The sequence below is a fragment of the Haemaphysalis longicornis genome, unplaced genomic scaffold, assembly GCF_048455015.1.
Source record: "Haemaphysalis longicornis isolate Haplotype H1 unplaced genomic scaffold, Haemaphysalis longicornis Haplotype H1 scaffold_1, whole genome shotgun sequence".
Taxonomy (NCBI): Eukaryota; Metazoa; Arthropoda; class Arachnida; order Ixodida; family Ixodidae; genus Haemaphysalis; species Haemaphysalis longicornis.
This window is the reverse complement of record NW_027526203.1, coordinates 6,213,719-6,285,548: the sequence shown is the minus strand read 5'-3', so window position 1 is coordinate 6,285,548 and position 71,830 is coordinate 6,213,719. Positions and strand designations below refer to the sequence as shown.

The following is a 71,830-nucleotide window of genomic DNA, read 5'->3' as shown; positions in this document are numbered from 1 at the left end:
GCGGCCCTCGTTGGCCAGGTGGTCAAAGTTCTTCTTGCGGAAGAATAATAATTGATCTAAGTCTGAAAGCATATGAAGTCTTTCTCTGTTGGCGAAGTATTTCGCGCCTAATTATGCGCCCACACCCGGTGGCAAGTTTAGGCGTGCACCGGTTGGGGGTAAAGGAAGGGGGAATGCACACACAGAGGGTCCTTTTGCTGATACCGATGACATAACTGTTGTGGTGGTGGCGCATTTAAACATTGCAGTCTCATGGCTCAATGCGCCCTGTCAGCTGTCCAGCGCAATCGAGCGGTTTGGGTCTCGGTTAGTGAGTTGCACAGACAATAAGATGCCTACGACTTTAGAGTGAAAGGACACCCACGTGTGTGTCCTTTCAATAAAGGTCGAGGAGTTCGATGTGTTCACTCGCTATGGAACGGACGCATGTCGTTCTCTTGGAGGAAGATGATCGGACACTGAAGATGCGCCAGCCCGAAAAGAAGCGTAAATGGGCGCGAAAACAACGGAAAGCTGTTGTGACCGCCGTTGCCGCCTCAAGTTCAGCTTTCCTAGTAGCAGCGAATCCCTCCCGGATGAACAGCAACTGGCCCCTTGAAACGACGACGTGAGCCACTGTCACTTGTTCAGCTTAAAGGGCTTTCAAAGCGACACGTTCGACAGTGCCTTTCACTTCTAAGCACCCGGTGATAACCGGTTGCCGGCTTATGCGTTTGCCGGTTTAGGGAGAAAGGGGGTAGGGGGGGGGGTGGCATGCGAAGCTAAAGGTTTAATGCTGTTACCGATTACATGCCCATTGTTTTGGCGTGAGGTTATATCCTGGCCGTCAAACAGCCCAATGGACCCGTCCCGTGTCCTCAGGGGAGGAGCGGATTGCGTTGGCGTGTTCGCTAAGATAAAGCTCGTGTCTTTCCAAATTTAATTCAGGGAATTGGCTAGGAAGCATGATCAGCCGTAAGTTACAAACAAACGAGCTGTGTTTCGTGCACTCCATGAAGGACGTGCCGCTTTCCAGGTCATCTTTCTTCACAGAGTGGAAGAGCACTGTTTTTTTTTTCGTTTCCAAAGCCGTGTTTTGCGGCGCATGCACTTGGATAGAAGCGGAGAACAAATTACACCATCTTCCCGTGGGGAATCCCGAAGGACGATGCGAAGCATCATGGGGTTCCGTGTGGTTCCATTGTGTTGCCGTTATTTTGAGTGACCTGGTGTTCAGTAGCGCCAGAGGGAATTCCGCGTCCGGGTCCACAACGGTGGCAAAGGCACGCAAGTACTGTTGTGTGACGGTGAGTAGGCGGTGGCTCTCGCGGCGCCAAACCTCGTCCATCATGTTCCTGTCGATGTTGTCGTCTCTGTGGTAGAATCGGTAGTCTCCGTCAGCGCTGGTGAGGTTAAGGTTGTTGACGTTGGTGCACGGGCTGAGAGCAACGTACACGCTCTGCTCTTCGCAGCTTTGTTGTTGTTGTTGTTGTTGTTGTTCCTTTGAATATTGGCGCATACCCAATCAGGGGATCGGCCAAACATCAGTCGGTAATTCGAATGAGATTCAAAGAAAATTAGAAAATTAGAATGATTCAAAGAAAATTATAAAAATTTGGAAGCTTTTCTTTTTCTTGTGTTGGAGGAATTGAGTTTGGAATTTGGTTAATATTGAAACAAAAAAAGGAAATAAGTAAATAAATAATTAAATAAAGAAAAATAAGAAGAGGAAGAAGAAGAAGGAGGGAGAGGAGGAGAATAAAAAAAAATCAGAAATGGATGCTTTTGGAGGGCTCAGGTGAGGATCCAGAACAAGATACGAATTAGGTTGTAAATCTTTTGGAATTTTCAATGAAGCGCAGAAGAGCAGAACAAACATCCCGGCGGCAATATCCCGTTTCTGAAGCCCCAAATGATAAAAGAGCCGGCACTGATAATACCAACCCCAGGCGATGAAGCGGCACTTCAAGGAGCTGACGTCTGAGGCTTGAAAATCGCCGACATGACAAAAGGAAATGGTCGACAGACTCTTCTTCATTACAGTAACTGCACATGGCAGTCTGCGCCAGACGAGACCTGTGGAGGTATCTGTTCAACTGGGGCACACGACATCGAAGGCTCGTTACAATCGCCTCCAGGTCGCGTGAGGGGCACCAATTCGGATTCCAGGAGAATTTTAGATGAGAAAAATCTCGCATTGACAATAAGACTGATTCGTGCTGCCCTTGCAGCTTCAACAATCTACGGAATCTTACAGCGGCTAATAAAGGCGTTGTCTCAATGACATCGACAACAGGCCCGGAGAGTGCTACCCTTGCCAGTGAATCTGCGGTTTCATTAAAGGTGATTCCCGCGTGCCCAGGGACCCAAAGAAGGTCAATTTCAGTAATATGAGGTGGTAGAAGGGATCGAAACGTCCGTAGAAGAGGTGAGTCTTTCGGAGAAGAAAGGGCTAAACCTACGGATAGGGAATCTGTAATTATAAGTGGAGACGACACCGATATGTCAAGCTTTCGTATTGCCAAGACAATTGCCAAGAATTCCGCATAGAATATAGGGATAAAATCCACCAGACGAACCGAAAAGTACCAATTTAAGGAAGGGGAAACTATACCTATTCCGGATTTTTCATCTCGTTGAGAAGCATCTGTATATATGATAGTACCTTGCTGAATTGAGGCCAAATGATCTTGTAGGATACTATTGAGCAGTCTGGCAGGTAGCATTTTAGCATTTTGGGGAAAGATGTTCCGGAAGTTGACCGTTATCGTATGACCCCTATCAAGAGATGGAAGTACGTTATTGAGCGCAACCCCTAATGGAGACACCAAGCTTTGTGCTACAGTAACTTGCGGTCGATAGGACCTGGGCCACTGGGCCGCCAAAAACACAGCTGGTTCATCTACAAAGATAAATTGTGCCCTGTTAACCCCCGCGCCATAGGCTCTCAGGAAAGTATCCACAGTGAGTATTCTAAATCGGTGTATCAGAGGAGGAACTCGGGCTTCCAAATAAAGTAACGCATTAGATGCATTTTTAGGTAGCCCTAAACAGCAGCGAAGAGCCTGGCGTTCCAGGAGAACTAGGCGATGGAGCTTATACGTAGCAGCACCCGAGAATAGAACACACCCGAACTCTAAAATAGGCCGCACGTACATACGGTATATCATCAGAAGAGATTCACGGCGCATTCCCCTTTTTCTATGGCTGAGGCGCCTCAACATGCCAACAGCACGTGCTCCTTTAGTAGCTATACGCTCTATATGTGGACTCCAGTCAAGTTGGCTGGTGTATACTACCCCAAGGTATTTTAAAGAATCAACCTGGGGTATGATGTGCTGACGGTAACAGAGAGTGATATTAAAGGAAAAAGGGGACTGAAAAGCTAGCACAGAGCATTTGCTGGCATTTATTGTGAGAGAGATGCTATCTAACCAGGAATCTAAAGAATTCAGATATGACTGCATTAATACATACAGTTCGTGTATGTCAGAAGCTGACGCGAAAAACGCGATATCGTCGGCATAAACATAAGTCTGGACACCCGAAACCACAGGGACCGAGCTTAACAGGATATTAAAAAGAACCGGCGAAAGGACAGCTCCCTGTGGTACACCTCTTTTCTGTGAGTGCCGAGAGGAACAAATGTTACCCCTCACACACCAGAACTGCCTGTCCTTTAGGAATTCACGCAGCCATGCTATAATGTATCTAGGGAAATTTGTCTTCTTCTCCTTCTTCTTCTTCAGCGGTTCCCCTACGGGAAGATGACGACGGTGGTTGAACGCGAAGCTATCGCGTGATGAATTCTTTGGTTGGCAAATCCCTAGGGGCATTCTGCCACAATCATCATCAGAGGCGCTGCGGACGGGGCTCGGACGCGGGACATTCTCCTGAAAAAGAGATGCTTCGCATCTAATATGCCATGCCGCTGGTGATGGACACCTGGCTATAGACATAAGCAGAAAGAAAGTATTCCCTATAATAAATTCTCTGCAGCTGTGGCTTACAGTAAACAAGACACATTTGATCACGGTAGGCTCGTGATATAAAAGAAAATGATGAAGATTGTGCCACAACCATCTGCGTGCTGGAAGCAAGGGTATAATTTGCTGCAATAAGTGTTTCTAGTCTTATATGTCCCTATCGAAATGTAATCCTCAGCATACAAGTCCCATTTGTTGCCGCTTTTATTTTATAATCCGTAATGACCCTCATATGGGCGCATGTGGACGCCTAACATGAGGAACGTGTTAGGCATATAGCAAGTCAACTGCACAAGGAAGAAAACCATTTTTATGAGTGTAACAAGAAAAAAAGGAAAATTGATTAATACGGTGCATTTAACTTGCGGCTGTGTTGAATGGTTGTAGTACTTGCGTTCTTCGGAAATTGTGAATACATATACGTATCTAACAAATACCGTAGCAACCTCTCCGCCAAGTTAACGCGACAAAAACGTGTTGAGATTTTCTCGCGTCTCGTAGACTGTTTTCCCCTTGCCACTACCGCTGTAATATTTCGGGTTCATTCTCACAACGCTTTTGAACTGTCGAAGCATTGCACTACGATAGCTTATCTAACGGGCCAACAATTACAACTAACGTAATTTAGTACCCGATAAAATGATCGGGTTTTACGCGTCGAAGGTACACGGGGGTTATGAGGCACCGCAGGGGAGAGTTCCGGATTAATGTCCTACCGCGGTCCTTTAACACGCACAGATATCTCGAAACACGGGTATTTTTATTCTTCTGCTCCATCTGAAAAACTGCCGCAGCATAATTCAGTACCAGAGCCAATCCTTTAGTCTTTCGAACTCACATCAAGTGTTGGCTTATCAATTCCACCCACGTGGGAAACTTTTTGATTGTATTTGGTCACCGCAAAGCTCGTAATGTCCAGCGGATGTCGTCAGAACAGCCAATGCAAGAAAGGCGACGAGGACCTTCATTTTTTTTTTTTTTTTGCAGAATTGCCGCCACCAAGATACGCCTGGAGGACTAATGTGCTGTGGGCTGAGTATTCTCAGCCCTTATACAAACGCTCACATACATGGTTTCCTGGAACTGCTGAGTAAGGGCTCTGAGCAGCTCTTTGCTGCCATTTTCCTTCCGCTCCTAAGCTCTCTGACAGGGCAATATGATAACGAAACGCTGACTTCCTTTGTCAGGAAAACGTACGTCGCAGCGCTCGCCGGGAAGCAATGCTGGCACGAAACATCTCGCGTTGGCGAAGGTGAGAAAACCTTATGGAAGCAGCCTTCGCTTGTGGTGTCAAGCTAGTTTAGACGTGACACGCACCACCCCTAGAAAAAAAATTAAGTATTACAGATCCATCACCCTACATCGCAACGATAACACAGAACACAAAAAAATCCGTCTCCTAAAAAAAGGAAACGGGACGGGGGAGAGGGTGGTACCCTACATGACCCTGGCGTACCGAAGCTACACCAAGCCCACGTAGGGTAGGGCTACGAATTAATTTAGTGTACCGGTGAATCCATATTGTACGCTTAAATATCGTCCACACTGGACCTTTCTTCTGCGGCTTTGGAAGGAAAACAAACATACAAGCCTTCAATTGGACGCTCGACCAGGTGTTCTTACGCAGAGCACTTGTGCTTACCCGCAGATCCACCGCGGCTGCTGTCTTTCTGAAATCATCCTGACACCTGTCATCGATTTCGTTTTTCGTATCTCCTCGCCGAATTTCCGCTCACATTTGTTTTGTACAAATTGTCGCGCCACTCATTGTTGAAATATTGGTGACAGTGCTCGTGAACTTAATGGTCTTTAAATTTAACCACTTTGAATTCACGCCCAAAAACAAAAAAAAAAGTGATCAAGCCGAAATTTCTGCGCAGGCATCAACCATATCTCTGCTCAATGATCAGTTCATTTATCTTAAAGATGTGCTGCAAAAGATTTAGAAAATATTCTGTCCACAGAGAATTCGTTCGCTCATTTCTTCGTCCGTCCCTCTTAATACTAAATTCTTCTGTCGTTAGAGAAATACCAATGCATCGAACAATGATGATTTTGATAGCGCTATTTCTGAGATTCTCCCGCGGTCCCGCTTTTCCATAACAAACTCATTCTTCAACCGCATCTCTTGACACGCGTTCTCTTAAAATCAATACACTCACGCATGTAGCTCATCTTTCTGTTAAATTGCGTCTGGAACGAGCAGTTCGGCGTACGTCTGCCACTGTCCCATACCTGAACGTAAACCTCACCCTCGGTGATTGCACTGAACACTTCCTGGACGTTTATCAGCAACCTCCTGCATGCCACACTCCACGAAGTCTACCACCATGGCTGCATCATCCTCTCCCTTGCACCCCCTCCCCCTTGGCTAAGGGCCATCCAAGGCAATAAAAGTATTTAGCAACCACATCCAATAGCTACTGTATATCTGGAGTGTCAGCTGCCCGAGCCTAGCATCTACATATGCACATATCCACCATTCTCACGCTGGTGACTTTTTTAGTGCGAGGGCACTATTTATCCTGCTCCTGGAAAAGCCGGGATTCCGAAGCGCTGGAAGCCCGCTGAGTGAAAAAATGTGAAGCCACTGTTACGGAATTATGGAAGAAGAGGAAGACGACCGCCTACCATCATCGGGATCAGGGGCTAGACGATAAAGAAGCGAATAAAACCTCGGTCCGGGTCAGCCATGGCCTCGCGTCTGCGTCCCGTTCCATAACATTTCTGGTGCCATGAAACCCGGGAACGACGGACCAGCGGACTTCACGGCGCAGCGCCTTCAAGGTAGTGCGTGGCCTCAGGTTCGTCGGATTTCTCATTTCGGAGGCCTCACCCTTGAACGTTGCTTGCCATGGCTGCGTGCTGGACATTGACCTCCCACCTAGAACCCGGAGATGATCCCCACCCATCGGACAGTCCCGACCCTTGCTTCGCTACGCTCTCTGGTTTGGATGACAGGCAGGTCGTGGACCAACTTATCAGTTCGCGGGTCATCCTCCGGGCGGACATAACGAAACTAGCCAACACCACTATTCGGGTCTTGGAATCGTCACCATCGAATATAAGTATGCTCATCGATTTGCACCGTATGGCAGAACAAAAACAACACGAACTTCGAAAGCTGGACGGTCATATCCAGAGCCTTCTCGACTTCCACAGTTTTGTGGCAGACTTACAAGAAGGCGAAAAGTTTTCATACGCGATAAGTCGCACGAAGGTTTCATTAAAGGAACAAATCTCTCAGGCCACGTTGAGGACGTCGTTCACCGCGACGAAGACTTTGTCGCCACCTCAACCGACGCAAGATCCTCTAAGAGGAGGCACCTCCCAGAAAAAGACGCGGCCAGCGCAGTCCTCCCCTTCGCAACAAGGGCTGCCTTCGAAACCGTGGCTTCGTCGTCGTCTGTGGAAGAGAGGATGGACCAGCACAGCGACCCTACATTTCCAACATCGTCGGTAAACCAGGCCGCGGGATGTACCAGCAAGACCAAGTTCGACCGAGCAGCCGGGGCCGTGACATTCCGCCGAAGCGATGAAAATACCATCTCGGACTCGGATGCGCCCGTGGCCAAGCACAGGAAGCCATCGCACATAGACAACAGGAAGATTAAGTCAACGGATGGAAGTGGTTCTTCGTGTCACGACAGGAAGAGATTCACTCGTGCACTGCCGTCACGGAACGAGTGGCTTACTAGCAGACCCCGGAACAAGCGAATTCAAGCACGTGAAATTGAAGCCTCCGTTCTACCACTAGAAGAAAGGAAAACCAGGTTAATGGCAATGACGCAGACGAAAGTGGGAAATACTAAGACAGTGCGCAAAAGGAACATCGAAAGCGAACAGAAAAGGGAAAAGGGACCGCTGGCCAGAAGATTGAGGCTGCATCCAGAATACGATTTATCCATGTTCGTTAGGCACTCCGGTTCGAGCAAAACAGCGTGCCCCGTCTTAGCCAAGAAAGTGTCAAGAAGAAGGAATCGTGACTCAAAGCATCGATGGACGATAAAGCAGAAAGGCATCTACCACCTCTAGACTCCGCAAGATTGACATTGGACTAATCTACGGCAAGCCTAGACTAATCTGTTCCGGACTTCCTCATCACTAGCGCCACCGTCGGCGGTGGGAGTATGTTACGGAATTATGGAAGAAGAGGAAGACGACCGCCTACCATCATCGGGATCAGGGGCTAGACGAGAAAGAAGCGAATAAAACCTCGGTCCGGCTCAGCCATGGCCTCGCGTCTGCGTCCCGTTCCATAACAGCCACCAAAGGAGAGGAGAGCTTCAGTTCGATTCCGGTTCCGGTTCGACACCCTGGCTGAGCCGCCGAAAATTGATTGATCGTGGGGTTTCACGCGCCGACGCAACGCAGGCGATGAGACGCGCCGTAGTGGAGGGCTCCGGATTAATTTTGACCACCTGGGGAACTTCAACGTGCGCTGAAATGTCGTAAACACGGGCGTTTTTGCCTTTCGCCTCCATCAGAAAAGTAAAGCGCCGAAAGTGTCAAATTGCAAAATTATTACTAATGTTTGTTAATACGGGGGTGCTAACACACCCCCGTATGAGCAAATACTTAGCACAACTTTACTTGCTACTTGATTTTACCTTGATGTCATGTACCGAGTGCATCTTCATGAATTCAAAGTGTGAGCAAAGCAAATTTCGGGGCTGCCTTGATACTGAGGTTACCGTCGAACGTCACTTGTAGGTTAAACGGCAAAGTATTCTGGTCCCCTTTGTTAGCCTTGAAAAAGAAAAGAAGCTGAAGAAACCCTCATTGCAAAAAAGTGATGTTTCGCCAAGATTCGGACCATGGACTTTCAAAACAAAACGCTAGCACCCAAGCGCCCAACCGCTCGACCACACCAGAAGACGAGGCGGGGCGCAACAATTTGGTACCCTAACAAAGGCTGCCAACGAATATTTTCGAGTGATTTGCTTTGGTGGTATTTGAGAGATTTGAGCAGTGGTAACGCTTGTTTCTTGCGCACAAATCTTAAATCCGAGAAGAGTTATGCTATTACTACAAGCGATTTAACCACAGCCCCCTTATTTGAGTCAAGAAAAGCTATCGCAAAACCTCCGTCTTGGATCCGAGGAGAGTTCTGCTATTACTACAAGCGATGTAACCACAGCCCCCTTATTTGAGTCAAGAAAAGCTATCGCAAAACCTCGGTCTCCCCCCTACGCAAGCCACGGCAGCAACGAATGGAATGGCATGCGCCGCTCGCATTCTGGCGTTAATAAGGCTTTGTAGTCACGCACCAATCTTGCAGCCACGCTCATCATGCTAATACTACAAGCGACGTAGCCAGAGATCCTTTATTTAATAAAAAAAGCTATCGTAAGTACCCCATCTTCCCGATGAAAGCCAAACAAGCCCCAAAGGAATGAGCGCTTTCGAAAAGAAATAGCTTGCAATTTGTCTCAAGGCAGCCGATAACCGCAAGGGAAAAATAAATTGATTCTCTTCTGCTGAAAGGAATGACCCCAAAGCACGAAAAGGGCGTGAAACCCGACCGCTGCTGCCCGCTTTCCACTGCTTTCTCGCGCGGCGTCGACGCCGATACCTGGCGAGCGTAGACATCGGCGTTGCTCGCGCGTCAGCTCGCGTCACCACGCGAGAAACCACCGAAAGTACGCTGCATGTGGTTGGGCCTACCACTTAACATCTACCATGTCCGTCTACAATTCAAGATGTGGTTGGGCCTAACATCTACCACTTGTGCGTCAGATCCCCAGCGCCGCAGTCGCAGCATCGCAAATGGAGCGAAACCATCAGCCGACGCCCAAAACGAAAGGGGAAAAAAGCCTTGTCGCATGGAGTCGCCCACGAAGCGAAAGTGACGTCACGTTGTGACGTCGATCTTTGGGGGTGGGGGCGGGGTCGGCGTGGCATTTTACGGGATATGCTTTGGGAGTACGCGGCCCCGCCAGTGAAGTAGGCTGGGCCGTTTGAAGACAGGGCCCGGGCAGCAGGCTGCACCCAGGAGGTCACTTCCCGCTGCGCTTCGCCCCGCACCGGCGGTGCTTTTGCTTGCCGCACCGCTGGCGGCTTCCGCTGCTTACGGATCCTGCTTACGGGTCATCAGTGACGACCCCTGACGACTGGGCCCAGGCTGGAGGCCACGTTCCTGGTGCTGTCTCCCCAGGTGGCTAGTTAGCCAAGCGACGACGATGGCTTCCGGTCGGCGCACGTACGGCGGGCATCCCCCGCCAACATGGGGGTGGGGCACGAACAGCTAACCGCGGGAGCCGCTCCGCCCCGCCGCGCGACTCGCTCGCTGACGGGTGGCAGGGTGCGGTTTCGGCGTAGACAGCTGCTGGGCTCTCGCTCCAGCGGCTGGCCCTGCTGGCTCTCGTCCTTTGTCTCGTCGTTTGCACTGTGGTTCAACATGCATCACCAACTCGCCCAAGTTTTCACGTTGCTGGCTCGCAGCAGGCCTGGCATGTTGGCGTTATGGTTGGAGGATCATTAGGACACTCGGCGTGTGGGCCTGTACCCTCAGGAGATGTTGGCCCACCCGGTCAGAAGACTGGTCGATTTCGAGTGTAGTAGTGGTGCGTCGGGAGACTTCCCTCCGCACCTTCCTCGAGCTCGCGGTCTCACACGCCAGAGGTTGGAGCGTCGGCAGTATCTTCCCTCTGAAGGTAGTGCTTCAGCTTGCTCACGTGAATGGGGCCGCTGATCCGACCAGACCTCGGGTCTTTCAGCTTGTAGTCCAGCCCCGAGTTTCTCTCGGCGACTAAGATTGGTCGGACCCTCTTGGGTGCGAGACCGCCCGCTAACCCCACGCTAGCATCGCTCATCGCGTGGTTACGTTTAAAAACAGTGTCATCCACTTGGTACGCCACGTCTCGATGAGCTCCCTCATAGGCCGCCTTTTGGTCGATCCTGGCATTACCGCGGCTGCGGATCGCCTCCTTGATGTCTTCCGCCAAACGCTCGCGCAAGCGGCGTGCGTAAGCTGCATCTGCCGCTTTCGCGGGGACTGCGTTCCACCTCCTGGCCAGTACCGTGTCCGTCGGCGTGTTCAGCTCCCTGCCGAACAACAGGAACGCAGGCGTGACGCCCGTGCACTGATTCACGCTTGTGCGCAGAGCGAAGAAGATCGAGCTCAAGTGGTCGTCCCAGTCTTGTTGCCACCGGGCATACGCCCTAATCAGTGGCTTTACGTCTCGATTACGGCGCTCCATCACGTTAGACTGGGGGTGATAGCACGATGTGGTTTGTTGCCTGACATGGCCGCACAAACTTCACAAAACCATTTTAATGTGAAATACGTGTCGTTGTCGGTAATCAGCCGCTCCGGAAACCCGTAGCGACAGAACACCTCGGACAGCTTTTGCAGGACTTCCTCTGCAGTCGCTTTGCGCAGCGGATAGAGTTCAGCGATCCCACTGAAGTGGCATGTCACCACAAGTCCAAACGTGTACCCTTTTTTGCAGCGCGGCAGCGGGCCCATCAGATCGCACGCCAGGACCTCCCATGGCTTTGTGCTCACGATAGGCTGTGCTCACGATAGGCTCACGATAGGCCTGGTGCCTTACCGCCTCGCGGATTGCGCTCTTGGCAGATATGGCATGTGCGTACGTACTTACATGCTTGTGCCTTCATGCTGGGCCAGGTAGCATACCGACAAAGCTTCCGCCATGTCTTTGGCGCGCTACTGTGGCGGTCTGCGTCGTGGTAGTGCTGCAACGCAGCGCACCTGAGCTTGCGGGGGATAACGGATTTAAAACACTCAATTGAGTCATTTTTGCCGGGCACGTATTTAAGCAGAGCTCCGTCGGCGTCAAGCAGGTAACTCTCCAGCTCACTCGCAGCCATACCAGCTCCATTAGAGCCCGCGCCAGCCGCAATACCAGCAGCTTCCCGGCGCCCGTCATTCTCCAGTGTTCGATTTGCCTGAGGGTCCGTCTCTTCGCTAAGACTGGCGATCACCTCCCGACAAAACAAGTCCTCCTGCTGAGCCTCGAATAGCTCTTCCCAACTGAACGCAACCTCGAGCGGAAGTCCTCCCCGACGAGATGCACGTGCAGTGAGCTTTGGAAACTTGGGTTTTCCCGCGTTCCGCGCTCTCCCAAGGCAGAGAAGGGTCGCTTACCTTCAGTGTCCTCGTCGGCCTCTCCTAGCAGTTGGGTGTCGCCCACCGGCGCCCGTGACAGCGCGTCGGCAACCTTTGCGGTAGCGAACTTCGAATTCGAAGCGTTGCAATGTCAGGGCGCATCGCGCAATCCTCCCGCTGGGCTCATGGAGGTGGAAAAGCCATTTGAGGGCTACGTGATCGGTCTCTATTGTGAATTTGACCCCCTCTACGTACATCTCAAACTTTCGAAGTGCGCAGATTATGGCCAGACACTCCTTCTCGGTGACCGAGTAGTTTTGCTCTGCCGTTGTCACTGGACGGCTCGCAAAAGCCACGGGTCGCAGTTCTTCTCCATCCACCGGGAGGAGCACTGCCCCTACGCCGAGGTCACTCGCCTGAGTTTGGATCACGAACGGCCTGTTCAGATCCGGCAGTTTCAGCGATGCAGTGTCTGCAACAGCTTTCGCCAGTTGGCCTTGACTGCTTTGCTGCTTTTCTCCCCACTCCTAGGGGGCAGATCTCCTCAAGAACTTTGTCAAGGGTGCTTGCAGGCGCACGCAAGTGGGGATAAACGGGCGGTAGTAGCCGATCATCCATAGGAAGCGCCGAACTCCGGCGGACATCCTTCGGCGTGGAAACTCCAAGATCGCCCGAAGTTTCTGGAATCGGGGGACACCTTTCCGCGTTCGATCCGATAGCCGAGCAGGCTCACTAGAGCACTGCAAATTTGCGTGTTGGCAGGATCGATGGTGATGCCCGCCGCCCTGAGTATTCCCAGGACGTCTCTCAGGTGGCAGAGATGCACCTAGAAGGTGCGGGAGTAGACGACGATGTCGTCGAAATAGGCGAGGGCATGCTGCCACTTTGCCTCACCGAGCAGCCGGTCGATCAGGCATTGGAATGTGCTGGGACTTCCCTGGGACTTCCACACAAATCGAAGGGCATACGTATGAACTCGTACAGCCCCCCATGGCAAGTGAATGCTGTTTTGGATTCATCGCCGGGACGCAACGGAACTATACGCCATTGGTAAAGCTGTTATCCACCTCTCCCAACCAGCCCGTCCCCTAAATATCTATACCGACAACAAGAGGGCATGTCGACTCTTAGACTCCGGTCATATATCCCGCTCGGCGGCACACCTGTTCAAGCATATTCAAGGAACTGTGAAGCTGTACTGGATTCCTGGCCACGCCGGGGTACTGGGAAACGAAAAGGCTAATCAGCTTGCCCGAGACGCATACATCCGGGCTCCCAGCAACGGCTGCCAAAGTCTGACCTCTCAGGAGCCAACTCACCCGCAACTTCACCTTAAAGAATACAAAACAGCGAAACGACTACTCCCAGCTCCCCACCCTAACCTAACAAGACAGCAGCAAACCCTATTCCGACAAGCACAAGCCGGAACACTCGAAACACCTGCGAGGCTACATCTCATCAGATATGGCAAAACAACACCCTTACCATCATGTTCACAGTGCAAAATTACAAATACCCAAGACCACATTCTTTGGCAGTGCCCCCAATACATCCAATTTAGAAAACAATACACTAGAGAGTGGCTGACCTCACCTAGACGAGAAGAGGAGCAACGCGGCCTGATTGACTTCATTCAAGAAGCCGTCAGCAGAAGCCTGGACCGAGGCCTCTGAATCTCGCAGCGCTCCCTACAACTCCTCCTCACTTTCTACCTGCGAATAAAATATTATCTCTCTCTCTCTCGACCTGAAGGTACCCCTTGCTGGCGTCCAAAATGGAGAAGTACTTTGCGCCACTGAGATTCGCGATGATTTTGTCAACGTTCGGGAAGGGGTACGCATCTTTTTTTGTAACCGCAGTCAGCCTCCGATATTCAACGCATAAACGCTAGCTACCACCTTTCTTTCGAACGAGCGCACTTGGAATCCCCAAGGGCTCGTGGAGCGGCGGATAATGCCTGCTTCAAGCAGTTCCTCCAGCGCCTCATCAGTGCCTTGCCTCTTGGCGGGGCTGACGGGCCGGGGATTGCATTTCCATGGTTAAGCATCGCCGGTGTCTATGCAATGCTGCACCCACCTGGTGCAACCTGACTGCTCAGTGAATATCTCGCCGAAGTCACCTAACAACGACAAGACGCGGTCACGTTGCGCTGCTGTCAGATCGCTAGCACAAGCTGGGAGCGCGCGTAATCCCTCGCCCTGACCTCGGGGTGGAAAGTGCGCAGCGGAGGAGAAATCAGCTGCTGCAGCAACAACCAATCTCGGAGGTTGCTGCGCCTGAAGCTGCTGCTTCCCTCGGCGAGCGGGACGTTTCGGCAGCGTGCCCACGCAGCGACCTCGCGGCGTTCGGCGGCTGGGCGAACGGCTTTAGCGGCGTGAACGGGCCCTCCCCGCAGCATCCGTTGCCTATGTTCACGACCAGTCCAAACTTGGACATAAAGTCTCTTCCCAAAATGATTGGGACTGTCAGTAGGGGCAAGTGGGCGAAACGCATTCGCCGTACCCGCTGATTCCAAGACACGACGAGGCGTAGGTCACCGCCTGACGTAATAACCCCACACCAAGCTGGAGCGGCAACTTCCGCGCGCGCAGCAGAACAGCTTTGCGCTCGAGATGGGAAATGGCCTCGTCCCCTATCAGTGAAGTACTTGCCCCCGTGTCCATCAGTGCCTAAAACTCCGCCCCGCAATGGTGAGGTCGAGAAACGGCGCAGGCGCGCTCGTCGGAACTCCGACTCTGAATGCGGCGGGAGCGGTAATGTGTGCCTCTCGGGCGCGTTGATTAGCCGCCGGCGAATTCAGCGGCAGCCCGCGGCGTTTCCCAGCACACCTGGGCAGATTCGCATCATGTGACCAACTTGACTGCGTTTCCCAGCCCACCTGGGCAGATTCGCATCATGTGACCAACTTTACCACACTTGAAACAGCGAACAGAACTCAGTGCTGCTTAGTGCGCTGTTCCAGGCCGTTCGTGCGCTCCACGGCCAGCTGGCCGCATCCGGTTCTCCGGGGGCGAGATGTGAGCGGGTGCAGGCAACTGCGGCAGCGCCGATCCCCCGTTCGCCGACCAATCATCTGACCGGTTCGTTGTGTGCTCTGGGCGCGGGGCTGGCAGAACCTCCGGCCGTATCGCTTCCGCGAAGGGCAACCCATATGAGCAGGGGTCCAGTGGTCGGTCACCGAGATCAAACGTTTCTCACGGGCTGTGTATCAACGTAGAGCCGTCCTGGACTCGTCCGCTGCCCGTAACGCCGCGCCAAGCACAGCTTGGTTCTAGTGTTCCCACCGGAGGCGGTGGTGGCCGATACGCGCGTGCAGCCGCCATTGCTGCTTGCAAACGGCGAACTTCGGCCGCCAGCTCGTTGAGATCCCGGCACCTGCAGTTCGTCAAGTACACGGCAAAGGTGGGGTGGCATTGCCTGATGACTCGATCGACCCGCTCCGAATTCGGGGCATGTGGGTAGGCGTACTCGTAAAGGTCCTACATCGCATAGACATACTCGACCAGCGATTCGTCCCGGGCTTGGGTGCGCATTTCCAACTCTCTACGCATCCGCGGTAGATAGTTGACGAGCATGAATTCTTCCCTGAACATTGTTCAGAAGTCGTCCATCGAGCGCGCCCTATGGCCTATTATTCAATACCACCGGGCAGCACGGTCGAATAGGGCTGGGGGCAGAACTCTGAGCAGCCCCTCGCTCTCGCTGATGCCGGTCGCCTGCTCGTAATGGCTCAGAACCAGCAGGAAAGCGTTGGCGCTCATTTGATCGCTGCAACCGCTATACGTCGGCTTCGGTAGCTGCACCCTGGGAGCGGGTAAGCGTGCCGCCTGCAACACTTGCTCCCTGGCACTTGCGAGAGCGTTCGAAATTGAAGCTGCATCCACAGACATTCCTTCGCTTACGGGCGCCTGGGTGCTGACTTGCACGAGAGGCGCGCCGTATGGTGCTTCAGCATCCGCGTAGACCTGGCGCCTGGGGTTTCAACGCGCGGCGTCAGATGAAGTAGAGCGCTCGCGGAATTCGGAACTTTCCGAAATTCTCGTTGACGCGCAAGCCGCACTCGCGGTTGCGTAGGGGCCCTGTAGAAGGGAGACCAGAGCCGCTCCTGCGGCTTCGGAGTACGCTGTTGATGCAGAGAATCGCGGAATTTCCCGGGCATTATCACAAAGGTGGGCGAACAGCATCAAATCCGCCAACTCGTAATGCTGTGCCATGTTCCTTCTCGGAGCTAGCGAACCTCGAATTCAGTTGAAGACAAGCCCCACGTTGGGCGCAAAAATGTCGGGACCAGGGTTTTCACGGTGACCAAACTCGACCCTCGAGACTAGGTCGCAAGGCTAGCTCCACTGAACGCTGCCACGGACCGCCAACTTGGCGTAGCGGCAGCGAACAGCAAAGAACACACAAGACACAGAAATAACCAACGCAGACGTTTATTGCACTGCAATAAGGAACGTCAGGGGCGTCGCTGTACCACCGCCAAGATCACCTTGGTCAGGACGGGAGAAACAGGCGCGAGGGCGGGGAAACTCACGGTCGCAGGGAGTGAGAGACCTTCCACTCTTGCCTCCGCGGCGAGCCGAGAGAGATAGGGAATATGGCGGAACTCCGTAATTCCCACAGCGCGCACACCTTGGTTCGTCCTGTGCAAGGGTGCATACCCCACGAGCGACAAGAGGTGCCCTGAGAGACTGGTTCGAAACTCACCACCGACACCTCAGACGAGCCAACACCAATGCCGAAGATACATCTTCAACAATTACCTGTCACGGTCCTTATCCCGAGGACCTGCCGGAGCTGGAGCGAGCCATCGGTCCAGTTCCAAAAGGCAGCCTGCCCAACAGCAACCAGCGACCATGGAGCCAAGCGGATCCGGTGGACGCCGCGGGAATGGCAAGGTGAGCTGGTCAGCACGGCTCTTCCCACAAAACAATCAGAACAAATCAATCCAATCCCCATCTCAACAGACCACTGACATTACCCAGCTAGTATCCAAAATAATAGGTCAACTCAGAAAATTAAGAGCAAAAACCAACAGCTAAGAGAGGAAAACAGACTACTGAAATTATTGCTCAATACGAAAAAATTCAATCCCTATATCTCAAACCCCCCACAAATCGAAACCGAAACAACTCCCCAACCCATGAGTGACCCCTGTCCTACACCAGCTCCTGCAGAACCCGTAACAATATTAGAACGAACAGTAGCTGGCCTCTCCGAAGCCATCATGCAGGTTCAGCAGCAAATGAAGGAAATAGTGATGCAAGCACAGCAACTGCAACAACACAGCAACCTAAAAGAAAAAAACATAAAAAACTATGGCAACATATTCAACAAATTAACCTAAAACTTACTACCCTTGAGCCAAACGAGGATGATCAAGGCAACTGCCAGAAAGTATAACTTACCGTTAGCCCAGAAACACAGCCTCTGCCTCCTGACACAATAAACGATTATGAATAATCCAAATAAGCCAAACAGTAACAACCCAACACTGTGGCAATGGAACTGCCGCATGTATAAACAGAAAAACGGTGCTTTGCACCAATACGTACGACAGGTAGATGACTGCCCAGACGTAATAGCCATACAACAAACTGGATCTACAGCATCACAACCAGCCTATACCACCCATAAAACAGCATCCCCAAATAGCAGAATAGCCACGCTTGCCGCAAGATACCTTACATCTATACAACATACAATAGATGGCAGTGATATTGATCACATCCTCATATAGATCCTGCCCACCAAAAGGGGTCAGCCTAGACTTTTCATACTGAACTTACATAGTCTTCCAAGCCGCCAGAGGGCTTCGATTACCTATTTGCTAGAACTCTGAAAGTGGTCAAGAGTAACGGAGTCGTCATCTTGGAAGATTTTAATGCTCCACACCCAGCCTGGGGATATGGCAAAGCAACCGCAAAAGGAAACAAGCTATGGGAACTCAACCATCAACAAGGCCTGACCCTTTACACGGATCGTAACTACCAACAAGAATTAGTAACAGCATAAGACGAGACGCCTGTCCCGACGTGAGGATGACGAAAAACCTCTCAAGAGCAGAATGGCACAACTCTGAGGAGACACTTGGGACAATCCATTGTATTCTCGTCACCACAGTCCCTCTAACGTGCAAGAACCATCCCGTAAAGAAAACACGCCTCGTCAACTGGGATGCAGTTCGAAAGCAGAGAGAAAACAACCGCTCTTCAGAGATTACCAACATAGAAGAATGGGTTCGTGATCTGCACGAAGACGTATCCACCCTATCTAAGGAGCTGACTTCATCGGAAGAAAAACCAGCCTTCGACCCTCACTTACTTCACCTCTGTAAAGCTCGAAGAAGTATGCTCAGGAGATGGCACCGACAGAAACCGAATAGGAGACCCAAATTCGAATAGCAAAAATTACGGAAGAAGCCGCCAAGTACGCAGTGGAACTCATGCGGCAAAACTGGAACGAACTCTGCAACAAAGTCCAAGGGACGTTAGGTAGTGCAAAAACCTCGGTGCTATTGCGAAATTTCCTGGACCCTAAAAAATCCGTTCAGTTACGCAAAGCACCATCAATAAAATCATGCATCAACACCCAGGAACCAACCAAGACATCCTTGATGCTTTACGGTACAAATATATAAGGCAACAGCAAACGTCGGGCAAGCCAGTGGAGTACAGAGGCGACCCCAACGAAGACCTGGACAGACCAGTCACCCTCTCTGAAGTCAAGCAGGTGGTTCAGCCCCTCACCAATAACACCACACCGGGAGCAGATAAAGTCATGAACCGCATACTCCGAAACTTATGTGATACCTCCATAAAGGCCCTTACAACCGACTTAAACCAACATTGGGAAGAAGGCATGCTGCCAAGAGAATGGGCTCACGCTGATAACGTCCTGATTCTCAAGCACGGCAATTAAGCCACCAAAGCGGGAAAACCTGTGACCTATTTTCCTAACCTCTTGCATAGGCAAACTGTTCGAGCCCGTTTTCCTAAACAGACTTCAGCCTTACATAGAAAACAATAACTTTTTGCCACCAACAATGTTTGGTTTTCGTCCTCCCCTTAGCACACAATATATTCTGCTTTAACTCCACGAAGAAATTACGCAGCAGATCTCTGCCTACAGGACCAACGCCATCCTGGCATTAGGCCTTAAGGCTCCATTTGATGACGTCAGCCACAGAACCATACTCAGCAACCTCAGCGACATAAACTGCGGGCAACGTACTTTCGCGTACATCAGAGCCTTCCTCCGCAACCGTAACGCCACGGTCGGCATAGGGAACCTCAGAATCCCCCTCTTCCTACTCCAAACAAGGGAACCACGCAATGAGCTGTACAGTTACCAACCCTCTTTAACATAGCGATGATGAAACTTCCAGCTGAACTCGCGGCGATAGACGGCGTGCACCACGCTATCTACGCCGACAACGTCACCATATGGGCAAACACCGGCTCGGACGGTGAGAGACCGGAAGCCCTGCAGCGTGCGGCCGGCATTGTCCAACAGTAAGCGCGCAACAGTTGTCTTGAATGTGCGCCGGAAAAGTCGGAGCTACTCTTCATGAAGAGAAAAGCCGGGAAAATTCTATACAACCAACCTCAAATCTCCCTCACATTGGACAATCAAGATATTCCACACGTACAGACTATCAGAATCCTTGGACTCTATATTCAACAAGATGGCGGTGGATCGCACGCACTTAAACCACTCAAGCACACCACAAATCAAATCATCCGCGTTATGAACCGAATCGTCAACAGGCGCCATGGCCTTAAAGAATATGATACCATCCATCTAGCACAAGCACTCGTCATCAGCCGGGTAACTTACACCAACCCTACATCACAATCAAGAGGCGACAACAGGAGAGTTATCTTCGTCGGTGTTCTTTTCCCCGGGGCTTCTCCTCCAACCCGCAGCAGCGCTAGAGGATCTGACCCCGGGTATCCTCAACCGAGAAACTCAGCTTCCGATGCAAAAACTGTCCATTTATTTACAGCCCAGCGGGCGGCTAAGAAACAGAGCTCGGGCGAGCCCGAAGACGACGGGCAGAGCTCTCCTACGCCCGGACCGCCTCTCTCTGTCTTCATCTTCCCCTCCTCCTGCCGCCGAGGCTGGGGGAAGGGGGGAAAGTGAGTCGTCTTCGTCGGGGTCTATCCCCATGTGGTGGCCATTAGGACATGCAGTGCGAGCAGGCGCGGCCTTTCTCGGAATTCGCGGCATTCGAAAGTGCCGCGCGAAACGTTTTTCCATTTCCGCGCTGCTCTTCCCAGTGACCGCGCCAGTTAGTGCGTCGAAGCGCCCGACACCTCCACCGCCACTGTGAAACATAACTTCAGGAATGTTTCACACACGAAACACACACACACCACACACACTTTCCGCGCGTGCTCCATCGTTCCTTCAATCCGCGACACAACAATGAGCATAGCCAATGCCTTTTGACCCTGGCTGCAGGTCACCATGACAAAGTAGAGCCACAACACTCTAGTCCACTCAGAGCGAATGACCTTTGGAAGGTGGTATGCACCGGCCGTCGTCTTTCGAAAACACCCCTGCCAAGCGGCGCACCCCGTCGCACAACAATATCAGGGGCCCCTCTCCTCCCCGCTTTCTCGCTCGAGAAGGGACCGCTGCTGGCTCGTCAGCATGCGTTGCAGCCACGCTGCACTGAGGTGAAGCTGACTGACGCTGTCGCCGCTTTCTAGGTGGACGCTCGGGTTCGGCCACTTCTGCGCTCGGAACGCCGTGCTAACTACGCACCGTTGGTCTACGTAAGCAACAGAGGGCTGCTTTATCACATTAACGCTGACATTGGCTGTCTCATCAGCTACGCCTGCAGTCCTACCTGCCACTGCCTGGGGCTGCATTGCATGAGTGGCCGTATCCTGATTTACACTTTCTTCGTTCAATCCTCTGGAGCTTTCCATGGCAATCGCATTTTCGTGACATGACATTTGGGGATCTCGAGAAACACAAGACGCAATGTGCGCGGCACCAACTGCGTCCAATTCCTCACGCGATTCCCGTCCTGCTGCATCCTTCAAAGCAACTGGCCGCTCGACCTCGCTCCCGGAATGTTGCGATGACGGGCTCACGCTCAACTGAAGCCAGCCGCAGCCCCTTCAGAACGGCTGATTTAAGAACTTCATAGTTCTTCCGCTCTTTTCTGTGGAAACCCTCGTGTTCGGCCGCTGCTGAACCACCATGCGCGCCCGAAGTGCCGTTCTCTACCATGGAGCGTTGTGTGTCGCAAGCAGCAGAGAAGGGCTCATCGGCCACATGAACACGCCCATGCGATGCAGCTGTAGCTGTTTCTTTTGCTTTGAGCTTTTTCGCGGGTATGCGCACACTCTCATTCCCCTTTGACTGCCTGTCATTTCCCAATGCAGCCTCGCGCGTAACACTTTCCTTCACCTCCATCTTCATTATGGTGAAGCTTTCTAGGCCGGATGCTTCACTACTCTGGCCATCGGCCATACCATGCTGAATACGCCGGTTCTCGTCCGTCTCTCACTACTCTGCTCCACGGTTGCAGGAAATCTGAACGCCCACGAAGGAACGTGCGCCACTATCCTCTCTTCGCCTTTCCCGCGTGACTCTGATCGTGCCGGCTCCCGCGAAACAGGACGCTCACGCACGCCGAATGAAAGGGTTCCACCTCGCACATCTTTCGGCGTACCGGCGCACCCCAGTCCACTCTCTCCCTCAGTGCTGAACATTACTCGTCGAGCAATCGGTGAGACAGAAACATTGTTATCTCTCTCAAAGCGCTCACTCTTGGAAGGTTCCGCTACTAACTCTGTCTCAGCGATTCTCAATTTCGCCTGCAATAGCGCCTTCTGCTCAGCGAACGACATTGCAATGCTTGCTGTTTCTGCACCGTTCATATCCAGCGCTCCCTAATCCTCATCATTATCTCGCGGCTACACCTAGATACCCGCTAGATGTCATGGTGAACCGCAGACCCAGCATCAAGCGAGGCACTGACCTGCATAGCTCGGTGCCTGTAGAGATGCCGCATCGGTGCAGATGGGGTATCCATTTATGCGCCGCTCCTTCCGCCGAGGTGTCCACCAAACAAATCCCGCTGACTTCTCGCCCGCCGGCAGCTCGCTGCTCCGGCCGCTCTTCGTTCAGTGGGCTGCTGATGCCTCCACTGACCGCTGGTCAAGCTGCTTCTCCGCCGCTCAGCAGGCCGCAGAGATTGCCCTCGGTCTCCGTTGAGAATTCCGTTGAGCGCCGGTCGAGCCGCTTCTCCACCTGGCTGGCGAGCTCGCTGCTCCCGCCGATCTCGTTCAGCAGACCGCGATTTCTCCCCGAGCTCCGTCTGTCCAGAGGTCCATCTCGCCCGCCGGCTAGCTGAGATGTCGCTGTTGAAGATCCTGTCGACTGTGCCAGTTATCTTCGAGACATTGTTTTTTCCCCCGGGGCTTCTCCTCCAAGCCGCAGCAGCACTGAGGATCTGACCCAGGGTATCCTCAACCGACAAACTTAGCTTCCGACAAACTACATTTATTTACAGCCCAGCGGGTGGCTAAGAAACAGTGCTCAGGCGAGCCCGAAAACGACGGGCCGAGCTCTCCTGCACCCGGACCCCCTCTCCCTATCTTCATCTTCCCCTTCTCCAGCCGCCGAGGACTGGGGGAAGGGGGAAAAGCGAGTCGTCTTCCTCGGGGTCCAGGCCCATGTGGTGGCCGTTAGGACATCCGGTGCGGGCAGGCGCGGCCTTTCTCGGAATGCGCGGCGTTCGAAAGCGCCACGCGACACGTTTTTTCCATTTCCGTGCTGCTTTTCCCCAGGGACCGCGCCAGTTAGTGCGTCGAAGCGCCCGACAAGGAGCAATTAGAATCCCTCGTCCGGCAAGCCTACAAAAAAGCCCTAAATCTTCCACACACTCCCTCGACGCCGAAGCCACTGGCTCTCGGCGTTCACAACACAGTAGTAAAACACGTTGCTGCACACCTCGTCAGCCAACGAGAAAGACTCCAGCTGACCCCGACGGGCAGGCAGGTTCTCCAACGCTTAGGGTACCCAACACAAACTACAGGCCATTACCACATGATGACGCCCCCCCCTCCCCCCACATGTATCGCGACAAAATCAGATAAGACGAATACCTAAAACATGCACCCTGAATACACCCAGGGGAAACGAAAAGCCCGCGCCCGTGTTCTCCAAATCGAATTTCGAAAATCCAAAGACGTGCGGTACACCGACGGAGCCAGCTATGGTCATCTGCGTTATTTATGAGGACATGCGAGAACGATCAACCGCGACACTGAGTACACCACGCCCTCTAGAAGCAGAGGAAACGGCAATCGTGCTAGCCATCGCGTCAGCCCTGCAAGCTAAACACTTAACAGTAGTATCCGACTCACAGGCAGCCTGTCGCAGCTTTAGCAAAGGACGAATATCTAAAATTGCCCACCAGAAACTGACCAAACATTCGCCCAGTCAACTCCCCGCAACTTCAGTAACCTGGGCACCAGGACACAACGCCGTGGACGGGAACGAACGAGGACATGCATCAACCCGAGCTATATGATTATCCGGGCCCCGCCACCTCAGGGCGACCAGTCCACAGTTCCAGCGCCAATCCCTTTGACATATCATATTCTGCAACATCAGCGTTTAAGTCGCCGCTGTCTTCCTCCGCCGCACAAACACCTAGCCAAAGAGGAGACAGGAGAATGGCGCCTGCTGCAGACAAACACGTACCCACATCTCAGCCTCTTCCACTCGATGTACCCTGCAGTCCATCCGCCAAATCAATGCCCACTGTGCGGGCGAGAAAAAGATACTCTTTACCACTTCACATGGGCCTGTCCCGAAACTAAGACAGTGCCCGTGAATGACAATCCATCGACTACTCAGTGGGAGGCCGTGCTCTCCTGGAAGATCAGCGCAGAATGGTCGAGAGGGCCCGGGCGACAGCCAAAGCTACAGGGGCCATGGAATTAGAGCTCCTCTCACTTGGGAAGACGAAGATCTATTTCTTTGCCACCAATGAAGTTTTTCCTCCTCCTCTCTCCCCTCCTGACATTGGGCAACCCCGCGCGCTCTTCGGCGGCCACTTGTGCGGTCGGCGCCGTGATCGGAGTAGCCACGCTTTAATGAAACGTCGTTGCCTCTACCCATCAATCCTGTCTGCCCTTTGTTTACGACGTAGAGATCTCGCCACGGTGCTTACAATTCAACGAATTCCTAATACAGCTAAACCCCAACATAGCAAATGCCACGAGAACGGCAGCTTCGCTGGACCTCCCGCTTCGCAGGATAGAAGGGCTCTGAGTTGCTGTTTCAGCTTACTTCCTCTGTTCGCAATCCACTTTTGTGTGTTTTTACACATTCATTCTTACCATTCACTTATTTGCTACCTTCTTTGTATTGCATGCTGTACACTCCCGATGTACCCACACCACCAGTGGAGGCGGTCAGCGCTTTTAGTGAGCTCGTACAAAAAACAAAAATAATGCATGAGAGACCCCAAAAGGCATCCTGCAACGCTTCTGATAAGCGCTTTCACTCTTTCCTTCACGTCTGGAACCACTGGGTGAGCTATAGTTATCGCCAGCTCGGAGCCGCACTGCGTGATTTGCTCGTGGCACCAGACGCCTTCCATGTCTGCTTTGTGTTTGTGGCTTCTTTAAAGGTGCTATCCAATGCGTTCATCGCTTCAAATGAAGGAAAACTGGCCAACAGCAGCTACATGGCCTGAATGACGTTTTTCAAGCCCTCGAATAACCTCAAGACCGGGAAAGATAGCAAAATCTTTTGGGCGAGTTTACAAGTTGTCTGATGGACATGGAGCAGTAATTTTTGGCTGAGGTACTTTGCTAACCCATAATCTAGGCACTGGGTGTGTTGGGTGACTACGTTTTGCAAGCATTCAAAATTTTGAAAACAGTGAAAAAGAGTGTTTCAGCGTCCCTTCAAGATTTACGATCTCTCTAAGCTTTGCCGACGCCTTCGACATTGACGCCATTGGAACTTTTCGAAGAGGGGCTAATGCTAACAATACAGCACCTTGTTGGCGAGCTTAAGTCTCACAAGATCAGAAAAGAATCCGAGAAACTCATCCTGTGAGTTGATATCTCCATTTTTATTTAAATGGTGACTTTATGAAGAGGCGTTAAAATGCCTAGTTTTTGCTAACTGCCTCTAAGGTAACTCGGCAGTCCACTCACTTGGACGCCCCCGCCTTGCGTGGGAACAAAAAAAAAATGCTGCCGTACTGTCTACAGTGCTTGCAATGCGGAACTTACACCTCAGCGCGCTGACTTTTGACGCCATCTCTGGGCCACAGAGCGTGTGGGAGTGGAGTACGTCGGGCTAGCGTGTCCCCTCACCACACGGGCCCTACCCACCGCATAGTGGAGATCGCGGTGTGTGTGTGTGTGTGTGTGTGTGTGTGTGTGTGTGTGTGTGTGTGTGTGTGTGTGTGTGTGTGTGTGTGTGTGTGTGTGTGTGTGTGTGTGTGTGTGTGTGTGTGTGTGTGTGTGTGTGTGTGTGTGTGTGTGTGTGTGTGTGTGTGTGTGTGTGTGTGTGTGTGTGTGTGTGTGTGTGTGTGTGTGTGTGTGTGTGTGTGTGTGTGTGTGTGTGTGTGTGTGTGTGTGTGTGTGTGTGTGTGTGTGTGTGTGTGTGTGTGTGTGTGTGTGTGTGTGTGTGTGTGTGTGTGTGTGTGTGTGTGTGTGTGTGTGTGTGTGTGTGTGTGTGTGTGTGTGTGTGTGTGTGTGTGTGTGTGTGTGTGTGTGTGTGTGTGTGTGTGTGTGTGTGTGTGTGTGTGTGTGTGTGTGTGTGTGTGTGTGTGTGTGTGTGTGTGTGTGTGTGTGTGTGTGTGTGTGTGTGTGTGTGTGTGTGTGTGTGTGTGTGTGTGTGTGTGTGTGTGTGTGTGTGTGTGTGTGTGTGTGTGTGTGTGTGTGTGTGTGTGTGTGTGTGTGTGTGTGTGTGTGTGTGTGTGTGTGTGTGTGTGTGTGTGTGTGTGTGTGTGTGTGTGTGTGTGTGTGTGTGTGTGTGTGTGTGTGTGTGTGTGTGTGTGTGTGTGTGTGTGTGTGTGTGTGTGTGTGTGTGTGTGTGTGTGTGTGTGTGTGTGTGTGTGTGTGTGTGTGTGTGTGTGTGTGTGTGTGTGTGTGTGTGTGTGTGTGTGTGTGTGTGTGTGTGTGTGTGTGTGTGTGTGTGTGTGTGTGTGTGTGTGTGTGTGTGTGTGTGTGTGTGTGTGTGTGTGTGTGTGTGTGTGTGTGTGTGTGTGTGTGTGTGTGTGTGTGTGTGTGTGTGTGTGTGTGTGTGTGTGTGTGTGTGTGTGTGTGTGTGTGTGTGTGTGTGTGTGTGTGTGTGTGTGTGTGTGTGTGTGTGTGTGTGTGTGTGTGTGTGTGTGTGTGTGTGTGTGTGTGTGTGTGTGTGTGTGTGTGTGTGTGTGTGTGTGTGTGTGTGTGTGTGTGTGTGTGTGTGTGTGTGTGTGTGTGTGTGTGTGTGTGTGTGTGTGTGTGTGTGTGTGTGTGTGTGTGTGTGTGTGTGTGTGTGTGTGTGTGTGTGTGTGTGTGTGTGTGTGTGTGTGTGTGTGTGTGTGTGTGTGTGTGTGTGTGTGTGTGTGTGTGTGTGTGTGTGTGTGTGTGTGTGTGTGTGTGTGTGTGTGTGTGTGTGTGTGTGTGTGTGTGTGTGTGTGTGTGTGTGTGTGTGTGTGTGTGTGTGTGTGTGTGTGTGTGTGTGTGTGTGTGTGTGTGTGTGTGTGTGTGTGTGTGTGTGTGTGTGTGTGTGTGTGTGTGTGTGTGTGTGTGTGTGTGTGTGTGTGTGTGTGTGTGTGTGTGTGTGTGTGTGTGTGTGTGTGTGTGTGTGTGTGTGTGTGTGTGTGTGTGTGTGTGTGTGTGTGTGTGTGTGTGTGTGTGTGTGTGTGTGTGTGTGTGTGTGTGTGTGTGTGTGTGTGTGTGTGTGTGTGTGTGTGTGTGTGTGTGTGTGTGTGTGTGTGTGTGTGTGTGTGTGTGTGTGTGTGTGTGTGTGTGTGTGTGTGTGTGTGTGTGTGTGTGTGTGTGTGTGTGTGTGTGTGTGTGTGTGTGTGTGTGTGTGTGTGTGTGTGTGTGTGTGCAGAGAAGACTAATTATCGCCGCGGTAGCACACCACCGGGATGGATGAGCTTTAAGCAGGAATTGGGACGGTTTTCATGGAGTCATCTTTGATTGACCATGGCAAAATTGCTATCCCACCCACAGACACGACGCGCCTTCTTGCCGCTGCTTGCTTGCTTGTGGGGTAACCTACCGGATTCGACCTGTGTGCTAAAACTGCTAATTGTTAAATTAATCTGAGGGTCAGTGGTCTATGAGAACCCTGGGCCCTCTATGCACGTAGAGAAGCTGCAGGGACGTCTCAGAGACGGAGAAACACCAAGCTGAACTTCGGCAAAAAAAGAGTCCTTGTCCGAGCATTTAGGCAAGGTCGATCCCAGACGGATGTGGGGTCTCATCCGAACTAGGACGATTCAAGGGTCACGGTAGCTATAGTTAGTCAGTGGCTTTGCGCCGGAGGTTAAGGGTGCGATTGCGTGCCGGGAAAATATACGGATACTGCGGAGGCAGAAAAAGTCCGGGCCGAAGTCGCTCGAGCGGTTTACGTACACTTGGAGCACAAGAGAGTCAGAATCGGAGTTTCGGGCGCTCAATGTCGGGAGGAGAATGAGAGGATCGGAGTGCGCGCGCACGCCATTTATACCACGGAGCTACAGTGGCATCCCCAGCGAAGTATGCAGCAGTTACCGTCGCGCCTCTAACCCTAAGGTGCTTCGCATTATCGCGGTCGGAGCCGCAGGTGTTGCCATTCGTTGCGCAATCCAGGAGAGGAGAGGAGCTTCGGAGAGGAGAGGAGGAATGTCGGACAGGAGAGGAGCGTCGGAGACGAGCTTGTATTTGTAGCTAGAGTGCGCAGTCTAGAAGTTTTCATTTATTACTCATGCACCCTGTACCCCAACTGAAAAATGTTTGCTTAAAGCCTTCTTTTTTGATCGTATCAACACTGTATCGACAGCGCCAATTGCGCCACCAGCTCCGACAACTTCACCCCCATCGCCATGCTCAGAGTCCTGCCTCCTGCCACTGCCGAAATGCGAACTAGCTCCAACTTTACTCTTCCATTCGCAGAATCTACCTCTGAAGACCAATCAGGATGTAGATATTTCCCTTCGATGCCTTGTCGTGGTTGAAAAAGATCCCACTGATTGGGTCTGTTTAGGCCCTCCAGATGCAGATTCTTGAAATATCTCCGCTACTTTTGGAATAAAAATCACTTCCGACAAGGTCCACTGCCAATTTTGGATGTAACAGGGGACCTATTAATGTCCACAGTAGCCATTCACTTGATCGAGGCGAAATGCAAAAACGCCCGTGTGCGTGAGATTTCGGCTCACGTTAAAAATCTCCAAGTGGTCAAAATTATTCCGCAGCCCTCCACTACGAAACACATCATCGCCTGCGTTGTGGTGGCGCGTTAAACCCCACAATCAATCAATCAGTAGCCATTCAGTTGTCGTCACAGCTAAATAATACGGCTCCGAAAAATGTCTTGTTGCTACCGCGGTCCTCACGAACTGATACTCTCCCCTTGCATACTCGGGAAAAATGGAAAAATGACCATTTTGATGGCACTTGTTGCGTGTCGTTTTTTGTGCACGACCCATCTCTGTAGTGTGTTGCCAGTATCTACAGAACGTACACGGCTTTATTTTGGATTAAGGCGGCTTCTTCGCTGGTACTTCAAGCATCACTCGTTTTATTAATTGGAGGTGCGAGCCAGGCCGTACTATTTCCACTTGCCGTCCGTTATAGCCGTACAGCTTAGCAGCTTGTTTTTTTTTACCACTTGCCATGGTGGTCTCTTCGAGGGTCAGCTCCACACCCAGCTGCATTATCTCAGACAACTTTCGATACCTGATACCCACCATTAGCGCTGCCGGATGATCTGGTCATGTAATATTAAATCTGCTCAACTTGGCCAGTCGGTGATTCTATGTGGCGCACTCCTCACTCCTCATTCCAAATGGTGCCTTCTGCAGAATGTCCTATTTCGTTTGATTGATAGTAGGGTTTAACAAGCCTACGCAACGCAGGCGATGAGGCGCGCCGTAGTGGAGGGCTCCGGATTAATTTTGACCACCTGGGTATCTTTAACGTGCGCCGAAATCTCGTACACACTGACGTTTTCGCTTTTCGCCTCCATCAGAAAAGCGGCCGCCGCGGCCGGGTATCGAACCCGTGACCTTGTGCTCAGCAGCGCAACGCCTTAGCCACTGAGCCACCGGGGCGGGTAGAATGTCCTTTTTCGTACATGACATTCCCCCAAACTACGAAGTGGTTCTCGAACGCCCGTTGAACATCGTTGTAGCTGTTTTTTGTTTCCTTTGTGTACATAAGTCAAGAATATATTCTGCCCTGTCGCCCATACAGACAAATTTGCTAACTTGTTTGATAGACCATTTCTAGGCGAGGCCAACCCCGATGCGAAAACGTTCAAAACGCTGCTTCCATCACATCCACTCACTGGAAGATGCGAAAATAAATACCACCTCTAGGCTTGTATGAAAAGTTGGACAGCAAATTTTCTCGCTGAGCTTGTGATCCGTCTATCGGTTCCTTCGTCGCAGGTTCAAATATACGCTACTGCCATGGAGTGTTTTTGGAGGAGGAGAAACGTACGATCGACACACTTGACGTGTATTAGTAAAGAGTCGTTAATTTTTAATTTTAACCCCAACCCGCACACTCGTAATTCTTTCGACAGGCGGACCAGGCCCAGTTCTCGCCGGCTCCCGCCGTCGTCTCAGGTTTCCCTCCCGTCTCGGCAATAAACGCAGAGCATGCTGTTAACATGACTTGTCATTAGCTATTTTATCATAGAACTTTTTCTGCTGCCCGCTAGCTACAAAAAACAACTCTCGCTTTCCCTACAATCTTCTGCGAAACACACAAAGCCAAAGTAAAAATAGACACGGAGAAATGTTGACGCCAACCGATTTTATTTATCGTCTACTCCTCAAATCCTTGGGTTGGGTGCTGAAAACATCACTCTTCGCAAGAATGGGCCACTTCATGAAGCTCTTCGATCTGCTCATTCTGTAGGGGCAAAGTAAGTCATAAAGCCTCAATCACATGTAGTCCACACTTGGTAACAGTAGCTATTTGAATGTTCAATTCCGTTTATGCCCTGTTCGCAACTCAGAAACGTCACTGATGGCTTCAGCAGTTGCGAGTCCGTATGGTCTATATATCTGTGACATGGCCTGAACTTAGCACAGAAGTTTAGAATACAGATTTCTCGTGAGCAAGTCTAGAAGGGGGCGAAGCACTAAGGGAAACCTCCACAGTGGTACCTCCAGAGTAGCACATACTCGCAGTGTGGGACTGGCCCAGCAAAGAATCCATAACGAGAAAGCTTCGCGTTCAACCATCGTCGTCGTTAATTAGACGAACGGATGCATGGTTTTTAAACACATCCCTGCAATTTTCCTAGGTGCGAATTGGGCTATACTTGAGGCCCACCTCCGCGCAGCAGTGTCCGATGACATGAGAGTGGCCGCCGCCAGAGCATTGGCCGCGTATCTGCTCCTTTCGTTGCAAATGTCGTCAAAAGACGATAGTCTTTGTAGACATTTGCCAAGGAAATGCCCCCCTTAGCTTTCCCGCTCACCTCTCATGCTGTTCTTGTACCGTCGCGCTCATTCCAAGGTAAACACACTAAAGGTTTGCGCAAGGCGATTTGAATTTACCGCGCTCCACTGCTACAGGCCGGGTTTCTCGATGCCAGCGCTGCAGTACGGCGGAGACGCGCGTGAATGGAGGCGGCCGACTACAAGGTTTATAGAACCGCGTGGCCGTGCTCTACGTGCGTTCCAAGCAGAACGTGGAACCTAGCCTGTGGAACCTTGCGTTGCTGTTGCCACGTGATTTTTCGTATGCCGCGAGGAGGCGGTGGTTTTCTGCAGTAGATCTAGAATATCATTTCTTATCGAAAAACCAAGCATCCATGAATTTTTAACAAAGGAACACTGTAAATATCCCTTGTGTACTAATTTCCTGTTATATTTGCGTAATATCTTGTTCTTGTTCAACAAAGTTGACAAGTATGAACATATAAACCGGGCTTAGACGTTTACATTTGGCTGTGAGTATATAAGACTATTGCGCAATATCAATTTTACTTTGGCCGGGTGGCGGAATCGAGTTACAGACAGACAGACAGACAGACAGACAGACAGACAGACAGACAGACAGACAGACAGACCAAAATTTCTGGGTTTAAGTAGCCCAAGAACGACTATCGTCTTTAAAAGTCACGAATGTGTTAATGTGAAGACCGCCACACGTAGCCCAAGAACGACTATCGTCTTTAAAAGTCACGAATGTGATAATGTGAAGGCCGCCACACCTGATTAGAAAGAGGACAAGTAAACGAATCTTTTACCCAAATATGACAAACAAATCAATGACTTACCGAAAAGTACTGTTCAAGGGCCTTTCCCTGCATGTACCAAAAGAAAAAACAGATCAGCTCTGGTACCACTCGATTAAATACAGACATTTCCTCCCAAAGAAATTGCTGCGTATCTGCTCACTTCGTTACAGATGTCGAAAACTGATAGTTTTCTGCAGCCCCTGCCATGTAAATGCGTCTTTTCTTTTTACGCAGAGCTCTCACGCTTTTGCCCGCCTGTTTCGCCCATCCCACAATAAACACAATGGATGTTTGCTCGAGTCAATTCAACTTGCCCCGTCCAACTGCTCACGCCATCTACCCGGACCTGTGTTACTGTTGATTGGAACACTGCTACAAGGGGGAGCCGCGAGCACTTTTTATTTATTTCGAGGTCAAAACATTTTTTTCAAGGCGTATTTTTTATTTCATATCGCAAAAAACATGCAGCCGTGCATTTTTATCCAAAACAACGATGGAAATAGGGTTTATGTGGGAATGTTTTGCCTCAAAGATGCCCAAGATTGTCTTTTTGCTCAACAATGTTGACAAGTATGAACACTGACACCAGATTTAGTAGTTTCGAAATATTTTGCATATCTGGACGTCTCGTTCAAGAATTTCTTTATATGTTAGCCGCGCGGATGAATTGAGGGACAGACAGACAGACAGATGGACAGACTGACAGACGGACAGACAGACAGACCAAAATTTTCTCGTTTAAGTGACGCAAGAAATACTATCATCTTTAAAAAATCGGAAGAACTTTTCACCAAGACATGATCTTTCCATGAAGCTGTAGAATGTTTAATAATTTTCGAAGTAACGAGAACTGTTTCACTGAGAACTGATCTGTATGGTCTCCCTTCGACCACGAGGTCTACCGCCGTATCGGCACGATTCTAACGTACACCCCTTTTTTTTAAACGCGAGACACATGTACGGCTGGTGCACGCGATTCGCATGTGACTGATCGTTACGATTGATCGTTAGGACCTGTTTTGGCGTCGTTCGCTGGTCGGAGGAGGCTCACGACGTGCAACTGGCAAGCCAGATGCAGTCGTGCCATCGTTGCGATCGTCGTGAGGCCACAGCCCATGACAGCCCGCTGAGCCCCAACCGCCCGCAACCGGCGTGCGTTGCTCGGGGCGGATCGGGTGTTCGGAACTTTAGGCTTAGCATCCTGGCGGATATTTGATCGCCGCTATGTGTGCAACTGCGAATGAGAATCCGTAACAAAACTTTTCACCACACTATAATTCCCTTTCTCGCACGTGGAACTTTATATCAGCTATTACTGCCGTTGAGCCATCGGTGAGAAAGACATCTGCGTAGCCTGTTTCGATGCTTCCGCGCAGGTATCGCCATCTCTCAGCCGCTCGGCGCACCGCGCGCCGCGACGACCGGTCAGCGTAGCCTTAGATTGCGGCAGATATCTGATCGCCGGTTTTAAAGTAAGCCCTGACAACAATCCCTTGCACCATTTTTCGCCACACTAACACCTACTTTCTCGCATGCGAAACTTCTTCGCATGCGCTGCTCTTCTGAATCAGATTGATTCAGAAGAGCAGCGATAAGCGGTTGCTACCGTGTTCTGCGCCGTTTCGAGCCGCTGAGTGTGCCGAGCTGGCAGGAGCGGCCGGCGTGTGCGCTGACTGTTTCCGAAGGCAGAAAACGCTTAACGGTTGCCTGCTTTATCCATTTCTTGCGAACGACGCGCGGAATCTATAAATTCAGCTCAGCAAACGTCGTAGTTGACCATGGAGCAAAAACACTGGGCAGAGCGACGCCGATGACGCAACGCTGGCCCGCATCGGGCCATGTGTCTAAAATTCACGCGTACGACTAGTCGCGGCGACAGTAGTAACGATCAGTCGCATGCGATTCGCATGCACGAATCGTCCATTTGTCTCGCGCTTTATGAAAATAGGCGCTTAAAAATACCTCCCCGTTAGAATCGGGCTCACACCTCAATAAACCCCAAATTTTGTGAAGCTCGCACTCACGCGCAAGACATGAATGACGAAGCTCTTGTAGGTGTGCGTTGCCAGACACACTGTTAAGTTTCAGTACCATTGTTTATTTGCATAGTTACGGTGCTAGTAATCGTCGTGATATGCACCGAAAAGGTAGTCGTCTTCTTCGCGGCGAGTGGTGGATGCAAAATTATCCTAAGCATTGTAGACCGACTCGACTCGAGTCGTCTCGACTTGAGCCGGCGGTGGAGGGACCTGCAAATCGTCTCGGCAAGGATTGACAGTGTGACGGCTCGTGTTCGCGGAAAAGTCTTCGTCAGGTAGTTGGCCTCAAGAAACTGTGCATGGCGCTATACTAGTACGGCGTCATCCGACAACACCACCAATCTCGGGAACCGGCGCTGACCGAGACTAGTGCTGGTTCTAACCTTGTACAGGCCCTGCTAGTCCAGTGTATGTGTCTGCGTGGGTGTGCATTGAACTTTTAAGGACGAGCGACGGGACACCGGCTTGTGACCGTGCAAGATGTTGCGTGCGGCGTCCGTGTAGCGCATCGTAGGGTTCCGTACTGCTTCGAGATTAGTAACGGCATTGACTCGTGCTTTGCGGCGTGCTTTGTTGTAATTGGATGCGTAATTCGCGATATGGGAGCTGCACAATTGTGTTGACGGATGTGAAGGGGGAAACGTTGTAGCTTTTTATTGGGAGGTACGGGATATCCGATGCGTGCAAGGGTGTCTCATGGCAGGTGGTTGAGGCGGGTGGTTTGGGAGGTATAATAAGCTTCGTGCAGTTCATATAAAGTATTGTGTACTCCCAGTTTGACCAACTTGCATGTGGGTGTTGAGAGAGCACCGTTCGGTTTGTGAAAATATTGATTTCGCCCAACGCCTTATTTGGTACCCATTCGTGCTTCGGTTATCAGCCTTCGTCCTGTGCCGCTTGATCCTACACAGCGACAAAGTTTGATAACCATAACGGCCGCTACGGTAATTTGCCCTACAGCCGCATTTGGTGGGGGGTCCCGAGACCCCGCACCAAATGCGGCTGTAGGGCAAATTAACGTTCTCAAATGCTATTTCCATAACAACGTTGAACACAAATTCGTGTAACTTGTTCCTGCTGTGGCTACACAGTCCGTCAACATTATGCACAGCATGTACTGAAATTTACGTGCTTTATTGTTCGTATTTCAATGTATCTCGATGGCACATAGAACAGACAAGGCACTGCCCTAACAGGCAGTGGTTGATGCGTGCTGCATTGTTGACGACTGGAACAGAAACCAATTTGGTGCTCCCAAGGCTAAATGCACACCAGGAAGCTCCATGCCAGAATTTGTCATGACGAGAGTTATGAAATTGTATGGCACAAAACAGCAACGAGAAATCTTTGAGACGTATGTGATAAAGGTGGGAGACCGACGCATTATCGATTACTGAATGATTCGTGTGAAATGTGAAGCAGCTGTAATAGCTTTTTACACGTGGTGTTAAACCAGGGTCACGTGAGGCTTTTGTGTGCTTTGTGATCACTCTCAGAGGAAAATGAAGCTTCCTGGATAGTGCGCCTCTTTCCAGTCTCTATAGTTTCTTTGAGTCATGCTTGGCATTTAAGAAAAATTTCTACGACGAAGTTCCAACTAGCCTGCATAGCCACCTTCATTCAGTTCACTGTTTTGATGCATATTCAAGCACGAAACCCTGGCACATCTGCATGCTGTTAACGACTCATAAGAAACCCCTCATATCCGCCACACTCATCACTACCACCTCCACAACTTTACAAAATACCTGGATGCAAGCATAGCCACGAAAGAATCCACCATCACCACCACTCAGTCCCAGCAAGCATGTTACCTCTATAAAAAAATTGGCTACAACCCACGATGTGAAAGTGGTTGGAAAGCAAAGCTTTAAACGACACCCGCAACAATTGCATATGCAACGTCACTTGAATTCAGACACGTGGCTCTATAAAGATTGAAACCAGAGATTCTGCCAGCCGTTACCTGGAATTCGCGGGGGTGGCGTCCCGAACACAACACAACACCCTTGGCCACGGTCGGGCTAGGCGGACGCCGCCGCTGCAGCCCGGTCGTGCGTCGGGAGAACGAAAACGGAGAGGGGCGTCTTTCTAAGGGTAAGACAGCGGAACCTGGCCATGCCGATGTGCTAGCTCCAGGCTTCATCACCGCGCGACACAATCGCGCACACCGAAACAATTTGGCATGTGAGGTTAGTGATTTCCATATATGCTGATTTAAACTAGTTAAATTAGTCAGTTTGAAAATTGCGAAAAAGCTCAGGGAACTTTTATGCTCGCTATTCATCAGAACCAGTTTCTCCTTACGTCTTTTGTAATACCTGTTAAAACACAACCGAATTGGTATTAACCAATTTATTAAAAGGAGTCCCATTCGTGACAAGCAGTGCGTTTCTATAGAGTTTCTCCAGCGGACAGTTGTTTGTATGTGGTCTATATTTTGTTTTCCCGCCCTGGGGACCAATCCTTAACTTATCTTTGCTGTGCGACCATATAATTCCGAAGGGTCCGGGTTACGCAGGAGGTGCTATCGAACAAGTTAATCAAGCCGTGCGAAGGAAGCGCACAATGGACGCGAAGCTGTTCCAAAACACGCTCTAAACAACCGTCGCTAAAGCATACGACAAAGCCGACTTAATGGTCCCACCGACGCGACCGCCGAGATGAGCAGCTACTGCGTGCGGGAAATTCTGGGCAAATTAAATTCGCAGCGCCATGTACAGTGTGCTCCGTGAGTGCAACCCCCCCCCCCCCCCCCCACCTCCCCCTTCCTATCACCTCCGCCGCGTTGGTAGTTTTGGTCCCGCACGCCAGAAAAGAACCGTTGGCTGGTAGAGCTAGAAAGCTTTGCTTTAAAACGGATGTATCGCACCTCAAATACAACTCATACAAAAGCTAGCGATTATCTACATCATCTGGACGTGACGCCTTGCTAAGCTATAAGGGAATGAGGTGACGCGCTCTGCTGCCCACAAATTTAGTACCCAGGGATTAGTAGAAAGATGAAAAGACCTAACAGATTCTATCACCAACCTCTAAGTCCAACGCCGTTCTACAGATGCTCACAAACACATATATACTGTATTAAGCAACACGTGCCCCTACGAACGCCCGTCCTGTAAAGAAAGGAAGGAGATAACGCAGGGAAGACAGGGAGGTTAACCATCCAATCAACTCCACCCATCGCTTACCAATGATTTCAAATAAACGGGTCCAACTTGCACAATCAAAATTACTTACGGCATTTCTAACTTTCAGTAATGACATTATTTCTATATATTTATTACACACTTTCACTGAAGTGATCAGACAGTATATTTGAAGGTGTGTGAACATTCGCAACTTCAAATACTTCGCGAATAGTTTTCGGTATTCTATTAGCAGCGCTGTGCCAAATATTTGAAACTTACAAATAGTAGAGCAACAAATGTTTGCTCTGACGCAAGACTTGCAAAATTTCAAGCTTCACTTCATGGTGAGACCTTACGTGTTGGTTTTTTCGCATGACAACGAAGGCGTCCCAAAAGATCGATGTAGAAGCCTTGCACCAAACAAGTGTTCGCTAACTCTGGTGTTAGGTCAACTGCAACACTACGAGAGAAAAATTTATAACCTAAAGATGGGTGTCCTGCGAATTTTATGGCCCGAGGGAGAATTCAAGCGTCATTGTTGGCTTGTTGGTAAGGCCTTACCAACAACTAGCATGCCCAGCCTCCTTTCAATGATGAGGGGGGGGGGGAGGACTGCTGGCAGTCATATTAAATATACTTTATTATAGTTACTGTGTTCACAGTATTTTAAAGGAACCTGCATTTCTCCATGGCAATGTATGCAAAATTGTTTTTTCACTGCTTTGCATGTCTTTATTTTTTTGTTCTTGGTTACATTAAATTTTTTGCATACTAAGCACTAGTACCTGAACTGAGATGTGTGTAGTTGTGACTGCCTCAGGTGTCTTTTTTTATGTAGTGATGTTTGTACACTCCATAAACAGGAAAGCAAAGATAGCCTGATTTGAAAATATTGAATTCGCAGCCAGTTTTTAGTATTCGTCATCAAACGTATTTTGTTCAATTCACAGTTAAGTTCAACTTCTTGTATTCAATTCACCTACCTCTAAATATATATACAAAAGGTAAGTTGTCCTTTTACCGACATAAAACACTCAGCTGCAATTGGCATCGCAGCTGGAGAGAGAAAACTGACGATCAAAACCTCGTCACTGACTAATTTCAGTTTTAATTTGTAGTCGTTTTGTGCTGTTTGACAAGCAATAACCTATTTGCTGTAAGAATACTGCAAACAAGTCATCAATCAGGATCCACATCAATCAATCAGCACACATCAAGGACATATTAAGTGAACTGTTCAGCATCTGTCGAATGCACGCCATTATACCAGATTGAACGTGCCCCCAGAAAGGCAGAAGGGATAACAATACTAAAACGGTAACTTAAGAGAACTCGTATCAAGATAGATGCTTGGCACAAAGACTAAGCGCAACTAGTTACCATTTTCTCATTCACTACTTGAGGCCTGGATGTGTACGGTTAAGGCTTTGTTCCTACAGCTGGTAACAAAAACAACGAAAAATTGGCTCCAATCCACGTTGCGATGGTGGTTGGGAAGCAATGCTTTAACGACACCCACAACAATTGCCCATGCGACATCACCTGAATTCAGATACGGGGCTCTGTAAAGAGTGAAACCAGAGATTCTGCCAGCCGTTACCTGGAATTCACGGGGGCGGCGTCCTGAACGCAAAGGCGTTGACCACGGCCGGGCTAGGCGGACGCCGCCGCTGTAACCCGGGCATGCGTCGGCAGAAAAAAAAATTCCCCCGCATTTCCCCGAGGGGGAGAATGTGAAAGTGCGAATACACGGTTGTCGGCCCGCTTGCGACGCTTGCGCTCGGCCCCCGCAGCCCACCGCCTCGCCGCCTTTTCTTCCATCTCTTCCATCGGGTTTGTAGTATCACGTGTACACCACGCAGTTATCAAGCCGCTATAGCGCCGCTGAGTCGCCAACGCACGCCGCTGACGACGTAGTTTGAATGCGTTAAAGATATAAGGCGCGTCAACACTGATATCACCGTCGCGTCCGTGGCTTGATCGGTAGAGCGTCGCGCTGCGGCTGCAAAGTCCGCGGATCGAAACCTGGCGCCGGATGCTGTTTTTCTTTATAGAGGAGCACTGCGGACGCCGCCGCCGCCGACGCCGGCGGTGGATGGTTTGGGGTCGCTTATAAAGTGTCACACTTAAAAAAAAAAAAACGGCGAGGAGCGTCATTCGAAGGGTCAGTCAGGAACCTGGCCATCCCGATGTGCTAGCTCGGGGCTACATCCCCGCGCGACACCAGCGCGCACACCGAAACAATTCGGCATGTTAGCTTAGTGATTCCGATTTATACTGATTTAAACTAGTCAGTTTAGTCAGTTTAAGAATTGCGAGAAAGCTGGGGGAACTTTCATGCTCGCTATTTATCACAACCAGTTGCTCCTTTCGCCTTTTGTAATACCTGTTAGAACACAACCGAATTGGTATTCACCAATTTATTAAACGGAGTCACATTCGTGGCAAGCAGGGCGTTTCTCTAGCGTTTCTCCCGCGGACACATGTTTGTATGTGGTCTATATTTTGTTTTCCCGCCCTGTAAACCAATGCTTAACGTATCTTTGCTGTGCGACCATACAATTACGAATGGGCCGGGTTCGGACAAGTTAAACAAGCCGTGCGAAGGAAGTGCGCAATGGACGCGAAGCTGCTCCAAAACACGCTCTAAACAACCTTCGCTAAAGCAGACGACAAAGCCGGCTGAATGGCCCCGCCGACGCGACCACCGAGGTGAGGAGCTCCTGCGCGAGGGGAATGCTGGGTAAATTAAATTCGCAGTGCCATCTACAGTGTGCTCTGTGAGTAAACCCCCCGCCGCCACCTCCGCTTTGTTGGGAGTGAGTTGGCCTGCATGCCACGAAAGAACCGTTGGCTGGTAGAGCAAGAAAGCTTTGCTTTAAAACCCTTTGTCCTGTGCGCAGTCTTCGCTCCCACCAGGCTGTATGTCCTCTGGCTGAAAGTTCAAGATCAACGAAGTGATTAGCAGACAGATTATTCAGCATGGCAGTTACTACACCTTCGCAACGGTGAACATTACGTGCCTGACTCACGACTCCGAACACACAATTATATCTTACGTCGCACAGGTTACCCCCGTTATAGGCCTCCTGCGCTGCCCAGGGGCGCTGCGCAAGCGGCTTCCGGGCAGTACTTCCGGGTAGTACAAAGCTGCGCGGGTCCCATAGGATCCCGTGTTGACAGAAGCAAAATGAGCTCGATCCTCCCGATTGTTTTGCGACATGGTCACCAGCCCATCCCCGACGAGTCAGATCTCTTCTAGTGATCAACTCGGCATTGGGGGAAAAAACTTTGCAGCGCTAAATATGTTTACAGCGCCGACGAAAGTTCCGAGGCGGTGACGGCGCTCTGCCACTCGCAGGTTCACCGATCGATGGTCACATGGAGTGAAATTTGCAGTAAAACTTCTAGTTTAAACTACCTACTACTCTAGGTGACAAGCGCTTTTCAAGAACAGCCGATCGAAAAACCCAACCGCATCTTCCCACGGGAGGAACTCGAGTAAATGCGTCGCAGAGTGGTGGGGGTATCGCGTGAATGTTGCGTAATTGGGAATGGTTTGGGAATGCCTAATGGTTATTTCGTCTTTATCATTCTTATTTATTGAATGAAGGAGAAGCGAAGGCAAGGAGTGTAAGGTTAAAGTCTGTCTTTATTGCTTGGTGCCGTCAAGCAAAGCGTCAAGTCAAGCGAAAAAAGACGCCCTTGACTGAATTCCGAACGCGCGCTCCGCCGCTTATATACACACCGCCCGCGTTCGAGGGAGAGGAGTACGGGGGAGACACGCGCATGTGCACACTTCAGTACACAAGCGCACGAACTTTCCACGCACACACCACGCCGTTATCACGTGTACACGCCCTGCCGCCGTTACTGTTGAGCGCGACGCAGCTCACGGGTATCTACGACGCATGCGCGCACAGACGCGCTCCCCCCGCACCCCCGCAGCTGTTGTTGAGAGCGGCGGAGCGCACGGGGTACACGCGCTCCTCCCACACCGCCGCACCTGTTGTTGAGAGCGAGAAGGGTACGGGGGAGAGACGCGCACCTGCGCCTCGACGCGACGCGCATGCGCAGTGAGCGTGTGGACGGCGCCGACAACATCGACGAGTGACATCGCGAGCCTAAGAAATGCTCCGCATTTAAAAAAGAAGCATGCCGCAACCGGCGATGATGGCGCATTAAAAGCCAGCGACTCCGGCGGACCGCTGGCTCGCTTGCTGCGGTGCGCCGCTCTTTTGCGTACCTGCGCACTATGCGTGCGCTTTCATTAAACAGTGCTCGTTTGCGTCGCCGTTACGAATACATGGTGCGGCGTTAGTTTGCCGTTTTGTAGCGTGTCTCAGTGACAAAATTCAGCGAGCGTAAGAAGCGTCAAATCTGTTCTGTGATTCTGAAATTAGTGGTCGTAAAACAAAGTGGCCTGGAGAACCGAGAGGCCACTCGCTTTCCTTGTTTGCGCTCACTTTACTTAATTACGCCCTTGCATCATATATTCCCAGTTCGCACTTAATAGGCCAGAATGAGGGTCACCAACTTTTTGGAGTGTAGGGCCGAGTTTCATGCAGCCGACACGACGGAGGGCTGGACGGCAAATCGTGTGGTAGGGGGAGGGGGCTTTGAATACAAAGAGAAAAAATTAAGCGAATTGCCGATAATATTTGACAATAATCTAGCGAAGGGTGAAGATGGGGGACAATTCAACTAGAAGCGATCATTGTTCTGTCCTTGTATCGCTGTCTAACTCCATTTTGAGGACAAAACTGGCGTGTCGGCGTTCAGATTGTTAGCGACGAAGACAACCAACAGAGTCAGTGATGATCGCATGTAAATATTCGGGGCTGCGCGCCGTGTATGCGGCTATGTTATGTTATGTTATGTTATGCAAATATAGACGTACGCATTTCTGCAGGCAGCTGGTGTGTGATTTGGTGATTGTTTTGTGTACTATGATAGCGCTTATTTTGTTTATTTGGCGTAATGCCTAACCTACTCGCTCGTATATACATGTACCCTGCCGTTCGTAAATCGTGCGGCGTAAAACGTTACGCAAGGATCGTTTAGTTTGCGAAAATACTAAAAAAAATTTAACTCGTTTTCATGGCGGTGCCGGGCCAGCAGTGTCAGGTGAGTCGGCTGCGCAATTCTTGGATTCGCTTGCATGCTCCCGCTGAAGCAACCTTTTGCAGTTACCTCAGACTATAGGATGAGCAGCATTCCGTGTTTATGCGACTTGTGAACTTTTCTTTGTCGACCGCACGCAAGAAGAAAGAACGGCGATCGTCGTCAGCAAGTTAGACCACCCGACCTGGCTATACTTTCCCACGCCGCGACGACCGCGACAGCTCGCTGAAAAGAAAGCCGATAAATCGGCTGGTTTGAGCGGATATTATTTTGTTTAGCCTGTACAACTTCTTTAAGGGCTATTTCATATAGTATGCAGTCATTAAAAGGCGCCACAAAGCGATTAAATAAAGTACATCCAAGTTTCACTCTGCCTAGTAATTGAAAACGCATGAAGGGCGGCGAGGGTCGTCTGCTTTTGTACTACCCAGAGGCGTCGGCCACTAGGGGCGCTGCATGTCGCCAAAGCTCCAGCGCAGGAGGCATATAGACCATTTTATTTTCTTCGTCCTGGGGGCTTCCATTTTATCAGTGGGCTGTGCTAGTGGCCCTAAAATTGCCGCAGTGGACAGAAAGATGTAACTACGCATGCCCAACGCAGCCCAGAACATGCTCTGATGATATTTAAGATTAACAGATGAAAAGGTCTATACAGGGACGAAAACTACACTGTGGTCTATGTGGTAGTGGGGTGCGAAATCAGTTATGCGCGTAGAGCCGTTTGCAGTGGCTAGGTTGGCTACGATCGGACTGGTTATGCACCCTCCCACTGTCCTCGTGTGACCGGCGTTGCTGCCTCTCTCCACTGCACGTAGGCGACGAAATACCAAGCGGCCTGAGCAGGGCGCTCTATTAATACGCAGCGCAGAAGTTCGTCGGCAGCGCACTCATCACTCTCACAAACTCAGGCGGCAGATTCATCATCACCAGCCTATCTACGTCCACTGCAGGGAAAAGGCCTCTACCATTCATCTTCAATTACCCCGGTCCTGCGCTAACGGCGACCAATTTATCCCCGCAAACTTCTTGATCTCATCTGCCCATATAACTTTCTGCCGCCCCCTGCAACGCTTGCCTTCTCTAGGGATCCACTCTGTTACCCTCAAAGACCAACGGCTATCATGCCTTCGCATTACATGCATGCCCTGCCCACGTCCAATTCTTCTTAATTTCTACTGCTGTGTCCTTAACACGCTCTTGTTCCCGTAATGTTACACCTATAATTTGCCGTTCCATTGCACGCTGAGTCGTCCTCAATTTAAGTTGAACCCTCTTAGTGAGCCTCCAAGCTTCTGCCCCGTGGGTGAGTACCGGTAAGATGCAGCTTTCATACACTTTCTTCTTCAGGGACAATGGTAGGCTGCTGATGGAGGCGAAAAGCAAAAACGCCCGTGTGTACGAGATTTCGGCGCACGTTAAAGATCCCCAGGTGGTCAAAATTAATCCGGAGCCCTCCACTACGGCGCGCCTCATCGCCTGCGTTGCGTCGGCGCGTTAAACCCTACAATCAATCAATGGTAGGCTGTCATTCATTATCTGAGAATGCCTGCCGAATGCACTCCACCTCATTCCTATCCTTTGAATTATCTCTGCCTCATGGTTGGGATCCGGGGTCACAACATGGCCTAAGTAGATATATTCGCTCACCACTTCCACTGCCTCACCACCTATTTCAAACCGTTGTGCTGTCCCGATGTTATTGATCATTACTTTAGTTTTCTGCTCATTGATTTTCAGGCTCATGGTTCTACTCTGTTTGTCCAGTGCGGTAAGAATGCTTTGCAATTCCTCCCCTGAGTTACTTAACAAGGCAACGTCATCAGCAAATCTGAGGTTACTGAGGTATTCTCCACTACCCTTACTTCCACCTGTTCCCAATTCAATGTTCTGAATACTTCTTGTAAGCATGCTGTGAATAACATTGGAGAGATTGTGTCTCCCTGTCTGACACCCCTCCTTATAGGTATTTTACTGCTCTCCTTATGGAGGATGATGGTAGCTGTGGACCCACTGTAAATATCCTCTAGTAATAAATATCCCCTAGTAGTAAATATTCTCCAGGCGGCAGATTACTGCGGGCATTTTAGGCGGCCGTACACACGCGACGTTCCAATGATGCGCTGCGCACCACCGTAAGTACTCTCCAGAAGTTCTTCGACAGCACCCTCTTCAGAATCGCAAGCCGAACACCTATGCACAAAGCCCGTGGTCACCGCTGCAACCCTAGAGAAAAACACGACAAGCAGCGCAGCAAAGAAACCACACCACAGCTGCCATCATTTTCAAACCATGACGTCATATCTGGCAAAAAAAAGTCGCTTCCTTTGTTTTTTTTTTATGTCTAGTTGGCGCATGCGCGTTACGGCTCGTCCACTGTTCCTGAGCGTCAGGCCTCGCCCACCATCAAGCATCGGCCGTACGTTTCTAGTTACCCATTTTTTTTCGGTCGCTCCGGTGTTGCGCTGAGAATAAAGCTGCCTCAATTTTGGCCAGCGGTGAGACGTAAAAAAAATTGGCCGCGTATCTGCTCCTTTCATTGCAAATGTCGTCAAAAGACGATAGTCTTTGTAGACATTCGCCAAGGAAATGCCCCCCTTTGCTTTCCCGCTCATCTCTAATGGTGTTCCTGTACTGTCGCGCTCATCCCAAGGTAAACACACTAAAAGTTTGCTTAAGGCGATTTAAATTTACCGCGTTCCACTGCTACAGGCCGGGTTCCTCGATGCAAGCGCTGCAGTACGGCGGAGACGTGCGTGAATGGAGGCGGCCGACTACAAGGTTTATAGAACCGCGCGGCCGTGCTCTACGTGCGTTCCAAGCAGAACGTGGAACCTAGCCTGTGGAACCTTGCGTTGCTGTTGCCACGTGATTTTTCATATGCCGCCAGGAGGCGGTGGTTTTCTGCAGTAGATGTAGAATATCATTTCTTATCGAAAAACCAAGCATCCAGGAATTTTGAATAAAGGAACACTGTAAATATCCCTTGTGTACTAATTTCCTGTCATATTTGCGTAATATCTTGTTCTTGTTCAACAAAGTTGACAAGTATGAACATATAAACCGGGCTTAGACGTTTACATTTGGCTGTGAGTATATAAGACTATTGCGCAATATCAATTTTACTTTGGCCGGGTGGCTGAATCGAGTTACAGACAGACAGACAGACGGACGGACAGACAGACAGACAGACATAGAGACAGACAGACAGACCAAAATTTCTGGATTTAAGTAACCCAAGAAAGACTATCGTCTTTAAAAAACGAAAACAAGAATGAGACAGATGGTACCATTACGACGCGTCGTTTAAATGCGAAGTTATCATCTTGGAAGAAACGGAAGGGAGCTGGGACTGGTCCTGGGCATGAGGTGTCCCGGAGTCATGTATTCGCGATTGGCGAAAGCAAAGGGACCGCATTTTTCAACGCGAAGATTTACAGAACGACTTTAGTGGCCGACAGCGTGGTAGATTTCCTGTACTTCAATATGGGCTTGCGGATTACATCAAGCCGTTTGCCAATCTACGCTCAATGACTGTTTCATGCCATGTTGAAGTATTTGTTTATGGCAATATTTCGTGTGCGTAAAAGAACCGGCTCCAAGTTATTTTTGTTGTTTCCGGGGTGCGTTACAATCGTTTAAATATGGTATTTCGTTACGTGCGGCTGCTGCACTGTCTTGTTCTTGCTCTATGACTTCAACTAACTTCTGATTGGATGACGCCACCGGAACTGGGTGCGATGTCCTAAACACAAGTGACGCCACTTCATTCGCAACATGATTAATGGCGTTCCGTCGTCATTCAACGTCAGTTCTGGTCATGGCGTCACGTATGCCGTGAACGGTTTTCAGTGCCTCCCCCGGCTATAACGAACACTGTTTGAACTATTGACACCGAAACGTTCTAGCTTAGTGGCTTCTTATCTTTGCTTCTTCGTGGTAGCTGGCGGACAGGACGTAGGGCAATGTGGTTCACGGAAGTGCGGTCAGATGGATGTAGATTACGAAGTCATTTACGATATATGACATTGCGGGCTTCGTCTAATTATATCAATTTCAATTAATTTCGCTACCTATGCAGCTGTGCAGATTAGAATACTCAGGTCGTGCGCAAATGGGCCAGATCTGTCCTAAAGAGGTCCTGAAAGGCGTTTTGAGCACATCAAACGAACGACCGCAGTCGTTCGGTTAGGTGTTCAAAATCATCTGTGCCAAGTATAACTTCTTTACGTGCAGCAGAAAGCTCACTTTTTTTTGCGAAGTTTGTCGCCTCTTTGTCACCCTTTCCTGCTTGTTTTTCGAAACTGCCTCTTAAACGCATATACGTCATTGATTCGCCCGTGGGCGCCCCGAAGCAGATATCCTGTCATTGGACGGCTTTTTTCTCGCACTTCTGGCGAAGAGAAACATCATCTGCTCAGCGTCGGAGGGTTGCGGCTGCACATTTGGTTAATTAGCGCTTCCTGCAGCACGCCTACCTGCTATCGCGTTCGTCTATATAATTTACCTTTTTTACCCTATTACCTGCTTGCAAAACACACATACAACCTGCTTCGATGCGCCGCTGCTTTTCTCTGTGCCTTTACGCTGTTCATCACGACTTATTAAAGGTACCCAGTAACACTTTTTTCAACTTTTTTTTAAAATCTTAAATGCTTGCAGAACGTAGTCAACCAGCACGTAGATTACGGGGTCGCAAAATACCTCAGCCACAGATTACATCTCTGTGCCCATCATATAACTTGGAAACTTGCTCAAAAGCGTTTTCTCTCTTTGCCTGTGTTAGCGTTCTTCGACCGCTGGAATTACGTCATTACAGCAGAGTGACAGTTATTGGCCGGTTTTCCTTCAGTTGCCGCAATGAACTCACTCGATGGCCAGGTTAAAAGGAAGACCCAAAAGCAAAGCAAAAACGGAAGGCGTATGATTGATAGATTGTAGCGTTTAAGGCCGGGTTCAGAATGTTGCCGCAACGGTCGTAATAAGCTTAAAGAATGACGTAATTTGACATCTCAGCCAACTGAACTGCGTGACATGCCATTTTTTTTACGTTCGTAGGTTACGATATGGCTTTTGCGTCGGTAGTCTAAACATAGCCTAACGCGCCGACTCTACACAGGCGATTGGCACGCCGTAGTTGAGGGCTCCGGATTAATTTTGACCACCTGGGAATCTTTAACGTGCGCTGAAATCTCGAACACACGGGCGTTTTTCCTTTTCGCATCCATCGGAAAAGCGACCGCCGCGGTCGGGCGTCAAACCGGAAGGCGTCTGCTTGGACAAGCAAATCACGCAGGGCCGCTCCGTGTTGGCGATGACTATTCGCCCCGAGATCGAACACAGTCGGTTCCTGGCGGCGGCGGGATGAACCGCTCCTAGTGTGGAGGGCGCTCTCGCGTCGTCTGCTCGTTGACATTGCGCGCGGCGCAAGACGCGTGCTGACCGCGATAAAACAACCAATATGTGCACTTGTTTTGCAGCAAGCAATAGCATATATGCTACTGCTTGCTGTATGCAGAAGTAGAGGTAACTTTAGTTACCTCTACTTCCGCATTTCTTCTGGAGACGCAATAATCAGCTGCCGTTGCGGGTCAATGTGCTGATTTAATTTCATGAAACATCTTCGACGCGGGGAAACGTGTTATAAACATTGCTTCGACACATTGCACTTTTCTTATTGGGGAGCGCAGCCGCCTGCCGTTTCGGGAACGTCAAAGGGTACTTTTTGAAAGTGGCGTGGCGGGTATATGAAGTACAAAAGTTTAATACGACACGGGTAAGAAGCGACAAGACCTGTGAATACCCATGCATTTGCCACACCCTTGTAAAATTGCGCAGTGTCCTTATAGAAATAAGAAACAAACAAAAACAATTACACTGCGCCCGAGCCGTGCGCTATCGCCAATACATAACGGGGGCGTATTTTACACTCGGAAGCGCCTGTGTCATCGAATTCTTCCGGTATTTTTTCGAAAATAAATACCATTTTTGGAGATTCGTTGCTTATACTGTGTTGCTAATTTTACGTACTGATTAAAATACGTTTCGGTGGATGTGCAAGAGTATTTCGGGAGGATTTCTTAGTCAAGTTATGCAGTTGTGAGTTTGCGCCTATCCTGTGGGATTTCGTGTCGTTTTCATTTATCCAATTTTCAAATCCCGACATGAATCAGCTTGTCCAGAAATGTGTTTCACTCAGTATAACCAAATGCCTAATATGGTCACGTCTTAATCTCTGAAGGTGTACCTAAGTTTAAAGAAGGAGGAAAGATCGCGTAAAATATTCAACGTTGTAGCTCACATGTGTAGAGGGTGTGTGCCGTGATGTGCTGGATTTTTTATTTTTCCCGCAATGCTCGCTTTCAATACAATTCAGAAAAAGGCGAGCCACAATTCCAGGACAAACTCGGGCAAAAATGTGGTTAATCAGTTTTGAAAATACCGGCGTCTACTCGTTGAAGTACTGCTTTTTCATTGCTACGGAACAAGACGCCGGCCATACTTTCAATTTCAAGTAATACTGATAACCAGCGTTTGGCTTCTCGCGTTATATGCGTTCTATTCTCACTGCGCTTTGAGCGTTGGTAGAACCCCTCCCCCCACCCCCCCCCCCCCCCCAAAAAAAAAAAAGAAAAAAGAAGAAATGCGCAGAAAACTTTTATCCGTGCCTCTTTTAGCCAATCGGGAAGAATTAAATGCCACGATAAAAGCGAGGTTCAGTTTACAACACAAAGTAGTTACCGGACACCCGTTGCGCTGTTTTGTAACGAGAAATAAAAAAAACGAACGTTTCACACATCTGCAACAGGGCAACTTCATGTAACCTTTACGGTTCGTAAGCGACATTACGCAAGAATGCAAACACATCTCGTCGTTCTAGGCACCTGTTAGATTTTAAAAGGAACGCAACTGGTCAAAAGTGCACCCGTAAGAGGAAATCTAGGCTCACTGTGAAGTCCCAGAAGCTTGTTTTACACACTGTAAACCTGCTTGTCACTTTGCAAGTCTAACTAAACATGAGATGTTGATTGTACTGCGTGCGTTAGAAATTTAATTCACAAGTTCACCTGCGACGAAACCCATAAATAAGCGATGCGACACCATTATTCATCAAACCTGCCTTCAGATTAGCTAAAATTTCATTTAACTAAAGCTGCACGCAAAAGACCTGTTAGAACGGTTGTATATCTCTGCGCTGGTGGGAATTCAGTAATTTGATGTTGCCCTTTTTACACAAAAAAATATTGCTCTTAGAAAAGATGTCGGGGCAGTTATGTTGTGTTACCATTTAAGGGCATCCCACAAATGCAAGAATGCGTCATGCTACCAGTGAAAGCGATTGAAACTGCTGTTGTAAACTGAATTCCGGAGATCGAGGCTTCCTGATTTTTTTCTATTTATGCTTTTATTAAAGGCGCAAATCCATTATAAGGAAAGATCGGGCTTGTTACGAGCCACGGCTTACAAGTTCATTGTCATTATTGCGGCCGTTCTGAGGTTCCCGATGGATCACCGCTTTTTAGGCGTAATAACGAAAACTTATTGCCCCTTCCATGCTATACATTGAACGTTGAGGAACCCAACCACAGCATACCAGTCTCATGTGCGCCTTTCGTGCGCACATACGGCGGGAAAAAGGCACGAAGCGCGCCCACAGCGTGTATATCTCCCGGGCCGATGGAGCGTCCACATTAGCGGCGCGACTCTGTCGCCACCTACATGTCGATCTCGCGGCGAATACCTTTCGCAGTGGTTCCATACGGGAAGGAAAGAAGAAAGCGCTTATCGGAAGTGTTGCAGAGTCTCTTTAGGCGGTCCGAACTGGCACGTTACGTGCACGGGTTCTCTGCCGCTTTAACATAACGTTAAAGATCTTCAAAATGACCTTAATGACATTGCTAATTGGGGCATAAACTGGTGTACGCAATTAAAAGTTTCGGAGTGCTATAGTATGCAAATATGAGGCCCGAGTGATAAAACAAATGCTTGCCTGTATTTTGTTGATAACATTCCCTTGCTCTCTGTTAATTGCTATAAGTACCTAGGGATTCACATTTCTAATTAACTTTGTTAGAATACCCACACAGAATACGTCATAAACAATGCTAACCGCATGCTGGACTACGTCCGTCGCAATTTTTCATCCGTTTCTACGTCCCTTAAACTTACCCTGTACAAAACACTTGTTCGTTCCAAATTAGAGATGTACATTTTCGGAATTTCAAATCAGGCCGCTCGCTACACCTTATCGTCCTATTCACGTACTGCCAGTGTTTCGTAAATGAAAAAAAAAAAAACAGTTAACCTCCCTGACCTATCAGTGCACCACAGTTGCAAAGTCGGTTTGTCATCTTGTCGTACTAACCTATATATTGATTCATTTATTCCTAAAACAAGAGTACAATGGGACAACCTCACCTCCCGGCCGCCCTCTCATCCATTAGCGATGCAACCCTTTTCAAAACTGCTGTACATAACGCATATTGTTCGTAGAATGTCATAACAGATTGTGTATTATTTTGCTGTTGTTTAAGAAGTGTACGTTCTTTATTGTCATACGCGCATCTGCACCATTACACCGCCGTAAAAATGCACATTCTCTGCTCTTATATTTCAATAAATAAATAAAAAAATATAAATAAATAAATAAATAAATAAATAAATAAATAAATAAATAAATAAATAAATAAATACCGCCGTAAAAAATGCACATTCTCTTCTCTTAAGTTTCACCCCTCTTTTCTGTTGTGCCCTATGTGTCTTGAAAGTATCTGTAATGAATAAATAAATAATGGGGAGGAGATTTTAAACTTGCGCCCCTAGCGGCGCCAACGAGAAACTGAATAGAGGGGAAACAAAGCAGACAGCACAGGCTTTTTCACATGGCCGAAGACGTACCTTATATTTCTGGAGAACGATATTTTGCTATTTATCCAATTCTAAGGGGCACTTTGGAGTATATGTTGATCTGAAAGAATTACTCCAGCTGTACACATTTCCCAAGAAGATTTTGCTCGCTGTTTTACAGCGTTTTGTTCGAACTAAAGCCCCACTTACCTAACATTCAGCCGTACGTCCCTCTACGAGAGCTACCGCACTCAGTCATTATTACCATGGCTATGAGAATCCGTACAACTGCTGCACGAGAAAAATTGCTAAAAGAAGAAACAGAGGAGCGAAGTCTCCAACGTTGTTTAGTTCTCGGCGTTCGAATGAAATTCCAGTTTGGTAAGAAACTGCATTCGCGTCGGTGTACTGGTCAACCGACAGGCAAGGTGAGGTGAGCGTGAGAGGGAAAGAGGTTCCCAGCCTGCACCACATATGTATGGCATGGACAGGTGCAAAATTTCGTCTCCCTCAGTGAACATAGTCCCACCCAGTAGACGCTGCAGGCGGTAGAGTTATAATACCTTCACAGGCTCTCGCAGACTATACATGTGCAAATACGCGCGACACTGACCTGGTTATATACGCATGAAAAGCTCCGCTAAGTTCGCTAATCGCGCGCGGCTGTTAGGGTCACCGAACTGCCGTAACGGCTGCCCGCGCTTCCTTCCCGTGCGGTCGTTCAGGAGAGGGGACAAAAAGAGCAGTGTCTTCCCGCATTTTTGTGTATTTGTATTTTCCCCCTCCTTATCGTTCCCTGCCTCAACATCAACTTGTCTTTCTTCGTAGACATTTATTTGCAGACAGCCACGGGTCGCGTGATTCCTTAGACCAATGAGTGTTGGTGCCGCGGCGACAGCTTCCGTTTAAAACGTACTGGTTTTCTCGACGAGCTAAGGCTGCGCGGGAAATGTGCGCTTATCGCTCGTTGAGTTAGCTCGTCTGTGGCCGTATGTGTCAGTGTGCCCATAGATTTATGAAGCTCTATTTTTTGTCCCTCTCGTGGTTTGCCTTCAATTTCCTGTGCTTGCTCCATCATTGTCTGCGTGTCAGCTCGCCTGTCTTATATGCGCTGCAGGCTCTCCATGCGACGACGTCTAATGACCATTGGATACCGACTCACACAACAGTGTGTGTGGCGCTGCTTATTATGTGCGGATTACGGGTCGTCCGCACTGGGAGCGTGTTTTGCGCTGCTACCTGTAAGTACCGTGAACTTGACTGTTGCGCAAGAGGAGCAAAATTAAAAAGAAATCGTTCTGTGTTATTGTGCTGTGCTCGTTTTTTTTTTCGTTTTTTTTACGTTCGCAGAGCCTTATCCAGGCATGAGCGCTTTCATCTTGGAAACATAAGCTTGTTTTAACGGTGGCCTCCGGCGTGAGCGTTGCAGGTGACCGGCTCTGATGTTACTTGAACACGTCTTTAATAAAATGAACGCGTTTTTAGACCACTCTCGCATGCGTTGTTTTGAAGTGAAGGTTGCTAGCAAAAAAAAATATTTTGAGAGAAGCTTTTAGCATGTTCAAGTTTCATTTCGGCGTAGCGTGCACTGTGGGGTATCGTCTTCGCAAGCGGGGCCTTATAATTTGCCGCACTGACTCGCGACTCAATTCGTAGGTATGGAACTTACTACGTACAGACAGCGTTCATCAAAAGTGACCTAGCGCCAAACTTCTTTTGTGCCCGGTCAGGCGGAACAGTCAATGCGAATTGTGGAAAAACTTGCAACATTCGGCGGCTTGTCATGTTCAGAACAGGAAAAGTGTCCGACGGAACAGCTGTTCTTTTAAAAAATTCACGGTCTCTTCACCGCCGCGAATGATTGTAAAGCCTTTTGGGTCTGCTTTTCGTGACTGTGGCGATTTTTGCGCTGTTATTATCATTTCCGTCTGAGATGCGCAAGAAACACTCTGAGCTGAAGTGTACTACAGACCGAGTCCGACGTTCCTTCAAAATTTCAGCTTTGATATCCAGAGCTAGCTTTGGGTTTCCGGCTGCGGAAAGCAATGCAGGCTAATGTCTGATGTGTATTTCGTAGATTGCCACTGCCCCACTGCGCATAATTTCCCCGTGAATTAAGAAAATCTTGTTTGACCGACTGGTGCCGTATAGAAACCCATGTCTTTTTGTCCTCTTTTTCCCCTCTATAGAAATTGGACCGTGGCGCCCCCTCACTTAAGCGGCGCCACGTATAGGACGATCTCCTGGCCAAAGGTGAAAAGTGGAGTAAACGCACCATGGCTACAGTGCGCCGTTTGTGATTTACAATTTCTCGGTTAGTATACACATCACTTCAGCAAAGTTTTTAAAGCAGCGGATTACAAACACGTTGCTTTATTTGGTTATATATGTGCATGTATGTATCGGCGGAGGGTATTTCAGGGCCCCATGAAAAGGCTGCGCGCGCCCCCTGCAGCTTTAAATCGCTGCTTTCTTTCGAGGCCATCGATGGAGTCACGAACTGCACCCGAAAAAAGAGCCCTCCAAGGTTTCCCAGCGAAGGCGCTATCTAGCATGCACTGAGCCGACGCGCGTGACTACCAAGCTGCGGGCTGTTGGACCTTCTTCCTGGCCAGTCAATGACATCTGGTCCGGTTAACTTTTTTTATGTTTGGAACAGACTCGGTTAACAGCAGACCCAACAAAACTGCGTCCTTTAGGAAGCTTTTGTAGGCCGTATTGAAGGCCACCCTTCCTGTTCTACAGCAAGTTTTAGCATCGACTAACACTGTATTTTTGTGACTGCGCGCTCACTAGTAGGGGACGGTGCTTTAGTCCAGTGTTCACTTTACCTCATTGTGACATACCAATTGTAAGCAATAAACGATGGAGCCGTCGTATCCACCGATAAGCGCGGAAGCTTCTTCCAGGGAATTAGAAGAATACTACGCGAGATGCCGAACAAAAGATCGTGCGTCACGTACAATGTCTCCCGTATCGCACAGCTTCCGGTACAGGCATGCGTCGTGGAGGCAGTTCAGTGCATTCCTAGAGGTGAGTAGTCCGATCTGCAGCTGCAAACACAAGAAGAGATTTCAAGGCTACATGGGGCATTTATGTGAAGTGAAGCAAGCGTCTCAGATTGCTTTCGGATGGGATGATCTGGTAATTCCTTGAAGGCTATCCCTGCACTCCGTACTCCGATCCGTCAATAAATAAATTAAAAAAAAAACGACCCAGTAGGTATGTAAAGTACTGACGCACTTTCCCACTGTTGCTCTAGGGTAGTAAAACTTTTGGTGGCTCACGCACACAGGGAAAGCTTACGCAATGAAATTCACAATGGCACTTTATGCTTATGTTCACGCTACTTATCCTTTTTGCTCCTCACTTTTTCTTAGAAAACAAACTTGTATTTAAGATCGCTATAAGACATGGGACGATTGTCCAAGCATTCAACCCATACAAAAATATTGTATGGTCGGCTATAGAAAATCCTTTTTATGGTCGTCTTTAGCTATTTGGCCGAATAATCTTTAGACTTTTCTATGGCTGTCTTTAGCGATTCGTATCGCCACTCCTATGGGTGTCTTTAGCTTCTAACACAGCGCGGGCCACACGGCCGCGTCCTTCGGTACCCATCGCCAAAACCAGTATGCCAAACAAACAACAGAAAATAAAACAGGAAGCAGGGGTGTCCCCTCTACCCTTTCATCGCTTCCCAGAATTTCTTCACCGCGCCTCCTTCGGTCTGGCGTGGGTCGCTCTCCCCCTTTCTCAATGACTAATCTGAAAGTGGGGTCTGCGGTAGAAAGAATGGGGTTGTTCGCAGCTTCCACCATATTTCTGAGAGAGCATACCGTGGGCCGCGAAAGTTATTTCCAATGTGCTTCGACGCTGTGAGGGCCGTTTTACAGAAGCCCGCTTTTTCACTTGACCGCGGCAGCGAAGGGCCACAGAGGAATAATTCTACGAAATTATACGTCTTTCGGTCAACGTTCATTTGCAAGCTTTGCGGACGCGCAGTATCCAAAGTTGCAACCTGAATTTGAGCGTTAATCAGTAGCTTGTTTTAATTGTACTTTTCCCGTATTGTTGGTATAATAAGTACCTAACCTTATTGAACAAGTACGTTCATATAACCGGCCGATCAACCACATCATCGTTATCCAATCTGTGTTGTAGATGTAGCTAGGTAAATCATGAGTATATGAATTTCGCGTCATAAGTCATATTGAAACCAGCAGAATAGGATTTAATGGTTGCTCGAAATATACCTTTATAGGCTAACACTTTTCGATTAGCGGCTGGAAACTTGGAGCCTTATGTTACTATGTAGTTAGCTAAAGAAGCCTTTATGGATGCAGGCTTGTAAGTTCTGCGCCAAACGCTTTCTTAATGCCGGAAAAAGTTGCTTAATTATCACAAATCTAAAGGTTTACAGTTATATATTGTACTGTACCCAGCCGCAGAAGCTTTTATGGCTGCCTCACTTTAGCTTTAAAGCAAATTCTCTCCAATAGCTGGCAGAAGACATCCGTATGGTTCCAAGTTTTTAGACTAAGAGCTAAACAACGGCCCATAGCCAGCCAAATGAGCTTTTATGACTTCCTCTCTATAGCTTTAGGACGAACTCTTTTCAATAGCTGGCAAAAGACAGCTGAATGGTTTGAAGTCTGTAGACTTGGAGCGAAACAACGGCTTATAGCCATCCGAATGAACTTTTATGGCTTTCTCTCTATAGCTTTAGGACGAACTCTTTTGAATAGCTAGCAAAAGACAGCTGAATGGTTTGAAGTCTGTAGACTTGGAGCGAAACAACGGCCTATAGCCTGCCGAATGAGCTTTTATGGCTTTCTGTTTATAGCTTTAGGACGAACTCTTTTCAATAGCTAGCAAAAGACAGCTGAATGGTTTGAAGTCTGTAGACTTGGAGCGAAACAGCGGCCTATAGCCAGCCAAAAGAGCTTTGCCGCGGCTTGTCTATAGAACTAAAGCCATACATATTTCTTTAGCTGGCTACAGTTACCTGAATAGCTTTGACTCTATAGAATAAACACACTAGGATGTTCTATAATCGTCTAAAGAGAATTGTATGGTTTACAGTCTTTAGTGCAGGACCTATAAAAACTTCAATAGCTGGCTATAGCCTAACTTATGCCTTTTTATGGGTGACCATAGAGACCCATAGGCGGCCATAGCTCACCATACATTTTTCAATAGACGCCCATAAGGCATTTTTGTATGGGAAAACACGGCTAATGACATAATTTAAGTCACTCAATTAGAGATAATTGACAGTTTCGGTCAATCAATCCCTATTGCCTTTAGCGCACCACCGGAGAAGACACTGCCTCAGAGATGGCTGACCAAATCGTAATAGAATGGTTAATGAGATAGATATTTATGTCAATAATCCCTCGCATTCTGTCGCTCAAACAGTACATATAAAACATTTGCGCGTGAGCGTATAGGCCCCAAGATTGACGCCGCTGGTGTATAAAGCTTGACAACCTTTGGTATGTGGCAACAGAGATTGAATATGATGTGGTTTCGGGCCACCGGCATGCGTTAACGGTAACGGTGAGTGGCGGCATAGAAATATTATTGTCAGGAAACGTCGTTCCGTCGCAGTGGGAAGCCTCTCACTCAAGCTTATAGGGTTAAAGAACGTCGCGCCAGCATAAAAACGCTATTGCGTCTCAAGTGTGTGCAGCTCCGTGACTAAAGTTGGCACAGCGCCAAGAATAAAGTTAGCGGCGCAGCTGCCCTGGTGGAATTATGTGCTTAATTTGGCTGTTTTAAAGTGGCACAAAATTAATAGAAATAACAAGAGACACGAAAACTGAAGCAGTTAAGGGCTAATTACATAAACTCTGCCGGCAGAAATTAAGTCAAGACCGCTCTCGCGGACTAAGGATTCACTCCTTGGAACGAGCCACTAAGTTTTAATCTTTCACATTACAGAGACATTTTACGTACCCCCATCGATGCCCTCTGCTCGATGCACTCAGACACTTGGCGTAGCCTGGTGTCACTGTATCCTGAAAAAAGAAAGAACTTTCACGCTTCCACAATCATCCACGCTATTGTCTAATCGATAAGGATCCAGAACAAGGCTGCATGTTGCTCTCAGCCGGCGTGGCTGGGTCGGCCTCTTCGGCTTCACCTGCAGGCGGAATGCCTTTCCGTCTAGTTCAATTATTTTTATACGACCTCCAGTATACCAACGAAGCAGAAGAAGGTGAATGGAAACGTCATGGCAAACAAATATGGCATTTAAACGAATGACTCGTTGTCATTTACTTCGTTGAAGGTCAAAAAAGGTCAGGGGAAACAACTGGCGAGAATACAAAGTAAAGACGAATAGTCTACGTGCGTAACAAAAACAGTTGTGTCAGATCTGATTACGCTGGCAATCAATCAAGGACAGTGAAAAACTATTTCAACGACTTTCTGTGCAACGCGGTGTGCTGGAAATTTTTCAGATGGAAACATCTCAGGATGGCACATGACTGTGTTCATTTGTGCGCGCATCCGCATGAAATACTGGGGCTCTTCGGTTTTCTCTCTCGTACTCGCCTCAGCTTGTCCTCGGGTAGTCCGAGGATCCTGCTCATTGTATGCGAAAAACCATTACATGCGAATTTAATCTGGGGCAGAACTCGACGACTCCGACACTGATAATCGAAGAGCTAGGGATACGAGACAGTAGGCGTATGGCGTTAGCGTTTGTTAGCGTGGCTTGAAGTAACACTAAAGGCTGAACGACTTTTCATTTTGAACTTAAAGTTGCCAACCCTCAAAGCCGTTTGGGCTTTCGTCCGCAGGCAAAGGAGGGTCTCATTGTTTAGAAATAAATAATTAATGCTCTCGTTTTTCTCTCTTGCTAATCTTCCATTTTGCGTGACAAAACACAGCACTTCACACGCCATGAAGGGCGCCCGCTAAGTCATTCAAGCAAGTTCAAGGAATGCAAACGAGGGACGTGCTGTCACCCTGGGGAACGAGTAGAAAATACACGCGCTATTCTTCAGCATGGCTGCTGACAACCAGACACATCGCGTAGCCGATTTGGCGTGTAATCTCAAACTTTTGCCGCTGTTGGTCGTGTATACATCGTAACAAGGGAAATAGCTCCCCATTCTCCCCCCAAAATCTTTTGACTGTATTCGTACGACAAAAGTGCAAGAACTGAAACTGAAAGTGGAACAAACTTGAACACCAATTGTAATCAGGGGAACTGCTTAATATAATTAATAATGTTTAAATGCCGTGCTAACGTTCCGTCTAGACGTAAGGATAGCTGTCACTAAAGTTCCGAACTAACGGAACGCTAAACCACTACGTCATGCCTGGTTCAAATGTAACGGTAAGAATAGCCTGCCTTGGCTTTTAATGGGCCAACCCGCTGCCGTTCCCTGAGAAGCCACAGTCACTGTAAATATAAATTGCTATTAATAATTAAAAATTTTCGCACGCAACTCTAGCGAGTGGTACGTTGGCCGTTCTTTCAGTGAGCGGCAGTGGTTTGGCCATTTGGGCGAAAATCAAGGCAAACTGTTCCCGCTGTACGTTGGGAAGCGAGGTATAGTTTTCCCAAAACGCTAGCCATGACCATAAAAAGGGATACACAATGAAAAGTACAGAGACAGGATTGGACCCTGGACCATAACGTCAACAAAGGGAGAGGTAACCACTACATCAAAGACTATGGAGTTAAAGGGTATTTACCAGCGGCAGTTGGCAGTTTTGGTTTCGTTTAGACGGCATGCTAGACGCTTTCCACTTTGTTTCGCCTGGACGGCACTTCAACAAGTTTTACAGTTCCGTTTGGGAGAAACACTATGACACACACGCGTTTAAAAGTCTATACGAGGCCAAGGTGACTCTCCAAAATTGTCAGTATGCAACCCACGACTTTTCTCAAATGCTTTGTTTATTCCTAGCATCTCGCGCCAAAGAAGAGTACGCCTTTCCGGCTCGCCTGTTAGGCAGCGCTGTGTACCCGAAGCTTCTCTGGGGACGCGTACACATCCTACGATTCAACTAAAGCCGCTGTATATGTGTGCACGACGAGGAAATACTGTCATGGGGCTGCGGTTGGCGAGACAAGCCGGCATTCATGCGGCGGAACTGGTGGTTACCATTCCCCACGGTATCCGGCAGCGTGCTCGCCAAGCGAGATTAATCGATGAAAAAAAATTCCCCCGCATTTCCCCGAGGGGGAGAATGTGAAAGTGCGAATGCACGGTTGTCGGCCCGCTTGCGGCGCTTGCGCTCGGCCCCCGCAGCCCACCGCCTCGCAGCCTTCTCTTCCATCTCTTCCATCGGGTTTGTAGTATCACGTGTACACCACGCAGTTATCAAGCCGCTATAACGCCGCTGAATCGCCAACGCACGCCGCTGACGACGTAGTTTGAGTGCGTTAAAGATATAAGGCGCGTTCTGACACCGATATCAGCGTCGCGTCCGTGGCTTATTCGGTAGAGCGTCGGGCTGCGGCCCGCAAAGTCCTCGGATCGAAACCTGGCGCCGGATGCTGTTTCTTGCTTAAATATAGAGGAGCACTGCGGACGCCGACGCCGCCGCCGGCGGTGGATGGGTTTGGGGTCGCTTATAAAGAGCATTAGCTCTTAAAAAAGCAGAGGACGCAGCGGCTCGTGCCGAGCCGCCGGAAACGGCAACGGCAGCGCGCTTCTCCAAGGCACGTCACGCCAACCCCGCAGCCAACTTAGTCACTCTCCAAAATTGCCAGCATGTACCCATCTTTCCCGACGAAACACAGGCTACCCTTTGTTCTTCCTTAGAAGTTCACCTTGCGAATGCGTTATCTCATCTTTTCGTTCGATTATGTTTTTCGTCGAGGTATTGGTCGTGTATATTATTTTCCCACTATAGTTTTAGATGCGACGCTGAGAGCATCTCTTGTCGGCGGCCCTGTCCTTAATGCGTGCGTCCGTCGTCATCGTCGGCGTCCGCACTCTCCTCCGCTCGCCCCCTCTCCTCTCCGATAGCGAACACTCTCTCGCGAGGGGCATTGGATTGAATTCGATTGTATTGGCTTGGATTTGGATTGGATTGGATTAAAGTGGATTGTGTTGGATTGTGTTGCGCCATAGCCGCGGCAGATGCACTGGCGCCGGCGCGTGCCCAGGTGAGAGCGAACACTCTCTTTCAACATCTTCGGGTCTGCGGCCCAGCGCGCTCTCACTCCGCCGGTGGGCGGCGCTGTGCGCGGTGCTGCGCATGTGCAGTACTCTCTCTCTCTCCGCGGTCTCCTCTCCTTCTGGCGCGCTGCGCATATAACCGATGTGCCGCTCTCCGGCGGCCTTTTGGTCGACGGTTGCTCTTCGCTTGCGCTAGAACCCCCCTCAGCGTCGCATCACACCAGGGTTTTCGCGAGGGGAGGTGGGCGTAATATTTTTTACTGTTGTTGGCTAGTTTCTCACCGGATTATGCGTTTACTGCGAGTCGTGTGAATCTTCAAAATCGCTTACTAGCTCTGACCCGCTCAAGAACACTTTATTCGTCTTTTTAAAACGGTCATACCGCTCATAATGAACATAATGGACACACGGGGACGTTAATTTCCCGTGGGAGTTCCGCCGTGCCAAAGGGATGTATGCCAGTGTTAATTGTCGCCTGCAGGATGTACTGAAGCTGTTGGATATTGTTTTATAAAATTATAACGATGCCACATGGTTTTTATCGCCCTCCAAAGAATAGCACAAGTTTTCGACTTGCCTACGTATAGTGTGCGCTAACTAAATGCCTCCAGGAATGAGAATGTGCCCTTTGACCCGTTTCTTTTTAGATGCGACTACATCTCATTCACTCGCCTTGTCCATGCAGCGTCGGCGTTGTTGTCGACCGCCCATCCCCCATTCTCCTCGCCGCGCAAGCTGCGCTCTCCGCCGCTCACCCCCTCTCCTCTCCGATGCCCCTCTCTCGTCCACACCCCTCCCTCTACACTATAAAAAAAGTAATAGCGGCACCCGGTTTCGATCCCACGACCCTGTGGGCGGAACGCGAGGTACATGGTGCTCTTCCCACTGCGCCACAAAACCAAGACAGAATCAAATGCTACGAACGCGCGTTATATCCTTGACTCATTCAAACTACGTGAAGAAGCTACTGATACAACGCATGATGGGGCAGTGATTAACACTTGCAATAAAAGAAAAGAAGCTTCCACTTACAGCAAAAATGATGGAGTAAAGGTCGTTGCGACAGCGAATCCTCAAACATACCACTTAGAGAGATTGACCAACATCGGCCAATAAAACATAATAATAATCATAAAACATAATAATCATACGCGTTCCCGACACGTTTCACGCGATTTCAGAATCAATCCAACGGAAACACCAAGTGAACCCCACGATGCGTCGCATCTACACAGGGTTCCCCTCACGGGGAGGTGGGCGAAATTTTTTCTAACATCCCTGCATTGCCTATGGAAGAGCACTATGTTAGGTAGACAAACCAATACACCGGCGTCCTCGAAACTGCATATTGGTGAAATGTATACCCCTAAGACGTATACCTGAAACTTGTATGGGACACAATGGGCTCCCAACAGAACTGGTATCTTTTACTCCTTATATGTTTATGTCTATCCGCTTTGTAGAATGTTTACTTGTAACCGGTCATGGTGTTCGTTCTCGCATGTTGGTCTTGTTTTTTCGTCTGTCCCTCAAAGAATCATTATTTGTGGATTGTTTTTGTGTTTATAATTGTTTCAGAATGCAATAAATATACAGGGTAATGAAAGTTAAGTCTACATGTTTTTTTTTTAATTAGGCGCTTAGATTTACTTGAAGGCAACCTTTACAGTGAGGTTATGCGCGTAGGGGGACACAGAATGAGGTGGGAATTATTGATGTCGATGGCTTAATTAACTAAAATTCAATAATTCACTCGTTAGTGGCTGGAGTAAGCAGGCATGATTTTATTGAAAACTTAGACACAATCGTGTTTGTACGCAGCTTCATTTGGCCGAATCCTTCTAGCTCATCCGTACTCCGAGATGTCGAGCTGCGAAGTTTAATTGCCATTCGCATGATTACGCATGCAAGACAGTGAGTACCGGCGCAAAGCTCCTCCCTTTTGTGACGTGCCTGCTGTGCACGGTGTTTAGTTTGACAACGGGGTGGAGGCATTAGCGAAAGTGATAACTGGCACCCTTTCAGTTTTTGCTGGCGTTATCGCAATCTGCAGTACTCGGAACCGTTATCGAAGCAGAACAAAAGGGAGGAGCTTTGCGCCGGTCCTCACTGTCTAGCATGCGTAATCATGCGAACGGCAATTAAACTTCGCACTTCGATATCTCGGAGTACGGATGAGCTACAAGGATTCGGCCAAATGAAGCTGCGTAGAAACACGATTGTGTCTAAGTTTTCAATAAAATCATGCTTGCTTACTCCAGCCACTAACGAGTTAATTATTCAATTTGAGTTAATTAAGCCACCGACATTTATAATCACCACCTAATTTTGTGTCCCCCTGCACGCATAACATCACTGTAGAGGTGGTCTTCACGTAACTCTAAGCGCCTAATTTAAAACATACCTGTCGACTTAATTTTGATCACCCTGTATACCGTAAGACACAAAAATACAGCCCCGTGCCCGACTAGCCATGATTCCCCCCTCAAAAGAAGATAGACGTGGGTTGCAACACTGCCAAATCAGCTTGTATTTAAAAGCAGTGTTGTACGGCGCATGCACTGGGATACTAGCGTTGAACATACGTCAGGCTAGCGGGGATGGACAGCCACCCGCATAGAAAAGCCCGTATTCCTTCTTTTTTCAGCTATGGTTTAAAGTGAAGTAAGCAAGGTACATTTCATTTCATTTAGTACAATGATATGAAACTAGAAAATGATCAAGCCTGGAGTACAACCAACTACGTTGGAAGGAATGTCATAATTTGCTGCAAAAGTGTTTTGAGTATTATATGTCACTATAAAGTGGCAATTCACACTATAGAAGTTCTATTTGTGATGACTTAATTTTTCCATCCATAAGAACACCCAAATGGATGGATGTACATATCAACGGGGACGTGTTAGGCATCTGAATACTCAACCACGAGAAACAAATACTATTTTGATGACTGGAACACGAAAACATAAGGGAAAAGTGTATGCGTTGTAGTAAGTTTGCTGCTCTGTTGAACAATTGTAATATTTGCATTCTTACGAAAGTATGGATACTAACACCGATAACAATTACTCAACTGCATTCTCTTGTCCGCAAAATAAACGCGACAAAAACATGTTCAGATTTTCGCACGTCTCCGAATCTTTGAAATGCACTAACGTGGCTATCTGGGCGGGTTGGTTTAACATGATTAGAAGAAGACAGCGCGGTTTACACACGGACACAGGGAAGAGTACTTGACACACACGAGCGCTGTGTGTCTCAAGTACTCTTCCCTGTGTCCGTGTGTAAACCGCGCTGTCTTCTCCTAATCCGAATCTTTCTTTCTTTCGCCACTACTGGTGTGTCCTCTCGGATTCATGAATACTTCCGTATCCAAACACTGCACATTGCCAACTATACTAACAGGCTAATAGTCACAACCAACGTAATTCAGTAGCTGAAAAAAAAGTGGGCATTTAAAGCGTCGAAGCTAAACCTGGGTTACGGGGTGCCGTAGTGGAGGCCACCGCATTACTTTTAACCCCACGGAGTCCTTGAATAGACGCTCAAACTTCGAGACACGTGCATTTTCGTTTTTTGCCTCTATTTGAGAAACGGCTGGCGCATAATTCAGTAGCTGATCCTACACTTTAGTGTTTCAAACTCACGGCCATTACTGGTTCATATATTTCCATCAAGTTGAGAGAATTTTTGGGAGTATTTGCTCACCGCAAAGCTCGTAATGTCCAGCGGATGCCGTCAGAACAGCCAACGCAAGAAAGGCGATGAGGACCTTCATTTTTTCTCCCAGAATTGCCGCCACCAGGACACGCGTGGAGGACTAGTGTGCTGTGGGCCGAGTAACCTCAGCCCTTATACAAACGCTCACACACATAGTTTCCCGGCACTGCTGAGTAAGGGCTCTGAGCAGCTCTTTGCGGCCATTTTTCTTTCGCTCCTAGGCTCTCTGGCGGGGCTACATGATAACGAAACGCTGACTTCCTTTGTCAGGGAAAAGTACGTCGCAGCGCTCGCCAGGGAGCAACGCTGGCACGAAACATCTCGCGTTGGCGAAGATGAGAAAAACTTACGCAAGCAGCCTTCGCTTGTGGTGTCAAGCTAGTTTAAACGTGAAACGCATCACCCCATCAAAAAAATTAAGTATTACCGATACATCGCCCTACATCGCAACAATAACCCATAGCAAGAAAAATTCCTGGTCTCAAGGACAAAAGGAGAGACGGGGTACGCGCCGAAGCTACGCCAGGGCTATGAGACGCAATAGTTCATGCCGGCTCCGGATGAATTTAATGCACCGGTGTATCCGTAGCTTGCGGGGGAATATTCTACACACTGGAGCCTTTCTTTTTGTACAAGATTACCAGCCCGGAATCGAACGCACAGCCACGTGTACACCCGTACGACACCGTATGTCCGCTGAACCCCGCGGGTGCTTCTTTGTAACAGCTCGCCGAAATCCTGTCTTTTGCCCAAATTGTCGCCCCACTTAGTGTTGAATTATTAGAGACAATGCTTTTTAAGCTGATGGTCCTTGAACTTAACCACATAGAATTCACTCCCTTAAAAGAAAAAAAGACATTAAGCCAAAATCTCTGAGACGGCTTCAACCATTTCTGCTCACCGATTAGTTTATTTAGCTTTAAAATTTGCTTTTAAAGATAGCAAAAGCATTGCGTTTTGTGATATATTCATATTCTTTCTCTCATTTTTTGCTGATTTATTTATTTTTTGGCTTATTCATTCATTCCTTCTTCATCTCATTCCTAAACTATTCAGTTGCCAGATACTACAATATAGAGAGGAAGGAATAGGCCAATACATAAACCAATGGCTTTGTTTAAAGCGGTCGCAACGTCTCAGAGCCTACTCGGCTCCTTCATCATGAAGTAGCTGGGTTCGGCCACAAGCAGCAGCTCTATAAGGCAGCTTCTTTTTTACTCGTTTCTTTCCGTGGCGCATCGGAGGCGGTGGGCGTTTCACCCAACCAGACAGAGCCCTGTTAAAGATCTGCACGCGCAGCAGAGAAATACTGATACACCAAATAATGGCGATTTCGATAGCAGAATTTCAATTACGAATTTTGTCGATATGCACGGCTTCAGTGGCGGGAAGGCCATTGTGAACCTTGCTGTCTGAACTTGCTGTCACCCGCCGCGGTGGCTCAGTGGCTATTGCGTTGCACTGCTGAGCCCAGAAACGCGGATTTTGATCCCAGCCATGGTGAATGCTATACAGATGGAGGCAAAAAGCGAAAACGCCGTGTGTCGAGATTTCAGCCAGATTAAATGTCCCCGGATGGTAAAAATGAGCACCGAGCCCTCCACTACAGCGTGCCTCATAGTCCTGTGTATCTTCGGCTGTTTAAACCCCAACATCAAGCAATGAACTTAGTGTATTAAAAAGAACGAAAAGACCAAGTTTCAACTCCTCATCCCCCTTTTCATCACCTACAAAACCATTTTCTTTTCCTTCCACGATCTGCGATCTGCAAAAGCGTCCATCAACGAATTTCCCGTGGATGCCTCTTTCTTGTGAGAAACACGCCACAAAATATGCACACCCATCTCAACACATAAATATCCTTATTGCTGCCCTCAAACATTGGCTGAATTCAATCACCTAGTCTGGTAGTGGCGGATTTCTCCCGCTATCCCCCTTTTTCGCCGCCCACCTATTTTCCGACAATCCCTACCGACACTTACCCTCATCGCTAATATTGCTATTAAAAGCAGTGTAGAACAAGCAGTTTAGAGCCTTGATCCATGTTTACTTGAACACCGATTTTGAAGTGGGATGAATTTAAAAGAATAGGGATAAAGAACTAAAAATGAATTTTTGAAAAAAGCATATTTTTTTCTATTCCCGGTGGCTTGAAAGGCGGACAATTGAAAAGATTAGGTCTTTTTTTCAATTAGAGCTTTGCATGTACCATATAGAACGGAAAGATACCCTTGACCGTGACGGTCGCATGTCACACCTTCTCAGTTCTAGTAGCGCGGTTACTTGCCTGAAATGGGATAACATCCTTGATTGATTGATTGTGGGGGTTTAACGCGCCGACGCAACGCAGGCGATGAGGCGCGCCGTAGTGGAGGGCTCCGGATTGATTTTGACCACCTGGGGATCTTTAACGTGCGCCGAAATCTCGTACACACGGGCGTTTTTGCTTTTCGCCTCCATCAGAAAAGCGGCCGCCGCGGCCGGGAATCGAACCCGCGACCTCGTGCTCAGCAGCGCAACGCCTTAGCCACTGAGCCACCGCGGCGGGTGGGATAACATCCTGATAATGTGCGATTAAGCAGCGCCAGAAACGTAACATATGGGTTACTGACACAGCTCAGGTAAAGCGATAACTAAATACCTATAAAATGGCCACTTACTCCGGGAGAAGGCACTAGATGAAAACTTCACAATTATTTTAATAGCTTCCGTAATTAACAAGTTGAAATATGGCTTAATATGATTACTCTGATTAGTTTTCTTTATATCAGTCACATTATTTTTCGGGAAAGAGTAAAAACAGCCATTAGTATTTTTATTTGTTCATTTGATGAAGCGAAAACTTCGATTTATATGAAATGGGTGACCTATTATTATCCCGTATTGGCTTCTTTTCGGCAGGTAATTTGTGTTGCATGAAAGTCTTTGTGTAATGTGCAGAACTAGACACGTGTTGGAAGTACTGTGCAAGTCTGTTAGCCTGGTCTTCGAGTGTGTCACCTGTTGTGCTGACCAGGGGCAGGCTGTTTGTCTGTTGTCGTTTGAACTTGCGTATTTGTGTCCATACCTTCTGTGTGTCTGTGCTTCAGTTTATAGATGTGAGAAAGCGCGCCAAATATCCCTCTTTGCCTCCCGGAGAACACGCTTCCCAACAGCCTTTTCTCGTTTAAAAGATATGTTGTTTGATGTGGTGTACCGACGAAGGATACCCGACGCCTTGTTTTGGGGCTCTCGCGCCCGCCTACAGTCCTCGTTCTACCAGGACCTCCTAGAGTTGGACGGTGTCCAGAGACCTGGGGAATGGACTTTTCGGTGGCATCAAAAATATGCGCCGTGTAGAGTTGGGTTGCCTCCTCTACTTGTAGGTGTGTTATGTATGTACAGTGTTGTTTATATGCCTCTATAAATGCATTCAAATTCGCTCTGGCTTCGTGGAACTTTTCGTAGGAAGGTGGGCTTTTTTGGCCTTTACCTATGCATGTCAGTGTGGTTGTGAACTGGTCACTACTTTACGGGTTCGTGCCCACCTTCCATTCTTGAGATGGGAAGAGAGGTGCTCAGAGCTAAGTGAGGTGTGAGTAAGTGATGGGTGCTGTGTTATGGTATGTAGGCTGTTTCTTGTTAAAAAGGCGTACTCCTGGTGATGTTAAGTTTTAATGGGGCGACCGCGGGCATCCGTGCGAGCACAGCCCCAGAGGCGAGATCACAAGTTCAATTATCGCCTTAAATCGGGCTGCAGATCTTCTGTCGGGCCCATGGCGATCTCAGTCGGAGCCCAGGACGAGGCAATAGAAACAGCTACTAATTCGAGCGGCAAGAAAATCGTTGAAGCGATTACCTGGGAACTAGCTGGCCGTCCTGAAGAAAAGAGGATGCAAGAAAGTAGCAAAAGGTCCTGTGCCTCAATGGAAACTGTTAATGTGCGGGGAGGTATTGGCACACTGAAAGAGTTTGAAGAGTTGCATCATAGTTTCGCAGAGGACAGCCTTGGAAATAGCCCCAAAAATGTTTCCGCCACGTACCCAGAAATGTCAATCAAGCCGTCAGACAACTTCAATAAGCTAGCTACGGAAATGTCATAGTCTGCAGGAATCGGCGGTTCAGATGACTCGGAACTCAGTGAAAGTATCAGCTCGAGCATATCTACAAACATTATGGCTGAACAACACGGAGGCGAAAATTATAGTAAAGCGCCTTACACACGGACGATAACCGCGGTTCATCCATGTTCTGTTGCCAAGCAGCAGGGTGATGACAACGTGGGTTCAAAAGTTCGTTATTTTCTTCAATGCTTTCCTATGAAATGAAAAAAAAAATGAAAATGGGAAAGAAGAACATAGCCAAGAGAATGAGGTCTCATCTTCTACAGGCACGACTGGCAAGTTGTTGTTGAAAGTTGTTGAGTTTATTTACAACCGACTTCTTACAGTCGGACGTGGGGTCATCGGCTCAAGGCATACAGGCAAAGTAGGCCTTGCACACAATGACATATTCCGCTATGGAGAATATTCTGACGCAATTGAATCACCAAAGTACTACGACTGCCATAACGTGAACAACAAGTCTCCTGAGTGGAGGCACGCGTCTTCAGAAACATGGTTACCTTCAAACAAGCACGCCAGAATGGAAGATCAAAACCGAACTGTGAGAAATATCAACTAATGCCATGATAGGGACGCACCGCGAGACGTTTTCTCACCCCCTCCGCTAAATGTTCTGGTCATTAGGGCAGCATTTCTTGGCAGGCGCTCGGGTGCCGGCGATGTCGACCAAAGTGACATATGTGCACAGAGCATGGGTTGCCGCCGCATCATTGTGTACACCCATACAAAAATATTGTATGGTCGGCTATAGAAAATCATTTTTATGGTCGTCTTTAGCTGTTTGGCCCAGTAATCTTTCGACTTTTCTATGGCTGTCTTTAGCGATTCGTATCACCATTCCTATGGGTGTCTTTAGCTTCTTCTATAACTGGTTCTACGGCTGTCTTTAGCTTTTCTTATTGATATTTTTATGGGTGTCCTTAGCTTCTTCTATAGCCGGTTATATGGTTGTCTTAAGCTATTAGTATCGACATTCCTATGGGTGTCTTTAGCGCCTTGTATAGCATTTTCTGTGGTTGTCTATACATAATCGTATGGAAATTCTTATGGGTGTCTTTAGCTTCTTCAATAGCCGGTTCTATGGTTGTCGTTAGCTATTCGTGTCGAAATCCCTATGGTTGTCTTTAGCTTCTTCTAGCCGGTTCTATGGCTATCTTTAGCTCTTCTTTTGATATTGTCACGAAGACAAGGACGAAGCAGTTGTCTTGAATGAGAAATACGTTTATTGGAGCGAACTTGTGCTCCCCTAACAACTCAAAAGAATACAGAGGCGGCGAAGCAGCGGTCAACAAAATGACTTGCACAGGCGAGTGTCGTCGAATCGAATGCCCCGGCGTCTGCTCTGCAGGCTTTTTATCTTTCGGCGCGCGTGGTTCTGGAACCGTCGATTGGCATCGAGAACATTGTAGATGCAAGAAGATTATTCCGGGATGTTCACGTTAGATCGGAATGCTATCCCTATCAGAACAGATAACACATGCGGCACAGAAAGAAAGAATGGAACACGCGCTTCCCTTGGCGCAGAGATAACACAGACCGGCGCAGCCGGGCGGTAAAAGCAAAACACAAATAAACAAACCCAATGTATGGTTCGCGGCATTACCCCCCCTCTAAGGGAGCATCGACCCGATGCTAAGATAAGCGACAGTCCAAAAATAAAAATAAAATTCGTTATCGACCGTAGAAAGGTTTTAAGCGAACCACGTGGACGACTTCGGGCCGCGTGCGTCGTCGTGATGTTCCGGAATCACCATCGGGGATCACCTCGTAGGTAAGTTGGCCGACACGACGAAGAATCTGGTAGGGTCCGAAATACCGTCGCAGGAGCTTCTCACTGAGTCCGCGTCGTCGAATGGGAGTCCAAACCCACACACGATCCCCTGGTTGGTACTCGGCGTCTCGGCGTCGGTGGTTGTAGCGGCCCGCATCCACCAGCTGCTGGTCCGTTATACGAACTCGAGCGAGCTGGCGGGCCTCCTCCGCACGTTGAAGATATCCGTGGACGTCGGCGTTGAGGTCGTCGTCTTCTACGTGCGGAAGCATGGCGTCGAGCATCGTAGTCGGCCTTCTACCGTAGACAAGCTCGAACGGCGTCAGCTGCGTCGTCTCCTGGATAGCCGTGTTGTACGCAAACGTGACATACGGGAGCACTTCGTCCCAAGTCTTATGTTCAACGTCAACGTACATTGACAGCATATCTGCGATTGTCTTGTTCAGACGTTCTGTTAGTCCGTTCGTTTGGGGATGGTACGCCGTCGTTCTTCGGTGATCCGTGTTGCTGTAGCGTAATACTCCTTGCATGAGCTCCGCAGTAAATGCCGTTCCGCGGTCGGTGATTAGGACTTCCGGGGCTCCATGTCGCAGCACAGCTTGGCTTATAAAGAACTTTGCCACTTCTTGTGCAGTCCCCCTCGGAAGAGCGGTGGTCTCTGCGTAGCGCGTCATGTAGTCTGTCGCTGCGACAATCCACTTGTTCTGTGATCGTGACGTAGGGAACGGGCCTAAAAGGTCCATTCCAATCTGTTGAAATGGTCTCGAAGGGACGGCGATCGGTTGCAGAAGTCCGGCGGGTCTTGTCGGCGGCATTTTTCGTCGCTGGCAGTCACGGCAGCTCCGGACGTAGTGGGTGACGTCAGAGGTAAGGCCGGGCCAGTAGTACCTCGCCTTGATTTTTCCAATAGTGCGGGCTGTGCCAAGATGTCCACAAGACGGGTCGTCGTGGCACGCTTCCAAAATTTCGTCACGAAGGTCGGCGGGGATGACGAGAAGGTAATTCGCTCTTGTTCCGGGGCTGAAATTCTTCTTCACGAGGACGGAGTTTCTGAGGCTGAATGCTGGTAAGCTGCGTTTGAAGGTCCTAGGAACGGCAACGTGGCATCCCTCGAGGTACTCGATTATGACGCGTAAGTCGGGGTCGGCACGCTGCTGGGCGGCTAGGTCGCTGTCCGTTACGATCCCGAAGAACGCGCTGTCTTCATCAGCGTCTTGTGGTGGTGGGTCGACGGGGGCGCGGGACAGGCAGTCGGCGTCGGAGTGTTTCCTGCCGGATTTATAAACGACTGTAACGTCGAACTCCTGCAGGCGCAAGCTCCACCGCCCAAGACGGCCGGAGGGGTCCTTCAAATTGGCGAGCCAACACAGCCCATGGTGGTCTGTTACAACCTTGAATGGCCTTCCATACACGTATGGGCGAAATTTTGAAATCGCCCATATAATAGCCAGGCACTCTTTCTCAGAGGCAGAATAGTTTTTCTCCTCCTTCGACAGACCACGGCTGGCATAGGCGATTACTCTTTCGCAGCCGCTTTGCTTTTGGACAAGGACGGCACCCAAGCCTATATCACTGGCGTCCGTGTGCATTTCCGTTTCGGCATTTTCGTCGAAATGAGCGAGCACGGGCGGGCTTTGCAGGCGTTTTTGCAGCTCGCAGAATGCTTTTTCTTGGTCGTTTTCCCAGCTGAAAGGGGTGCTATCTTTCGTCAAGCGCGTGAGTGGCTCTGCAATGCGTGCGAAGTTTGCGACGAAGCGCCGGTAGTATGCGCACAGCCCGAGAAATCTTCGCACGCCCTTCTTGTCTTTCGGCCTTGGGAAGTTCGCAATGGCTGAAGTTTTTGCCGGGTCAGGTAGGACTCCCGCGGCGTTGACGACGTGGCCCAAGAACTTGAGTTCCCCGTATGCGAAACGGCACTTTTCGGGCTTCAGCGTCAACCCCGACGTACGAATGGCCTCGAGTACAGACTCCAACCTTGCAAGGTGTTCGTCGAAAGTCCGGGCGAATACCACTACGTCGTCGAGGTATACGAGGCAGGTGTGCCACTTAAGGCCAGCTAGCACAGTGTCCATTACTCTTTGAAACGTCGCTGGTGCTGTGCACAGCCCAAACGGCATCACCTTGAACTCGTGTAGGCCGTCTGGGGTTATAAATGCAGTCTTCTCTCGGTCTCTCTCGTCCACTTCAATTTGCCAGTAGCCGGTCTTCAGGTCCATCGATGAGAAGTACTTCGCATGGCAGAGGTGGTCGAGGGCGTCGTCGATTCGGGGGAGGGGGTACACGTCCTTTTTCGTGATTTTGTTCAGTCGCCGGTAGTCAACACAAAACCTTATTGTGCCGTCTTTTTTCTTTACGAGTACGACGGGCGCAGCCCAGGGGCTTTTCGATGGCTGTATAATGTCGTCGCTGAGTATGTCGTCGAATTGAGTCCGGATGGCTTCCCGTTCGTGTGAAGAGACGCGGT

At 49.1% G+C, this 71,830-nt stretch overlaps 2 protein-coding genes across 2 annotated transcripts; both read right to left on the bottom strand.

Annotated features, from left to right (window-relative positions):
* Positions 1–10,576: 10,576 nt before the first annotated feature.
* Positions 10,577–11,167, bottom strand: LOC144166933 (uncharacterized). The gene has a single exon (XM_077696598.1). The coding sequence runs from the start codon at positions 11,165–11,167 to the stop codon at positions 10,577–10,579; it is 591 nt and encodes a 196-aa protein (XP_077552724.1).
* An 18,863-nt stretch (positions 11,168–30,030) lies between these two features.
* LOC144163073 (antimicrobial peptide microplusin-like) lies at positions 30,031–63,655 on the bottom strand. The gene is made up of 5 exons (XM_077693875.1): positions 63,481–63,655; positions 56,585–56,646; positions 53,587–53,676; positions 31,525–31,551; positions 30,031–30,146 (listed from the first exon to the last, which is right to left on the bottom strand). The coding sequence occupies exons 1-5, from the start codon at positions 63,548–63,550 to the stop codon at positions 30,096–30,098; spliced, it is 300 nt and encodes a 99-aa protein (XP_077550001.1). The 5' UTR covers positions 63,551–63,655; the 3' UTR covers positions 30,031–30,095.
* Between the last annotated feature and the right edge of the window lie 8,175 nt (positions 63,656–71,830).

Bases quoted from the DNA above. Each gene is read 5' to 3' on its own strand.
- LOC144163073 (XM_077693875.1), bottom strand. From the start codon at position 63,550: ATGAAGGTCCTCATCGCCTTTCTTGCGTTGGCTGTTCTGACGGCATCC. The intron at 56,647-63,480 runs GTGAGCAAATAC...TTCTTTTTTCAG, and splicing joins TGGACATTACGAGCTTTGCG to GATACAGTGACACCAGGCTA. The intron at 53,677-56,584 runs GTACGTAAAATG...TTGTGTTTGCAG, and splicing joins AGCAGAGGGCATCGATGGGG to CTGCAGATCGGACTACTCAC.
- LOC144166933 (XM_077696598.1), bottom strand. From the start codon at position 11,167: ATGGAGCGCCGTAATCGAGACGTAAAGCCACTGATTAGGGCGTATGCC.